Source organism: Anas acuta, chromosome 4 (assembly GCF_963932015.1).
Source record: "Anas acuta chromosome 4, bAnaAcu1.1, whole genome shotgun sequence".
Classification (NCBI taxonomy): Eukaryota; Metazoa; Chordata; class Aves; order Anseriformes; family Anatidae; genus Anas; species Anas acuta.
The window spans coordinates 34,880,479-34,952,567 of record NC_088982.1 but is presented as its reverse complement, the minus strand read 5'-3'; the positions used below and the strand labels follow the sequence as shown (position 1 = coordinate 34,952,567).

The 72,089-nt window shown below is 36.8% G+C and overlaps 1 long non-coding RNA gene across 1 annotated transcript; it reads left to right on the top strand.

Annotated features, from left to right (window-relative positions):
- The first annotated feature begins 16,312 nt into the window (after positions 1-16,312).
- On the top strand, positions 16,313-57,695 carry LOC137855959 (uncharacterized). The gene is made up of 4 exons (XR_011096089.1): positions 16,313-16,546; positions 24,609-24,739; positions 48,794-48,905; positions 50,099-57,695. It is a non-coding gene; the product is annotated as an uncharacterized lncRNA (long non-coding RNA).
- Positions 57,696-72,089: the final 14,394 nt, after the last annotated feature.

Below are 72,089 nucleotides of genomic sequence, written 5' to 3'. Positions count from 1 at the left end.
AAGGCCAAAGAAATTATTTTTTATTGTTGTTGTTAAAGGATCTTAGTTGACTCTTCAGGTTATCACTGCACTTATAAATGAAAAATATATTTATTGAGTTTTGTCTAGTCTTTTAGTCCAGTGCTCCTTATACAGTAAAAAATGTCCTCTAGACCAGACCACCATGGTAGTCTTTCAATTGCAGATCATGGATTCCAGAAACTCTCTCTGGTTCGATAATCTCAGTTTAGCTGTAGTCATTTTCTTCATTTTGTTCTATCCAGCAGCAAATACTGTGCCATTGTGTTTTTCAAGCTGAACTTGACATGAACTCAGAGGTGATATCCTGCTTCTGCAGAGTGGAATTCTGTCTGAAATAGTGAAATTATAGTAAATGTGAATTTTTAACCATGTTGAGACTTTCAAAGCTAATGTTTTTGTTTGTTTGTTTGTTTTAAAAAAAGATTTTCTTAATTCTTCAATCGTTAAAAAAAGAGATGCAAGTGCTATCAACATTATGATTCATTATGTCACCATAATGTTGAGCTTCTTTGGTTGACCACCTGTCATCTTTGTGCCAATGAACACTTGATGTTAAAGTGGTATCTTGAAAAAAATATATCTGAAAATAGTGTAACCACAGCAATGTTTAATTATCTGATGTCAGAAGTATCTAGTTCTGAGCTTGGAACATTTTCCCATAGATCACCTTCATCAGCAATGATTCGCTATGAATGGAGTCATCTCTGTCTTCCTTGGTGGTGTTCTCTGATGTCACTGCTCTGCTATCTTATGGATCAAAATCCATATAGCTTCCTTTTGTAATTCCTGGACTTGGATATATATATATATCTATCCATATATGTCCATATATATGTATATGGACATATCTTCTATTAAAATCTTTTACAATTCCATGAGAAATATTTTGAAGCTTAGTGATTAATAAGTGCAGACAATTTAGAATGAATACTGAAAGTATAAGCTAGAACTTTTTATCTTGTTTCTGCATTATGAGCTTCTTGTCTATTCATTCATGTAAGGTACATTGTGCCATTTTAAAGTGCATCCTTGTCCAGTTTGCTCTACATCAAAACTTTTGCCTTAAAATGCACTATTCTGCATGTCTGGCAGCTCTGACACCCATGGGGGTTGTTCAGGACAGAGCTTGTGTTAGTTGGATCCCCACTTTAGCCCTTGGTCCCACTGGTGCTGCCTTGACTCCTAACCATCCAGGCCATGATTGAGAAATATCATTTTTAGAAGTCTGGATGTCCCACAGATGGTTGCACTGTAGGGAAAATTCTATGTTAATGAAAAATACGCTTTTAAAATATATTCCCATTGTATTTAATATTGGAACATTCAGTGCTGAGTATAAATGAAAATAGATATTATTCTTACCATAATCCTTCCATATATTACAAGATTTTCTTGCTTTTTCCACTCATTCTTGGATAGTATTTATAAAACTATCCTAGCAAGGTACCACAATAAAACAGTCTCCAGCTGACAATAACCTCTTTCTCAATATTTTTTGAGATTTTTTCTGATACGCTGACTTTGACAAGAACGTAACAGAATAATAATGGTGGCATTTCATTCTTGAAGCAACTAAAAAATAAAGGGGGCCAAATAATTGTTTTATCTCATGTATTGAAAAATATTTATTGTAAATTAGAAGCTCTTTTGTGTGACTTTCTGCTTTGTACTATTGGAAGCATTGAAACATTTCCCTGTCTTTTACTTTACAAAACATTATTTCTTGTTTTGTTTTATTTTGTTTTGTTTACACCATTTTCAGAACTGCTGATCTGAGATTCATCTTGGCTGGTATTATTCCAGTTCTAATGCTATATTTCAAAACAAGTGTTTTGGCATACTTGTTATAAATTCTTGAGCATTTCCTGTGCAAACCAGGTATAGAATCATAGAATCATAGAATATCCTGAGTTGGAAGGGACCCTTAAGGATCATCAAGTCCAACTCTTGACACCGCACAGGTCTACCCAAGTTCAGACCATGTGACTAAGTGCACAGTCCAATCTCTTCTTAAATTCAGACAGGCTCGGTGCAGTGACCACTTCCCTGGGGAGCCTGTTCCAGTGTGCAACCACTCTCTCTGTGAAGAACCCCTTCCTGATGTCCAGCCTAAACTTCCCCTGCCTCAGCTTAACTCCATTCCCGCGGGTCCTGTCGCTGGTGTTAATGGAGATAAGGTCTCCTGCCTCTCGACACCCCCTTACGAGGAAGTTGTAGACTGCGATGAGGTCTCCCCTCAGCCTCCTCTTCTCCAGGCTGAACAGGCCCAGTGCCCTCAGCCGTTCCTCGTACGTCTTCCCCTCCAGGCCTTTCACCATCTTCGTAGCCCTCCTCTGGACACTCTCCAACAGTTTCATGTCCTTTTTATACTGTGGTGCCCAGAACTGCACACAGTACTCGAGGTGAGGCCGCACCAGCGCAGAGTAGAGCGGGACAATCACCTCCCTCGACCTACTAGCAATGCCGTGCTTGATGCACCCCAGGACACGGTTGGCCCTCCTGGCTGCCAGGGCACACTGCCGGCTCATATTCAACTTGTTGTCTACCACGACCCCCAGATCCCTCTCTTCTAGGCTGCTCTCCAGCGTCTCGTCGCCCAGTCTGTACGTGCAGCCAGGGTTTCCCCGTCCCAGGTGCAGGACCCGGCACTTGCTCTTATTGAACTTCATGCGGTTGGCGATCGCCCAGCTCTCCAACCTATCCAGATCCCTCTGCAAGGCCTTTCCACCCTCATTCGAGTCCACAACTCCTCCAAGTTTGGTGTCATCAGCAAACTTGCTCAAAATGCCTTCTGTTCCTACATCCAGATCGTTTATAAAAATATTGAAAAGTACCGGCCCTAAAATGGAGCCTTGAGGGACCCCACTGGTGACCGCCCGCCAGCCTGACGCAGCCCCATTCACCATAACCCTTTGGGCCCTGCCCGTTAGCCAATTGCTCACCCATCGTATGATGCTTTTATTTAGCTGTATGCTGGACATTTTGTCCAGTAGGATCCTATGTATTTTCAGAAGCCAAGCACTTTTTTATAGTCTTTGAGTTGTTTTGTGTGGTTAATGACAATTCTTTCTTTTCTTCTCTTTCTGAACCTTCACCAAATATAAATAAGGCCCTTCACTGAAGTTTATAATATGGTGATGACTGAAGATAAGAGAAGCAGCTTTCTGAGTCCATCTTGTGCCTGGTGATCTGAAAGCAGTGTGGTGTGCATATGTAAATAGAAGAGATTTCTCAAAACTTGTGTTACTTATTCCACGAAATGATTTAAAATGATACAAGAGATTTTTCTTCACCTGATTTAAAAAGACAGTATCATAATGATTTCTTTGCTATTCCTAGTATTTTACTTGCTTCTTTGGAGGAATATTAAAGCAGCCATTTCCATTGCTATTTTCTTTTACAAAGCACACTTTCTATGATGGGTGAAATCCTGCTTCCTATTGAAATATCTGTCACATCTTTAAGTAGTTTGATTTTCTTTTGTTTTCCAGATATCATGTTGGAAAAACAGGTTTTCTAACCTAAAATTTCTATTTTATTTTTATTTTTTAAAATAAAAATAAAAAATATAAAATGGCTGAAGTTTTTATTTCAATGTCAGCAGTAAAGTTTTCATGAAGTGCCCATAGTAAAGCTTCCAGAAAACAAAAATAAATGTACAGCAAAAGGTATAATACTGTAATTGATTTGTCATTAAAGAAAATTAAAGCAAAATTGGACTGTGCCTTTTGTAACAGACTCAAAGCGAAAGCTAATAGTTAAGGGTAGTCATGGCTCATAGACAGGACAGTGTTAATGTGGCTGTGTAAGCAATACCATACATCTATCTGTCTGGATATATGATTGTGAGCTGAAGATTGTTTATTGTCAAAGACTGAGTGGCTAATAAATGCTGGCAATGGCTTGGATTCACTGGAATGCTGCACAGCTGCAGCATTAGTCAGACTTTCCCTTTTCTGAATTCTGTAATCCCTTCAATATTGCATTAAATATGTTTTCAATATTTATCTGGATAAAAATGTGCTGAATATTGCAACTGTTTAATTTTGATGTTTGTCACGTAGGAAATCTGTGTAAGGCAGAAAATAACAACATTTTTATTGCTAAAACCTAATGCAGCTTCTTCTTGTGTTCATTCAAATGCTTGTGCTTGGGCTATTTACAACAAGAAGCATGTCAGAATTTCTGAAGCCAAATTTCAGGCCTTAGTGCTTGGCTGAACTCACTAAGCTGACCCATCACCCTATGCAAGAATCGGAGTTCCTATAGATTTCAGTGTCACTAGAATTTAACTGATGGATTTTGGATTTGTTATACTTCACAATCCAAATCCTTGACAAGCCAGGAGTCAGAATGGTTTATTAATATGTCACTATTTTTTTATTAGTTTTCCTAAACGATCAGACAGCCTATTGTTAGCTGATCCATTGTGTCTCTTCCAAGTTTTTTTAAACAATTTTTATCTATGAACCAGATTATTTGGATAACAGTGATTGCAATTAATGATGTGGGAGCAGGGAAATATGCTCCCCTTATGTTGTGGGTTCAAAATTAAGACAGGGAATCTAAACACGTGCAATTCAAGTTAACCACATGGTCTAATGCAGTCCTGGCGATGCTAATGCTCACTGGGTCCGTGTATTTCCACCAGCAATTGCTTTCCCAGCTGCTGCTAAAAAAGAAGGAAAGCACACCAAACAAAATGGATTGTAAGCACCAAGATAAGCCATTCCTGCTTGGGATGATTGCTTTAGACATTAACCTGACCTAAAACAAGTGGGCTGTAGGCATTAGGAAAAGAGAAGGTCATTAAAAAATCATATTAAGATTTGAAGTATTTTTCTCTCTGTTTTTGCCCAACTGTGTTACTAATAGTTTGATCAGACTTGAGCAAAAAGCCTATTGAATCCATTAGATGTAGGTCACTGTTACAAGCAGATTAACAGTAGCAGAAATGTATATTAAATGAAGGATGAATTAGTTGCATCTGTCTAACTACTTCTAGTATTCACATTACAGTACAAACTACTTTCAGTCATTTAATTGCAATTGTAGTGGCATCAATGAGTGAGTGGGTCATGGAGACTAAACCGTGCATTCATCCTGAAGTGGTCCCTTAAGAAAAAGGTGGGAGAGTGTTGGGGAAGCTTGAATGAAAGTTGCTTCCATTCAACGGAAATGTAGAAAGCTTTACAAATAAAAAATGTTGATACTGTCTGGGGTGTGTAAAAAAAAAATATATATATATATATATATGTATATATTGAATTGTTGCAAGCATACTTTGAAAACTAAATGCTTACATAATAATCTAGAACATAAAATTGTTTTGCTTTGTCACGTTATCTTTTCATGAAAAAAATCTTTTCATGTAGTCTCTTCACAGTGGCATGTTGGAAAAACATTTCAAGGGATTCAAATAAACATGAAGATTGAATATTGACTTCTTTATTCAAAAAGGAACTCACAAAATTGAAAGAAATTAAGAGAGAGAGAGAGAGAGAGAGAGAACGATTAAGAAGAGGATGTAAACACTGATACCTTGCTCCTCTCTGTCCCTCTTTGGACTTTGCAGTGTTTTCAGGTACTCAGGGATGAGTTGTTTCTCATCCCACGCCACTTTATGAAACTTTGATAGCCAGTATGTCTCATGCACCCAACTTGTGATGCAATGTGTCATAATTTAAATTTGTACATAGAATGATTTTTCTTGTAGTAATAGTTATTAACCTAACTAAATACATTAACCTAACTAAATACATTAACCTAACTAATGTACAGCTTAGTTTCTTTCTGGTGAATGCCGTGGGATGGCAGATTTTGGGGCCCTTCTTTATCTAGTGCTGATGTCCTTTCTCTTAGTGCCCTCATCTCTTGCGAAGTGCAAATAACACATTCTCTTAAGAAGATTTCTGGTGGGCCATTAAACTACAGCATGCAATCAGCTGTACTGGATTTACTTTCTGTTCTTTTAAGTTGAGGATAAGTTTACAGCTTGCTAGTTATCAAAGACATAGATGCTAAGATTACTTGTTCCAACACCCAAAAACCTTTGAATTAAGATGATTGTAGAACAGCAGAGATATCTAATTAGATGATTTGCATATTGGCTCTAGTAGCAATGCCTTTAATGAAATCTATCTCACCATACTCCCTTGGCTAGATTGCTGCAGGTGTAGGAACGAGGCTGTCATAACAAGGACAAGAGTGCCACTGAGATCACCGTCTTTTTGGAGAATGGGTAAACTTGAAAAAATCAAGGCCACATACTTGTGTTTGACACATTAAATCATACATTATACCCATTACAGACACTGCATATTGCTTCAAACAAGAAGAATGACAGCCATAGAAAATCTGCGCTTGACAGTAAAAATTAATAAATACTTCATTATAGTCCTATTGAGTTGAAAGTCACGGCACAGAATGTCATCAGTATAACATTTTTGTCTGTCAGAGCCCATTGCTTATCAGTATTTTGTTGTTTCATTTGTTGTTGTTGTTTTTAATCTGGATTGGTGTCAAGAAACACAAAGAGAAGACCAGAGAATGGAGAATACCAGGGAACTACCAGGTAAGCAAACCTACGTGTGTTGGTAACTTATCTGCACCATAACATGGGAAGTGTGTGATCAAGATTAGTCAGGAGCCATGACAGTCAATAAGATCAGGGATGGACCGTAATTATAAAAGTAAGACATACAGTAAGACATCGAGCAATATGCATGTTGTGACCACCTTGGCAGGTCACTAATGCTGTCGGCACAGTTACAGCTTAGTGAGGAACTTTACATCACTGCCCCCTCTAATAACGTCACAGACCCCAATCCACATGGACTATTTTGCTGCCATGTCACATTTATATAATTGGTTTTCCACTGTCACACGACAGCTGCTTTTGATATTGCCCAATCAACATTTTTCTCACTCAGCAAACATGTTTCACATTATGTTTTCCGTAGATCAACAGGCATTCATTTTTTCTATTAGATGAAACTTTCAGTCCTCAGACTCAAATGCTGTAGGTTCCTTTCTCTAAGTTTTTCTCACTTTCTAGCTGCATAATGTTTTTCCAATCAAATATTGCTTCCAACCTTTATTCAGTAGCTACCACTTGCAAATCACTCTGAGAAATCACTATGTATTGTAGCATTCCTCCAGGCATCTCTTCCCCTCCTCTTATAGAAATTTGTGTGTTATTATTAGTTATTATTGTTTGATTCTGGTCAAGGAGACACTGACCTCTGTTGGGATTTACAGTCCTTGTTTCCGCAGCTTGTTTTGTTTGGCATGACTTGCCAGTTTTATATCTATGCCAGTGTTATATGGTTCTGTCAGCACATACCAATTGTGCGTGACCATGACAATAGGCAAGAGTGGGAGTGGGGGCTTGCTCAGCTCTCCAGCTGCCCTTGCTGCCCCTTAGAGAAGCATAGCCCCGTGTCTGCACTGCGCTGAGCTGGTCCACAGGCCAGTGAAGGAGTGGGCTGCTCTCGCCAGCACGTGGGTACCCTTTGGAAACTCTTGAGCAAAATGTTGCGGCAGATCGTATCACACGGCTGTGACCTTAGCTGAGGAGCCCACCAAGACATAGTTTGACAAATTATTTGGTTATGGAAAATCATTGCACAAGAATAACAGAAAGGAATTGCATGACACATAAATGCTATTATTCAAAGATAGGTATCTGTGATTTTTGTGTTCAATTTGGGGCCACTTTCACAGATACACAAAGCAGCTGGTCTGCACCTGGTTTGTATCTAAAAAGACCTTTGCTCATGAATAAGTACATGATTAAAAATAATATTGCAGGTCTAATCTACTTACACTCATAAAACCTCAACTTCAGTATGGGTGCCCTGGAATAAAAGATGAAACAATGTTGTCAAGTTTTAATGCACAATCATTTTATATTTACAGTATTAAAAGCAGTCTTTAAAGCCAAGAGTGTGTACAGCCAAACATTGTTTCAGAGTTTCAAAACACAATTTCATGTTTATTTTTCTATCTAGAAGGTGTTTGCTAAATCCCAACAATCACCACATAGTCCAGCTGTTGGGCTTTGAATTGTAACTCTTCTTTTTGCTAATCAAGATATTCAATAACTAGATTCATCAAAAAAAAAAAAAAAAAAAAAAAAAAAGCAAAACAAAATAAAAAACAGTAGACATTTAATAGTAAAAGTAAGGTTCCATGAAAATAAAACCATTAGGGTTATATATCTCTTCATAGATTGGATGGCTTTCTGAAAGTCGTAAGCAACAAATTTGCATTTAAATCTCTGTAATCAATAATATTCTCCTTTAGCTCTTCTAGTTTTACTGAGCACAGTCAGAAATGACATGCCTTTCTTTCCACCTGCTTTATTTAAACCACAGATTGCAGTTTTGCTCTTTTCCTTTACCACTACTGCATGATCCTCTCTTCCATGCTGGGTATGAGAACAAAATCATGGCTACTTGCTGCTGGGCTTAAGCAGAGCTCTTTAATAGGAAAACTACATTTTACTTAGGAGAATAACATCATGTGGCAGGGCCATGGCAACAATAACACCTCTACTGCCAGAAAACACTTACCCTGGGTGGCTCAGATGGCCCAAAATATTTAAGAGCATTTTTCTTATACAGTAAATTCCCCGTGGTACATTATTTTCTACTGAGAGCTAATAACTACCCTGTCTGTAAAGCAACTGGTCTTAAGTTTATTAGCTTGCAAGACAGAAAAATAACAGACACATATCACTGACATTTAACAAAGATATCTTTCATGGTTTTCTGTATTTTTTCATATGCACCACACGTTTCTCTTTAGTTAAAAAAACACATTTTGAACCACATTCTGAGTAACTTCTTATGAAGCAAAGCACTTTTTCCAAAAAAAGCCCTTAATGCTTCACCAAATACTGAGTCCCTTTTCAGAAAGTTCTAAAGGTTTTTGCAGAAGAAATAACATGTCAACTTCCCCAGTAAAAGCTGTTTCACCCTTGCCATAGCAGCCATACTATTTTCCTTGGCATCATGGGAGAACATCATCCTATTCCTGCACTGGAGTGGAAATGATTGCAAACATGATTTTCATGTGAAAGTGACTTCTTCACACAGTACAAATCCCTATTCACATTTCTTTAAAAATACAGTATTAGTCTATTCTTTTTGAATCAATGAGTAAGTCACTAAAAGGTTGATTATGATTAGAGCAAAGGTGGAGTGGCAGTATATTTTGGTGTTTAAATATAAGATCTTTCCATTAGCTGGACACATCTTGTGGGTAGGTGATGTGCACAGAAGGTGGTCCAGTCAGCCATGAATATTTTTGTTCTGGAGCGAGTTCATTTTCAGACAATATTTTTAGCCTAGAGTATAGTGAGACTGTAAAGAGATAAAAGCCACCCTCAGCTTCCGTATTTTGGACAGGCAGTCTGTAGAAATTAGCTGGTACTCAGTGACACAGAGCATGCTATTGCTGGCTTGTTTTTACAGCAACCACATCCTATTGAAATAATAGGAAGTCACATGTGAAATTGCTAAGTTCACAGTGAACAGCAGGTAGTATGGAAAACAATGGAGGAAAAAAGGATGGCATGTTTAATAATATTATTTCTAGTTTAAACTGGCCTCCACAATTTTTGGAATGTGAATTTTGGTGTGCAAATAAGAATTTGAAAAATTGTTCCTCCCAAGTGATTCAACTTTTGAGTTGAACCATGTGGAACTTCAAAAGCTAAATCTGGATATTCAGAAAATTGTCCTCGAGGGCCTGGGACCCTATTGAAGTTGTGTCAAAAGTTTCGTTAGCTTAAATGGGAACAGGATCAAGCCTGTGATTATTCTTTTTTAAAGTCTGTGAAGAAGTCCAAATACCAGTTGCCCTGACTAGTAATAACAAAAATTCAAAGGAGAACAATAATTTTATGTCCTGGAATGTTAATACTAATGGCATTCAGCACAATCCCACACTGTCAATATCATGTAAAGCAGAGGGACTAATTTTCTTTTTCTGTGACCCAAACACACATAAGCTCTACCAAAAGTCTTCTTGGGTGGCATGTTAGAGGACAAGGAACTGGGATAAAAAAATTTAGAAATGGTCCAAGCTTCACACTAAAGAGATTATTTCTAGAGCTGAAGAGAAATGCTAGTGTTTTATAGTTGAACAGTTTCATATGACTTACAGGGGACGTGTATATTTCTCTCTTTATTGTCTCACCTACTTAAAGGTGAACAAAGGTACAAAATTTTGTTTTTACAGTGTTGATGCAATTTCACCTCTAAGCTGATGAAGTAGATTTCTCTGCATCATCTACAAAAAGAAGACATTTGACAGAGAGCTTTCCCTCTTCCTTATCCTCTCATGCTCTAAAACTTAAACCTGTCAAAGTGTTAACCTTTTTCTTTTTTTTTCTTTCTTTTTTTTTTTTTTCTGGGTAAGTCACCATTGCTAATTTGGACAGAAGTTATTTGGCTACATTATTTGTGGAAAAAAAAGCATAGAACATTGTGAAAGACTTGCAAAATGTGGATAGTACAACCCTGGGTTTTATTTGGACAGTTTCCCAGGCACTGTAGAAATGGGAGCATAATGCTTTTACATTTAAATCTGAAATAAAATGACATTTTTAGAGGTATTTCAAAGTACCACATCTAGAATCTAGCATTCAGGTTGGTTAAAAAGAACTTGCTCACCCCTTTGAATTTGTCATTTGGAGCAAAGTTGGCAAATAGCAGGAAAGGCTTCCTACGATGTGGTGAATATTCATGTGAGAAATGTAAACAATGGTTCCACGTAGGATTAACACACTGAAGGTGTTCCAGGCAGTCTTATGGGGGGCAACCTTGTAGGATATACATGACATTTACACATTCTTTAATCACTGAGAGATAACAGTGCAGAACCAGACTTTCCCCTGTTTTGGATTATTTTATGACTATTACAAATTCAGACTTTAGAGGATATTGAATGTAAGATTCCCTCTTATCATAGAATCGGCTAGAATACAGCAATGTGAGCTATCTTAATGAATAAACAGCGCTACTAGTTACAGTACTTTATATCTGAATATGATCCTTAGATTAGTAGGAATTAGTCTGAGAGAACCCAAGGATGAACATTTACTTATTTACAAATTCTGTATAAAAGCAGGATGAGCATTGAAAGCTTTTGCATTCCTTTTCCATGGAGAATGATAACAGTGACAAACTAATGGCACCTTCTCAGGACTATGTGAGAGGCAAATATCATTACCATCCACCTTGCAGCAGTTATTTTAGTTAGCGGAAGGTTTCTTTCTCTAGCACTGTAGACTCATTTCTATACAGCACTTGACTTTGCTGCATATGTTGACAGTATTGACAGTAAGAGAGAAGGATATTATTCCTTAGCCCACTTTTTTTTTTTTTTTTTTCTTTTTTTCTTTTTTCACCACTTTTCTAGGAATTTTATGTTTATTTTTTATCTATTTATTTATTTATTTTTTCCCATGTGCTTTCAACAATAAATCTGAAGGTTTGTTGCTTTAGAATAAAATGTTACTTGTACTGTTTCCAGAAGACTTGAGGATTATGGTCCTGAGTTCCTTCTGCTTTATGTAGTCACTAAATGAACTCAAAACATCTTGCATCCTCTGGCCTGGTCAAGCAGCAGTAAGATCAACAAAACTGGCAGCTCTGGTGGCAGAAACAGCTTTAAATCTGAGGAGCTTCTTTCAAAAGCTGGGTTGTTTATTATTCAGGGATGATCTGTCTTTCCACCTCCTTGTGCTTTAAGGAAATGTTTGTATGGTTAACTGAAGACAATTTACAGATCATGGAGGTAAACTTGGGGTTTGCAATCAGTCCCTTATCTGTCTACAGATACTGCTCACCCATGATTAACATGTTCTGTATTAATCATGGGTAAACAGTCCTTTCTGTGTGGTTGACCAAATAGTTCTGCTTTTACTAGTACATATCCTAGGCCAATAAAAAAAAAATAATTAATACTGCCACCAAATACAATAGTTTTCTGTAATACTTAGGGAATGCAGTTTGTAATTTGAAACTGTTGTACAAATGCAGACGTATTTGTTGAAGGGTTTTTCACATTCCATCTAAAAGAGAAGAAAAAAGCATATTTTCCGATGTTTCTTTTTATTATTATTATTGTAGAAATCTTAAAGTTTTTTCCTTTTTTTTTTTTTTTTAATTTTTTAAATGCATTCAGAGTTCAAAAATATCTTTTTCCTGTGTATTTTTCATTTGCTTCATTTCTCTATTTTCAACATCATTTTCAAAAGTATATTGATTTCTGATGAAATATTCGGATTCATATTCTATATGAAGTACTACATTGTTTCATGTAGGTTATAAATAGGAGGATTATGAGCTTTAGTTTCAAAATTCTGAAGTTTTAAATATTTCTTCAGATGAGTCTCTTATACCTGCAGAATATATTTTTTATTCTCTTCTTTGCAGTGCTATTGTGCAACAAAATCTACCCCTTGAAGTTCAGCAGTCTCCTATTATTCCTTCTAAAAAATGCTAAATGGGATTGAAATGCCCATAGTTGTTGCATAGTGATGATTTGCAGGTATTCCTTCTTACTGCAAGAAATGTAATCTGGACAAAAGACATTTAAAGGCAAACTGTTACTTATATATATTTATAATGTACTCATACCCCTGAAATGGGCCAAATTCATTCAGTACCAGGTGGGTACACAAATGGAAAAGGACTCTACATTTAGGAAAGGCCAATAGGGGACCTAACTGTTTTAAGATTTTCATCTTTATTTTACTCATTGTCATTGACAAGTAAGAATTTATACATAAAAACAAACAAACAACAACAACAAAAAAAAACACCTATCTCTTCGTGAGTAATCTATTTTAAGCTGTTATCAGGACAAGGAATATAGTATGTACTACAATAACATAGCATTTACTTTACAGAATAATTGTTTAATTTTGCACTGGAGGCACTTTAGACATAGATTCATAGTAGATTGGCTGTAAAGGTGCACTCTGGGTTTTCACAATTACATCAGTACAAGAGTATAATTAAGTTTCTTCCCTAAAATGTTAGAAAACTTCAATATCCAGAGACTCCTGCCTTGCCTGATAAAGGTGCATAGAAATATCAATAACTCAGCTGTATTAGAAAGGCTAATGAAAATACATGGTGTAGTTATAATGAACACTTTTTTTTTTTTTTTCCCACCACATAACTTCACTGCATTATCAGTCATTGCATTATCACTACACCTGGAATTGCAATTTGTACTTTATATAAGCCTGAAACAATTTGGGACCTTTATTTCCCCTCAAAATAGTAAGTCTGTAAATGAAGTGACACTATTATTGGAAGAGTCTATAAATGAATGCTAATTGTGTAACTAGATTGAGCCAGTGGGATGAGTTCTTATTTTACATTAATTTATAAGTTTAGTTCTTACCTGACAGCAGGACATAATTAATAATAACAGGAATAATTAATAATTGCAAAATACACATTGTGATCTATAAGTGTAGTGTTTTGTATGTGTGATAGAATTTATATTATAATACATTATCTAGAGCAAATTGTATTTAAGTTCTTGTTTTTTGCTTCACAAATCTTAGAAACATTAAAAAGTAAGTGTATCATAGGAAAAATGCTTCTGCTGATGGATTAATAACTTACCAATAAACTCTGTAGCCTCTAGTTAAATTAGTGTGGTTTTTAAATTAACGATACTGATATTGGAATATTAAAATTTATTCATATTTTTATTATTATTAAAATTTATTTTTACAACTAAAAATGGAAAAAACACCTCATAACATGTGCTTAAGCTGAAGAGTCATCTATAAACATTGCTTAGTAAAGTCCATTTTATTATTGATGTAAAATCCAAGTTGTTAATTTGAAAAGAAGAGAAAACATTGCATATATGTGGGGTTTATAGGCTTTTTAGTTTTCTTTATGACTTGTGTTATGACTGATGAAAAACTAAAAATAAATATGAAATGTAATAAAAAATGTATTTTCCATACAATCAACCTTATTTAGAGGCCTTGCATAAGTTGTTCCAAGATGAACTTAATGGCTGAGCTTTTAATGACAATCAGAACAATACAGTTTTTGAAAGGTTTAGTATAAAAGCAGAAGTCAAGCAGAAGAAAAAAAAATCAAAACTAATAAAGCCATTAACTCCTAGGTTTCCTGTCTCCTGATTCACCAGATTTCATTTAGGTGGGCTTCATCCAAGGAAAAGTCTGCCTCACCAGGGATTTTAAGACTTTCATGACTGCTATCATTACAAATGCATGCAAAACCCTCCAACACAAAATAACTGAGATAAGAGAAATAAATTTTGAAAACTGATAGTCATTTTTATGTCAGTAATAAACTCAGATATTTTTAGGAACATTTTAATACACATATTTATTGTGTAAAGCTATTATAAATTTTAATGAATTATTGGTAAAAGAGGTTTATATCTAGTCTCATGGAAAGAGTTCTCACACTATATATATATGTGTATATATATATATACATGTATAAATATAAATGTGTGTATACAAAAGAATTTCAGAGGAGTCATAAACTGGATAAGGTCTGTACTGAAGAAATAATCAAACTCCCGTCTGATAGTAAAAAAATGAATCCCTGGAGGTTTTGTTTGAACAAATTCATCTATCCTTAGGACTTTCAGATGAAAGCTCTTGAAATCCAAGAACAATACTAAAGACAACACTAAGCATGTGAGTCCCTTTGCTGTTAGACTTCTGATTTACTGCTGGAGTAAACTTGTTAACTACTGGCTCTGTAATAGTCCCAAACCAAATTTTACAACTTCCATTTTAACTTCCATCTTCAGCTTGGTCTCTGAGCTTCTGTCCTTATTAAATCCTTACATGAGTGCCAGCTTAATTTCAGGAGGAATTCTGTGATTTTTGATCAGTATGAGATGGGGTAAATTATTTATTTGCATTATTATATATTATAATATTATTTGCATTATTTCATGCTTCTTATGTCATCCACAAATTGTAATGCAAATTCTTAGAAAAAACAGATGCAAGTGAAAATAACAGTAATACTCTTCTGTCAAAAATCTAATTCACACCTACTGTTCAAATAACCTATTTTCTGACATATGATTCCTCTTATAAAACACTGTTGCACCAGATTCCTTGTCATTCAGTCTTTCTTCCACAAAACAGTGGAAGCTAGTAATTTGCAGTGATAGTTATACAGTACTTACTGATACCTAGCTCTGTGATATCTAAAGTAATACAATTCCTGAGAAAAATGAGAATGCTAAATATTTTTGTCACATCACCTAAGCTATTCAGAAAGAACTTTCAAGCATACAAGCATGTAGATTGATTTATTAACAATTTTTATGAGCTCTGTCACAGGATGATCATAATAAATCATTAGTAATATATTTTTTGCCTGCAAACAAGTAGTGAGGACTCTGGGGAACTGTTACAGAAGTGAAGGTGCTATCCTGTATTTCAGTTCATCTTCTTATCTGTTTGTGGCTTTAATCTTTACCGTTTTGATTGTTTTGCCATTCAACAGATTTAAACTTGAGAACTTGAATTAGGGTCTTCTCTATGAAAAGTTTTCAGTAAATTATGATTGGCTGATTTAGACCTTGTTGGTTTGCCAGGTTGCCAGGTTGCCAGGAAAACAAATACAAGAAGAAAAGATCACCAAAGAATGTACACTAGCTAAAAAAAAAACAAACAAACAAATAAACAAAAAAATAGCCAGCCAACCAACCAAAAAACAAACAAACAAACAAACAAAACTAGCAATTCTCTCAAAGCTCCTTCTTTTGACAGGTAGAAAACAGCTCTGAAATGGAAGAGTACATTAAACTGGTATTTTTTAAGTATGTCCTGTCGCTAGGAGTAGGTAAGGCAACAGAGTCTTATGGCAGCATTTGCCATAATGATCATCCACCCTGATCTTACTCAGATAGTTGGCTGGTGAAGGTAGAAAATCATACATGGAGCCAGATTTAGATTTTGTTGTTGTTTTGCTTTGTTTTGTGTTTCCAGTTCTATACTGTCCCTATACCTACCATGTCTGTCCTACCTATCATATAATGGAACTAACCTAATCTTGCATGGTTTTGAAGAGAGGAAAGGAAAGGAAAAGAAGGAAAGAGGAGAGCAGAGGAGAGGAGAGGGTCATTCCTCAAGGGATTTACACTCCAAATGAATGAAAATAGCAAACAAATGGAAGGGTAGAAAATTAAGAACAGGAGGTAAAGTAAATAAAAAGAAAAAAGAGCCAAAACTGCAGCTGCTGAAAATTAGTGTAGTTCTATTGAAGCTAGTGCAATTACATCAACTGAGCAACTGGTTCATTATTTTTATTTGTTTTACCCTTTGTTCCTTTCCTTTGTTGGGGCTTTGAATTAACTGAGCTGAATTAACAGCAGCTGAAGCATCATTCTAATGCACATCCTGTTATGTAGAAAAATCTGGTATCTGTGATGAGACAGATGGAGCAGAGCAGGTAGCTTTTGAGGAGGCCTTTGAAAGAAAAGAGTGAGTATCTACCTAGCCCATAGCATGCTCTATTTTTTGTTTTTTTTTTGTTTGTTTTTTTTTTTTTTGTTACAAGATATCACAGATATCCCAGGCTGCTGGTGGTGCATGCCACCTGCATGCATGCTGCTGGTTCTGGGGAGCCCTGCCTGGCACTGCTAACGTGCAGTGCCCACCCATGCCACTGTCTCCCCAGGTGCAGGAGATGTAATCAGCTGTCTGCACATGTGAAGATATGGCATCATGTGTGTCTGTGTCAATGCTGAGAAAATTTCACCAGCTGTAGAGATGTGAACCAAGGCACTCTCCCAACCCAAAGGAGTGTGATCTACAAAAATATTCAGGCACCTGTGAAGTTTTTCTCTGAACACTGAAGGCAACGGTATAGGAATTTACTGTAAAACTTAAAAAAAAAAATGCTTTTCAGCCTGATTGTGACAATAGTCGGGTGGTGTCTTTTTTGTTGTTGTTGTTTGCTTTTCATGAAGAACATTTCAATTTTAACTTAGAAAGCAAAATCTCTCCTTTTCATTAGTCTTATTAGTAACCAATGATTATTTTGAAACTAGTTTCCAGTACAAGACATTTCTTATCTAGTTTTTATTCCCTATGGTTGCTATACAGTTCCTGAATCAGAGACTTATCTATTGTTCATTCAGTGCTTTTATACATATATAGGCTTGTACATCATTACTTGGAAATACATTAAAAGAACATTAATCTACAAGGTTCTCTGATGTTAGGAGTACTAACAGTAAGTGGATTTGCAGTTCTAATTCATCTGCCTTTTGCATTAAGGTACAGTTTTTAAATACATGTTCACACATACTCTAGGCAGTTTCCTACTACTTCTTCTTGCTTTTCATTATTCATCACAGAGCTCTTTCACATCTTTAAGGCTTGAATTAAGTGTGGAATTGCACATTTACTTTTGGTCTCTTTTAGAACATTTGTCTATGTACCAGCTACGTACCTGGAGAATATTAAAACATTTATCTCTTTTTTGACGTATGGAGCTACTATTTCCAGCTTACAGAGAGAGGAACTGAAAGAGAAGTTGTTTTAAATGGTATCAAGGCAGATTCAAACTGGTAAAAAGAGCTGAGGGTATCCTAAATACAGGACTGATATTCATTCCTCGTGGTAAAACATCTTCTGTTTGAAGGTGTCTACTTTTTAATGGGGAAAAACAAAAAGAAAAAGAAACTCCGTAGGAATAAAATGCCAATATGTTCACATATAACAATCTTACTAGGTATTACTAATAAGCATTTAGCTATGAAGCATTTTCACATAATGGTAGCCATTTCTTTTGGTCTAAATGGGTGTGGCTGTTTCTGGGGTTGGTCTCGAGATGGAGGAGCTTGTAGCCCTCGTGCTAGAAATTCTGAACTTCCTGAGTGAGGTCACAGCCCTATGAGCTCAGAGCTTATTTCAAGTCTACATGAAATTTCATTGTACAGGAGAAATCACTTTTGTGACCTGTTGGTTTTCTCCATGATGAATATTAAAAGGATGGAAGTGTTGAACTTGAAATAACTTTATATGACAAAAAGTACAAGGCAGCCCAGGTATAAAGCTGTATTTTAACTACTAAAATAGGAAAATATTACCAACAAATACGTCTTTAACCGTGTGTGCTGTAAGAGCCTTTACTTGAGATGTATCATTTAAGTTGCATTTCACCATCAGCACCCAAAAAAAAAAATGATAACCAGATGCTTCTAAGGTGATTAGGGGACTGCAGAACTTGTCATATATGGACAGGCTGAGAGGACTGGGTCTGTTTTGCCTGGAAAAAAGAAGACCGAGGGAAGACCTCATCAGCGTATATAAATATCTGAAGGGAAGGTGTCAAGACAATGAAACCAGTCTCTTCTCAGTTGTGCCCAGTGACAGGACAAGAGGCAATGGGCACAAACTGAAGCATAGGAAATACTGTCTGAATATAAGAGGGCATTTCTTTACTGTGAGGGTGACAGAGCACAGGAACTGATTACCCAGGGAGGTTGTGGAATCTCCTTCTCTGGAGATATTCAAAACCCACCTGGATGCCATTCTGAGCAACATGCTCTAGGTGATCCTGCTTGGTAGGGAGGTTGGACTAGATAATCTTTAGAGGTCCCTTCTAATCTCAGACATCCTGTGATTCTGTAGCAGCAAACAGATATTTGTATTAAACATCAAATATTTTAATTTGAAGAAGGAAACTGGATTTGCTCTATAATAATGAATGTTATTTTGTGAAATACCTACTCATGTGGAAATACAAATTGTAAATGCCCCTCTTCATTATTTCTCTTAAAGATTTTCTATTCCTAATGGTCTTCTTGTGTTATTCAACCTACCATGTTTCCATTAAGAGATTACTTTTGAAAATCATATCACTCGTGGAGGATTCATTTTTTTCATTATTCATTCTGAAATCACTGGTAATAGAGGTAGAATTATTATGAGGTAATTTATGTCCTCTGTGAAAAAACATAGAGGTTTTTAATATTTTTCATTCTCCTGTAATGTGAATCTCCTGCACAAAAAACTTGCAACTTGATTACATGTGATAATTTAGTTTTTATATAACAACAAATAAATAATAGGTATCATACATGATGATTATCAAAATAGCCTAACAGAGGTTAAGAAAAACACAAAGTGCCTTAATTAATGAAATATGTAAACAAAACACTGTTTTATGTTAAACATATGGATCCCATTCACATTAGTTTACCATATTGTTGAAAACTTTAATTGTATCTGATATATGCTAATGAGGAAGAAACTCTTACTCTAGCTGTAAAGCAGGTGTAAGCCCTGTTTTTTTACATGTGGTGTAAAATTAGAAGGAGAGGGGTCCTGTCACAGGGGTGCAGTGGACAAAATCCAAGGTCTTGATGAAGAAGGGTGTGAAACAGAGAAAGTCAAGGTAAAGGTCCTGTCTATGAAGCTACTGGTGATTTTTCATGAAGGACCGGTGACTGCAATCAATGACAGTCTCCTGCTCCTGTAGAAAACTATCTTAACAATATGCTGTGACAAAATACCCAGTGGGAAAATGTTTCTGGAGAGCCAACTGTCAGCTACAATAGTGATCCATTTTCATCTGATGTGGAGATCTGCAACTCTTATTTCTTGCAGCCAAACAGTGAACTTCCCTAATTGCTAACATGCTTCAGTAGCTGTGTGGAGCTTGCCAAGAATGAAACCATACCTGTGATTTAAAAGAGATAAAGTGTAAGTGAGCAAATGTATGAAGTAAAGCTTTAGGAATTCTAGTGAAACCAGGTGAAAACTAAGAAAAGATGAAATAAGAACTGATGTGATGTGTCTAAACCTCAAACAGAACCTGAAAATTCATTTGTTCTCTCTTTCTCTCTCACACACACACAAAAGGCCATGCAAAAGAACTGTATGTGGTTCCCCTTTTATTATTTCTGTTATTTTCTAATCAAAATTACAAGTAGCTGGCAGTCTGCCTGACTCAACCTAGGATATAGGAGAGTCAAACTTCAGTTCTTTGTGCAGCGTTATTTTAAAATCCCAGGGGGCTCTGAGTAAGCAATATGCAGCAAATCTGATGAACGGGATTTACTGAGCAGCTGCAGAAAACACAGTGCAACACAGGGCCAGTGAGACTGGTCTCTAAAGCATGCACAAAATGCAGACATTTTTATATCCTTGTATCAGCTGTGTGGTGTCTGGAGTGTCAGTCGGACTGGAATCAAATACTGCCTGTTCCTTTGTCAACAGTGAAAAGTGTTTTGTATGACTCAAGAAATTTAGGATTTTCCTCATTCCCTGATTTGGTACAGGTTGGATCATGTTCTGAAACTTGCGGTTCTCTTTCATAGCTCTAGCAAAATATATTTTTCCCATTCAATATGATGGTGACTATTCTTGCTGTCTCATAACTGTAGAGTCTTTTCTTGAATGCTAATAAATTCTTAGCTTTGATGTTATCTTGCTGCCAATAAAAGCTAGTTTTATACTACATTAAGAGTTGTTTACCTTTTTCTGTAATGCTGCATAATTATGTTAGGCTAATAAATTTTTCTCTCCCAAACAACTTGATTTTTAAATTTTGATTTGATTTTATTTTTTTTTAATTTTATTGTTGTTGCTAAAGTGTTTTTTATTTTTATTTTATTTTATTTATTTTATTTTTTATGACTTGTCAGAAAATTGCCATAAAAAAAAAAAAGTGGAAATGCATAGGGGAATTAGTTCATACAGTGAACCACATTTTTTTTTTTTTTAATGTATCGTATCAAAGCATGTGAATAAGGAACAAATTGGATTTATTGGTATGTGTTGATATTTGAATCCTTAATTCCACTTTGCATCTTTCCCTGTCTCCACCAGAGGCTCATGCTGCCCCAGTAATTTGATTTGTGAACCATGTAACTTCCTTGGGCAGGGATTAGAAGAACAATGGTATATTGGCTTTGATTACCTTCCACTAGCTTACGGAAAACAATTTAATTAAACTTTTTTTCCTGTTTCAGCTCTGAGCTGATCAGTATAGAAGGATCATTGCTTGGCCCCTTCCTTACCTTTGATCTCAACCTAGTGAAATGTAGCTGTCTCCAAAGAAACATAGAAGTTGTGTAGGAAAGGGAAAAGTCATCTTTACACAACATAAAGTTCAAATTATTGAAATTATCTTCTTCTTAAAAGTGGAAGTATTATTTTATGGTTTAACTGTACTTTAAGAATTAGACCTCCCAGAATTGTCCTTGGTGATATTAAACTTGAGCATTATTTTTATAATTAAGTGGCAAAACACCCTTTGAATATATTTTATTAACTGATTTACTTTGAGCTCTGATATTTATAAGCTATCAACCTACCTTCCAATAAGGCCAATGCAAATGATGAGTGTATATTTTAATTTTAAAGTGTAAAAATAAGATATACATATATTTTTTAATTTAATAATTAAGAAGAATTATATGGCTTTCTCCAACAGATACAGTTACATAGCCATATTCTTGGAAATAAAAGAGAGTAGAGCACAGTACCTAGTATCTTCCTGTATTGTGCTCTAAATTCCCATAAATCTGCTATACGGTTACCAAAGTGAGAAACACGGGCAACTTTCACATTTGTTAAAATGCTCATTATCATGTTTACCACATTAAATGAAATACTGGAGAATGAGTTGCATCTTGAGGGAAACAGTGACATGAACTGTAGTTGTTTCCATGGTGTAAAGATAGTTGTATATTGAACATACAGCATGCCTCCTAACAAAGGTTTCTACTACTGTAACTGGTGGCATGAAGCAACAAAAGGTTTGGGTAATTTCAGAGTTGTATGTTTTGTATAAATGACATTTGGAAACAGCACGTGCTCAAAAAAAAATTCTACAAGGTAAAGTTTGGCTTGTGGCTTCTGCCTTTCTGTTTGATGTAAATGTATTTATCCAATGGATTAATTATTTATGGTCTGGCCTTTCTATAAAACTACTGTTGCATTTCTATTTACTGGTTTTAAAGCACTGTCTATGTGGGTGGGCAAAATGATTTTGCAGCATTTACCCCCCATGCCAGCTGGCCACCTCAGTGTCTCCCTGTGTGTGTTCAACTTTGTTCAGTTGCCACATGACATGAAGCAGGGCTGTGACCCCTGTGATACTCCTGCTTGTAAATGTAAGCTCAGCTATAAAAATTGCCATGATTCCGTCAACAGAAGGTTCCTCAATGATGTTGTCTGAACTCTTCTGTTTGCCATGTGTAGTAGAAATAAAATTTTTCACTTCTAGAAAGGGAAAATATATTTGGAATAGTACTGAAAGTTGCTGTGGTTAGAACTTAATGTAGAGATTCTTAAAATACATTTTGCTCACAGTCTGTCAAAAGAGATCACAGAAACTGTGAGGCCATGTCCTTTTCAAAAAGTTCTTTTTCCAAAACCCAAGACTCCTTTCAGGTTTCAAGTGCTTCAGTTAAAGGTATGTGTAAATGCAGGCTGTTGGGGTTTTCTCTTACTTAGTGTGATATTCTGCATTAAACTGCTACTGAAATTCTGCCAACCAGGGAGGATGAACACTGCGGTGTGTCTAAGCATGTCATAATACTGAGCACTAGATCAGTGTTTTAAAGAGTGGCTTTTACTGGCATTATCTTGCTCTCTGTCTGAATGTTTGGAGGTCTCCATTATGAATTATGTATCTCCTTCAGCAGCTGTATCAGAATATAGCAGACACAAGAACTGGAGGACAAAATGAAACTGTCTTTCTCAGGAACTATCACTGTGTGCTTGACTTGTCTGGATACTCCTTACTAAGCATTTAGTATGGGGCGCTATCAGGGGCTAGCTGAACTTCTCATACAACCCTGAACATGTATATTTTATGGACAGTAATGTTATATTGACTGGTGGAAGTACAACATTTTGTGACCAGATGTCAATAAAAACCATACAGAGAGTGAGATAAATAACACATTGGAAGGTGTTCACATGTATTGATATGCTTTAGATATACTATCAGAATCAGAAAACATTGGTATGTTATGTATGTTATGGTGTGTAACACCCATGAACAGACTTTCAGAAATCTACTTTTGTTCTGCAAGGGAACATTAACTCAGTGCTAACAACCCACCAGAGCCCTCATGATGGTTCCTAGTAATAGGGAAAGTGAGGACCTTAGCACTGCTACCCCTGTTCCCCCCCAACTCAGCCTCCCTGAGAAGGCCTCCAGAAGCATTACTGGGAGACCATAAGAAAGCAGAGATGAGAGGACCCAGAGCTCCCTCTGGGGTAAAATTAAAACAAGGAAAAACATCAGTCAGCAAAATAACCCCATGCTTCTCTGCTGGCAGTTGTGCAGGATGCTACATTTAAGCGGGCTTCATGATATGCTCCTGAAGCCAAAACTGAGTTCACCTAATGTGCATTTGAAAATTTGACACTTTTAATGTAGCTACAGGCTGTAAGAATTGGTGCACAAAAACATTTCTTGCTTTATGGTTGTTTTGGCTGGGTTGTTTTTTTGGATGGCGTGGCAGAAGGTCTAAGGTGTCCTCCTGTAGATGTAGGCCTTGACTGCAGCTGCTCCTGGGGAGCTCACTGCACACCAGGACCTGGCCTCTCATTTGTGCAGTGGAATTATAAGATGGATGGTTTGCAAGCACTAATGTTCTTTACAAACTTCTTGCTTATCTCAGATAGTTTCTGAATAAACTATACATTCATGTGTCTGACCGGTTACTCCAGCCCTGAACTATTTTTGACTATTTTATTTCAAGTAAAGTAGACAGCAGACACATTCAAAAAAAAAAAAAATAAATAAATAAAAATTGAAAAATGTACATATAGGATCTCACTTTTGAAGTGAGATGAAGAGTGATACTGGAAAGGAGTCAAAAAAGATATGTTGTTCAGGAAAGAAAAAGATCCTGCAATATTTTAAGAGTAACCTCAGAGTTTCCTGAACACCTAGATAATGGGATATATTAAGAAAGATTTTAGATCATTTTGGATGTGTATTTGATTCTCTGGCTTCCCTATAATACACAGAAGTCATCTTTCTGTTATTTTCATAAACACAAAAAATCTGTCTGGCGGTAGTCATCTATTTCCATTTATTTTGCGGAACTGAATCAAGGGGTTGAATTCACTTTAAAAAATTTACTAATTACTGATTGGTGCACTAACTGAAGAATATAGATTTTCTTACTCTTATCCTCTCTTATATGCAAGTCACACAATATTTATACACAAAATAACTGATCCTTCTACTTATGCTACTACAGCTACTACAGGATTTTTTTATTATACTTATTTAACAGAAATGTATTTTTTTTTTTTTTTCCCTAGAATCAGTGGATAATAATAATGTGTATAATAATTTGAAAGAAACAAAACTTCTGACCTGAGGGGGATCTTTCCTGTTTCCTTTGTGCTGAAGCAATGGAACAGAAAATCCAAGTCCTTCTCTAAAGTTATACTCGGTGTCTTAGGTTTTGAAGGCTACTCAGCTGGAAAATATTCTGTTATTATTAATATTCTTTTCTTGTTCTTGCTTGTTTTAAACTGTGTTTTCCACTTCCCATTTCAGGGAGAACGAGACCTGCCCTGACTAGAAAAGGTGACTCCTCATCCCAGCTTTGTACCCCCCACTTCTCCCTGTGCTACTGTTCCTAGCTCACCTTGTGTCACAGTGCAGACTGCCGTACGTTTGACCCACAGGTAAGTTGGTTTATGTCAGTTCAGTGTCAGATTTGGGCAATCAGCAGGTGACATTACAGTGGTGTTTGTGGATTGATGATGACTAGCTAATGCTGTAGTAACATGTTTCTCAGCTGTTGATTCTTTCAGACTGTCTACCGAGTTTAGGTTCAGATCTCAGACAACTGCAGTGATTCTAAACATGAGGCTGATGATTACTGTGATAAAACTGATATGGATACCTTCTGGGTGACAGACTGTGTCTCATGGGGTTGCCATTCATATCTTTAAACTTCTGTTTGACATTAGACGTGGAATAGTGGGTGAATGTAATGCATCAGATAAAAAAGCATATTTTTTTTTTGTACAACTATTTTAATTAAGTTTCAAACAAATATCACTGAGTTAAATGCGGCCCTGTCATAAGAGATGCAAATCCAATTAATCCAGTGTTAGCAAACCTAAAAATGTATTTTTAAATAACTAGAATTAGATTACGCTTCACTGAAATGCTACCATTTACTTCCAGAGCTGAACCTCTATTCAGCTTCAGTGGGTTCAGTCCCCTCTGTGACTTTTAAATGCTGCTTCACATTAGGAGGTTCACGCTATACTTTTTTGGAGCCATAACCCCTTTCACTGCTTGGAGTCTGGCTGTATTCTTTCCCTCAGATTTTGACATGAATTAATCACTATTATCTCACTATGAAGAAATATAAATAGAGAAAATAGATGCATTTAACTGCATTGTTTCCTGATGTTGCTACAGAGCTGTTATTCCATTTTTGATTTCTGCTACGCAAAGATGTGACTGACTGATTGGACTGCTGAGGAAACAAAAATCTACTAATTGAACAGGGATTTCAGGGAAGCCTCTACTTGTATTTCTTGACATAAACTGTTCTGCAGTGTTTAGTTTTACAGCTTTCTGCTGCTGAGTGATGATCAATCTTTTGTGACTGGTGAAGTGAGTCTTTTGTATATGAAGTTTGAAAACACCTTTGAAATCTTTTGAGACAAAGAAAGCAGCAAGTAAGTATGAATATATTTAGGTATTCAAAAAGAAATGTATCAGGAAGCTGAGTTTACCAATTCCATGTTTTCACAAGAATAAAATGGCAAAATTTGAAACTATTTAAGATGACTATAGGAAAAATGATAACAAAAAGAAAAAGGATCTTTACTGTCTTCTTAGATTATAAATATAGCACTTGGTGTTGGGCTGAAGGATGTATGTTCTTAAAGAGATTAAGGAAATATATGTCCCACCGGAGACTGCAGAGAATCAGACATTTCATTCTGGACCTCACAAGTTTTGTAAAATTACAGATTTAGTAAACAAACCATTTTACGTCTCTGTAAGGAACTTAGAGGGGATTTTGAAAGTCAAACACTGAGGACCCTTGCTTTGACTGTGGTGGTAAAAGTAACATCTGCCTCAGACACTTTAACAACAGACTGTTCAAATCACTCTTTTCAGCTATGGTAGGAGACTTGACAGACATAAGCCATCCTACCCCAGTTTCTACACATATCTCACAGCTGAACTAAACCTTACATCAAAGCACTCATATCAAGGACATTTAGATTTAACTGTACCTTTATCTTTCAGATGTTTAGTTCATTGCATTAACTTTTGTGGTTTCCTAATTAAAGCAATAGCACAGAAATGAAAGAAAAACAATAGTTTTGTTAGTCACATCCCTGGGATGCCACAAAATCATTTTTTTATCCAGATCTTGGAAAAAGGCCCTCACTGAAACTTCTACCACACTTTTACATGTTTACCAGTGCAGACTCAGGCTGCTACCCACAAGCAAATAAGTTATGCCAGTGATGCGAATCCTTGTGCTGACTCTTCTTGAGGAGAGTTTCTATATCACAAAGTGCAACACCATTGAGCCCCAATACTGGGAGTAGATCTGAGATTGTAGGGCATTGTTTCTTTCCTTTAAAAAGACTTTATTGCATGTCCATAATAATATTAGCCTGGGGTACATGCAAATACAGAGAAACAGAAAAGGAGCTGAGGGTCTTCAATGCTGCTTCCATCAGTGGGGCTTCTTCCTCTTCCATTGCCTTCTTTCTTTGTCTCCTTTTGGGCCTGCAGCTCTGCCCAATGTTGACGTGCCAACATTGTTGTTGTCCTGTTAATTGTTGAAGTCCTGTTAATTCTTTCAAGTTCAATGACATCCACAATGCTAGGCATTTCTTTAATGATTATATGATTCTTTGGTTTAATAAAACATTATGGGAACACTAGCTTCATTTTGTGCTTTCAGTCTAAAATTTCATGTAGATGCTTGGTGTCACATTAAGGGATGTAGCCAATTAACCGTTATGGGCCCAGTCAGATTCAGGGTACTGAACTATCAGAATCACAGATTCACCAATAACACATTAACTGTTAGGGGTCTGCACAGATTCACCAATAACACATTAACTGTTAGGGGTCTGCTTGGATTCAGAACACTGAACTACCACAGACACGGATTCACCAATAACATATAAGCACCCTTACTCTAGTCACATTTAATGAGAGTTATCATGACTAGGAACAATGCAATCAAGTGCAATTTATTACAGCAACAGGTACACAGGTTCTTTGGATTGCCAGCAATAGTGACTGTCTGCAAAAGCAAGCTAGCATGCATGAAATACACAGGTGACACAGGTGACACAAGTGCACAGCCTGGAAATTAACACATTAAAAGGATCAAAGACTCTAGAGAGATTTATAACCAAGTGTTCAAATCTCACCCAAAGGTGTCCAAATTGAGGTGGGGGGAAGGGGGGTAGGGGAAGAGAGGCTCAGCCCGTCGACTGGTCCCAGGAGTCAGGAGGTCCTCAGGATGTGGTATTCCCTCGGGATGGTATCTCCCTCACAGTGGTATCTTCCCTAACATCCCCTCTCTCTTAGGCCAATTTATATTATTTTCTATCTTTTAGTTAGAGCTTGAGTGACTAGTCAAGCATATCTTAGTTATGGTTGGTAAAAAGTTCTCCTGTCTCTGTTTAAAGTAATAGGCTTCGAGAAATTCATATCACATGCTCAGTGAGTGGTGGTCGCACCTTGGAGGCGGGTAGCTTTTGGGATGGAGGTGTGTTTTGGTATTATAATGATATTATAATGAGCAAAAGTACACTAGGGTACAGCATTTGTCAAAACATGACAGGTCCTTGGCTCAGAGTAGCAAAAAGTGCAGCTTATCTGTCTCGGTGTGCACAAGAACAATCAAGTCCCCACCTAGTACAGAGCCTAGCCTAGTTTTATTTTCCCAGTTACTTCAGGCAATTGCAACACACTTGGTTAAACGTTCTGAGTTCACGGTTGCAAGAATTTTGTGAAAACTGCTCTGTGAGATTTATTTCCCTGAGGAAAGTTAAAAGGCAAGTCTTGGATAAGGCACTCAGAAAACAAAACCAAACAAGGAAAAAGATAGAAACTGCTTGAGGAGCATTGAAAACTTTGTTTTAGTACAGAGAGATAATAAACAATAGCTTTCAGGGGCTTATCATGACGTATCGTCTGCATTTCAACACATGGTCTTTGTAAAGCAAAAAAAAAAAAAAAAAAAAAAGTTTTTATTAAAACATAAATGACAAAGAAAAATGCATTTCCCCAAACTATCTCTTCTCCTGGTCAGAATGTATTTTGTCTAGCAGGTGTAGCACATTTACTACACACAAAAGGTGAAAGGTTTGCTATTGTGATTGTGGATTCTCAGATAATCTCATAAGAACACTCAGTCACTCTTCTGTGAAGTTTGTAAGTTTTCCTGGCTACCTGTTTCCCAATAGCTTCCCAGATTTTTTACTATTACTTTCTTTAATATTACAGTGCCTCATGATGCTTTCTCGGGCGGAAAACATCTACTCCACCATAAAAAGATGAAGCATAGAATTTGTTTAATGACCATACAATCCCTTGAAGTTTCAACTGTTGTAGTAGGTGCTTGCAAATTTTTTAAACCCTTTTTTTTTTGATGCAGAGATACATATGTATATGTCATGTGTCCATTTTGATTTATTAGGGAGACTGGCAAAGAATCTGAAAAGGTCTCTAATCTTTGATGTAGTTGATGAAATATTTATCTCAGTGCCCAAAGTTTTTAGGGATATTGTTTCCAAGTTCTAGGGCATATATTTAGCTAAACATCCAGTATTTGGTCCAAGAAAATGATTAATTATGGTCCTAAAGTAGTGCATAAAATCAACCGTAGGAGATCATTTAAATTGGGATCACAAAAAAACCTTCACAGCCCTCAAGAGATTGCCTACAGATGTGATTGTGTGAAATGCCTATGAGGGTGGTACATTTTCAATTCTGGAATGTTATTAATTCCATTCCTTCACTGTGGTGAATCCTTACATCCTTTCCTGATATTTAACTTCAACTTGTCTTTTAAAAACCTCTGTAGCATATACATTCATCCCTCCGAAGAACTTAAACTGGGAAATACCGTGTTTTATAAGCCAGCAAACTGTAAGAGAAGAACTGTAAGTGCCTCCACCCAGGAGGCAGAAATGTGATTCGGTATTGTATTGCTGTCCTCTACCTGAGGAGCTCCTATGCTAACTCTTGTCCCTTTGCTCTGGGATGTTTTCTGCTCACAGAACAGCTTTGTGGCTCCCTTCTTTATTGACTCAGTAGCTGCCACTGCAACAGCTGTACTTTCTGTTTCCTTTTCCTCTTCCTCTTCCCATCTCTTAGTCTACATCAGAAGTACATGCAGCTGCAGTAGTTTATTTCCATTCCTCTGCACCCTTTCAACAGATGTAATTCATGTCATTTGGATTCAGTCCCCTCCATTTTTTTTGGATTGCCATTCCTTGCAGCCATCAGTTCATAGTATATTGGAACTAGTCCCCTTGCTTTCTCATCAGGCTCATATCCAACCCTTGTAATGAAAGGCAGGTGATCTGCATGCCAATATTTTACTTCATGCAGGCTCTCTAGCTCCTTCAAACTCAAAACTTTCACTATTGCAAGCCATCATTTTTCGACTCTGCCTATGAACTAATAAACCTATGGAGGACTTTATGTCAAAAAAATAAAAAATTGAAAACTTCTTTGAAAAACGTATTAGCTTTTTTAGCCTCAAAATCATTGACACAGATTAATATTATTTTTTTTTTTTCCAGAACATAGTTACTGTAGCTAGTTGTCAAATTGTGAAATATTACCCTGTGAGAAACTAGATATTATTGAAAAGCCTACAGTTGAATACCCACAGAATCAGTTATTCCATACTTGTATGAATCCTTCCTGTCTCCTGTTGCCTTCTTTTTTATTTCAACCTACTAACTTTTCTGCTATTTACACTCACTGTATCTCCTGAATGTGTCAGAAATCTCTTTCTGACACAGAAATTCCTATCCTTTGTATAACCCTTTCATCAAACTGATGTTACATTTACTGCATTCATTTGTAAGTACTTCCATGATTTCTGCATATATGTAAGAAAACAGACATTAAAGCTGTACATATGAAAAAACAAGCTTCTGAGATACTGGTAAAAATGTTCAAAAATGTGTGCTTACCTCACTCTCTGGGTAAAATGGATGGACTGCTGGCACTGATGAGCATGCATGACTCTCATTCCCTTAAAAATACTTTTCCTTTTACTGATATCATCAGTTAGACTCATCAGTCAGCTCTCAGATCAAGGGGGAGTGCAATGAACTCATACAATTTGCTCTTTCCTGTGGTATATTAGAATTACTGACTTGAGAAAACTAGGAATTATATCAAATACATCCCATGTTACAGCTGGTGCAAAGCAACAACAACAACAAAAATTTAGTGACTTCAGAAGGTTTGACTGTGATCTGACAAGACTTTGATGGTCTTCTCCTACTGTATTGTCAATAACAGAGCTCAGAGTAAGTCAGTTTTGTTGGTAGTCTTTCAAGAGAGGCCCTTTAAGGACAGCTTTCTGGGCTGATTCAGAGGCCTTTTTTCTTGCTTTACCACTGCTTACAATGGTGCTGACTAAAATGAAGAAAGAAGAACCCACAGCAGGGTTTTGTGCTGGCCATCCAAATGGTGGTTTCACTTGATACCATAGTTCCTCACATTTGTCCTCATCACTGGGGGGTTAGGACCAAATGACCCATGTGGTGGAGACATTCAGCCTGGCAAAGAGTATGGAGCTGTTGCAGAAAATGCTGATGTGCTGATGTGGCAATATATGCTACATCCCATATTCTTAATTAATTCTTATTTTCATGGTTTCACTTTTTTTTTTTTTTTTTTTTTTTTTTTTACTGGAACTGGAGAGGAGTATCTAATGATCTTGGGACAGTATTTTCTTTATGCAAATTTCCTCCCATACAGAATATTAATTTTTGCCACTGGCATTGACAAACAAGAGTTAAAGTTTCATTTTAAATATAAAGCTCTGATAGAACCTGCATACGATCTGCTGTGTTTATAAGACAATGGTACTGATTCTTAATGACATTTAACTTGAAAAGTTAAAAAACAAACGAACAAAAAAAACACTCAAAGTGGTGTCTGCATAGGAACAACTATGTTTGCTTTGTTCACAAGAAGCTGTAGTAACAGGCATTTTGGTGCAAGGTTTTTTTGCCTTATTGGTCTCAGCTTAAAACTACTATTTGTTATTGCCTTAAAAGAAACGTAATTATTTGTTGCCATAACCCAAATGAATCCCCTAAACACAGTAGCTACCAGCTGATACTGGGTTTTAAAATTCTTATAAATTGAGATTTCCAATTATTTTCGCAAAAACCTGAGAGTCTTATTTTTGTTATATGCTACGCTGTTTGTGGGAATTCATATGGATGCTTTCCATCTCCAATAAAAAGTTACATTTATGCTGAAGGTGTACAGTGCACACAACCAATTAAATAAAAATCAAAGCCTCACAGTTTCAGCTGTTGTCTATTTTTCATAGCTTAAAACACTGGCAGGCAGAACATATTCTAAAGCAACACTGGGCAAGATATACCATTGAATTTCATACAAAGAAGTGGCTGGTTTAGAGTGAGAAGCACAGAATATGCTTTTTCCCATTACCAGCCTCCCACCTCCTCTCCCTCTTGCCCCAAGGAGGGGGACGTTGCATAGCCACACATGTGAGGGGGCGATAGCAGTCACAGCACCATGTAGAAATTCCCCTACAAGAAGCTGATACAAACCCAATCAGACCCAGAGTTTCCTGAAAGGTTGGGTCTATGAGTCCAACTTGCCTTGGAAAGGTCTGGGCTCAATTTCTGTGGAAAATTACAGTTATCTGAATGCTTCCTTTCTCCTGAGTTAAGATAGTGAAAAAGGACTCTCCACTTTCAATATGCTGTCTTGAGGGGAAGGGTGTTTAGCTTGTGAACTTACATTTTCTGTGCTTGTTTCACCACTCCTCCCTCTTCTCAGTTTCCATGCTGAATACCAAGACAGACACAGACATTAGCTCTCAAAGCCATTTAAAAAAAAAAAATTAAAATAAGACAGCATATATTATTTATAAAATGTTCAGTCAGAAATTGTACATTAGCCAGAGTTTTAAAAAGGAGGTTGACTGGGTACCTGGATTTAGTATTTGACTCAGTGCACAAAACTGGAATTAAAACAGCCTGCTAGTGTAAATGAAACTTATAACATTTATGTTACTGCCAGCTAATTCATATTCCATGTTTGCTTTTTCCAAATTTTGTGTTTTCTTTAAGTTTCTATTTATTGCTTCATTAACATGATTCACTTCCAATGAAATAGTTCAGATCAGGAATTCCCCCCCCAAAAAAAAACTTTTCAGGTATTTGCAGGTTTTTCTTTACTTTTTTTTTTTTTTTTTTTTTTTTTTTTTTTAACGTATTTTATGCTGTTCAGCAGATCAAATGGGACAAAAGTGTGGCTGCTTTCTGTGAAGAAATGTTGCACAGGTGGGACTGATGAGTATCAGAAGAGGGAAGGCGTGAGTTAGAAAAGAAGCTGCATTTTGGAAAAAACATTTCCATCACCCTTCAGCAGAGAATTAGCTGAGTGACCCCAGCACTAAGAAAGCACAGTCTGTGAGTCATAGGGAGCTGCAAGGGAATTTTACTGTTAAAAAGGTTCCCAAAGAAAAGCAGTAGGGGAGGTCCTTCCATCTCAGCAGGGTGGTGCCTGGGAACTGATAAGAGCAGCAAGGGAAAACTAGCCTCTGGAGTTGGGAGGAAAAGGGAAAGGAGAGGCAGAACTGGTGGCTTTCCCCTCCTTCAGCAAAGCATGTTGAGATTGTACTGGGACTGGAATAGGGAAAAGCAGAAATTCCTTCTCTTATGTTTATCAGTGTGGCTGGTAAGGAATCAGTCACTGTTCTGGGTTGAGGTATGGCTACTGTTCCACCCAGTGTTCTGTGAGTCTGACATTTGTCTTCAGGTGATGTTTTTTTCATATTTCTCACAGCACCATGGAGGCCTGGTTTTAGATGACAGAAATGAAAACATGGTTTTAAAGTCTGAAACTGGTAATTTTGTTGGAGCATCTGGCTGGTATTTGGTGCATAGTGCTCTCCTACTCAAAAGACAAGCTTCCTTGGGCAAGCAGGAAGCTGAGGAGAATAGTGGTTGAATGCTAGCAGCCAGAGGAAGGTAATGTATACTTCCAGTCTATAGCATTTGTAATTCTTCCTTCAGCAAAGAGATAAGAGCATTTAGGGTGGTCCAGATTGCAGGTATTATAGCAAAGAGGGTTATCTGACGTAGGAAGTTGTTAATGAAGTAGTTGTCTTGCTTTCTAAAGAACATGAGGCATGTAATGTGGATTTGCAACTCTTTAAAGTTTTGAGATACATGGTAGAAAACAATCTGAATAGTCCACGTTTGAAATATATTAAGGGAGTGTGTTCACCTGAAGCATTTCAGCATTATTACATATAATCTTTTAAACAATTTGATTTTGCTGAAAATGCAGGGACACAAAGAAAGCAATGACAAATAAGAGGTGTGACTGCATATATTATGTTAGCCTTGATAACAAAAAAGAGATCATTTCTTTATATATTTTTTGAAACAACTATTAACCCAGTCTGGCCAAAGTTAGGTGCATTTCAGTGAAACTCATGTTCTAATTCCTCTCTTTCTTTTAGCTTCTGTTGCATATCTACACATAAGTCCTTTGTTCACTGCAGCAAACTTTCCCCTTATTCATTAGTATGGGAAACTGATCATTATTCAGTCTGACAGGGACACGGAGCCAAATCTGACCTTAAACATTTGATATAGGTCTTCTTGTAAAATATATAATTTACCAACAGCCTCAGTGATTCCACAACAAATAGGTTAGTGTAGCAGAGGACTGGGACACAAGTTTGTTTAAACAAATCCAATGAAGTTATCATGAGAAACTGGAGGAAGTGGGTCACCAGTTTGCCGATAATATTTACGACAGTTCATAGATAAGAGAACTGGAAAGGAACTTTCTTCCATAGTTTATCACACGGTTAATGCAGAAAGATGAATTGCTGTAGAATAAACTCTGATGTCATACACTAGCTTTGTCACTCTGAACATCTGTGCAAGGGTGTATAAAATAAGGCAGAATTTGGGGCAAACACATGATGTTTAAGATCCTGAAGGAAAAAAGGCGGAGGAAGATAAATCTATGCAAGGCAGATATGCTGAAGGCAAAAGGGGACCTCTAACACCTAAAAAGACTGTAGTTCCACTGGCTCAAAGGCATAGGAACATTTAAGTAATTCACACCCACTGATTTCATGGTCTGAAACAAAGACAAATATGGCCTGATGGATGTGGACTTTGCCATGCTGTTCTTTGTCATGGAACATAAGTAGCATGTGTATCTTCATCAGACAAATGTTAACTTTAAGGAGTTGTAGTTCTGGTGTGGATAGCAAAATGAGACTAACATTAACAATGGTGGCTTTCTCCTTCCTTTCACATTCTGAGATACACGTCTATGCAGAAGCATCAGGTCATGTGCAGAAGTGAGCAGCATGCATGTCCCGTTACACACTGAAAAACAGCTGGGAAATCTAGGAACAATTTTAATGAAATGACAATAGTGTTTAAGCTCCTAAAAACATTCCTGGCAACAAATCCTTGCTTCCCAAGTAGAAATGAGCCATGGAATGGAAAGTGAATGGCTCTAATTCCTTCTGAGCCATCCATGGAAAGATGACATAAACTGTGTACATATCTCATTTTTGGATAGCTAAGTAATGAGATGTGGGTACTGCTTAACTTCAGTCTTGCAAGGACAATCTCAGAAGCTTTTAATTTAATGATAGCAATGGTTAATTAAGGGATAAAAAGGCTCTGCTAAGACAATCTCATTATGTTTTTGCATTTCAATGATGTTAATTTGATTAGATTTTAGTTAGAAATCTAACATGATCAGTACTCTGTGGTGAGCGTAAAGGGTTTGAACTGTAAGCACAATTTTTTGGCTCCTCCAAATAATGGGCTATATAACATGCCCAGCTGGAGCACGCTGAGGAGATGGTGAATCTTCCCCTTGTGCTCATGAAATACACAAGGTTAAACAAATTGGCAGCAATATCTTTCTTGCATTGTTTGGAAAATTTTTAATCTCCCACAGCCCTTACAGAGGAAGGCATCCAGCAGCAGAGCAGAATTCCTCCCTTCCCTCTACCCCCAAGAACTTCAGGTATTTTAGCCATCACTACACTGGGTAATCACCCTTAAGAAGCTGGTCCCATTGTTCCTATTAATGGGCCTCTACCTGAGCCCCATACCCATTGCATTTCCTGTGAAATTGGAGCCATTGTTAGTAGTGAGGTCCTCTTCACTGGTTGTTTAGATTTTCAGCTGATTTTCAGATGATCCCCCTAATTTCTGCAAATTCCAGGCCTGTGGATACTAGGGGCAGCCTGTCCACAGGGAAGGAAACTGTTTCATTTGTAGGGAATAAATAGCAAAAAAAGTATGACATGAACCTTCCTGAGATTTCCTCTTCGTTAACCTCTGTCTGCAGTGTTTTTCCATCAGTCCCCACATGGTTTTGATTTTAGATCTTCAAAATATATTTTATGTTCCTTCCCTGGCCTCCTTCACAGGACTTTGTTTTGCAAAACAGAAAATATTTCCAGGTTTTATATCTTTGTCAGTAGTTTGAAGCAGGGAAAGTCCTCTCTCAAAAATAAAATGCTTGTAGGAAGAAGAACTTGTTTGTGCTTTACAGCAACTTTCTGCTTCTGGCCTAGAAAGTCTTCTGCTTTTGTCTGTGTTAATTGTTTTCTGCTCTGCTGTATGTCTTCATTTAAGCCTTCAGGCCATGTTGAAGGTGTGACTCATCAGCAATGGCTGTAAGTAACTCTTGACTTGGTGGGGATGTGGTGAGTGGTGTCACACACCTCTGGTGCAAGGAAGACCTGCTCTCAATGGGCAGCAAGCCTTCCTCGGGCTGCTGGAAGCTCTGGAGAGCTGAGCAATGCCTGCCCAGTCTACCAGGAAATTTGCCTGACAGAGGAAAACTGGGTCATAAAACTGGTTTTATGTCTCTCGGCTGTCTCAGCCTTTGCGTGGTAGAGCAGGGAATGTAGTGGGAAACCAGAAATCACCTTGGGCTGCTCCCTACTAGCTATTCTTGGCTGTCAGAAATGTCCCTGAGGCTGCCCTTGGTCAGGCTGAGGCGTAAAGTAGTTCTTGAGTCATCAGGGGTTTAAGCAACAGCAAAGTTTGTGTAAAGTCTGCTATTTCCCCTCTTGTTCCGCACCAAAAGTAGCTGTAGTGGACCAGAAATAACAGTGCCCCATCAGTTTTGAGTGTCTTGCTGTTAGATCTCCAAACAAGCAGTCTCTAAGTCGGAGATCCTAAATTTATTGCTTTAGCATTCGTGCGCAACAATACATTTGGGGTAATTTTGTGGCTCCATTTCTGTGGTGAAGAAAGTCTGAAGCGAGCTATGGTAACCTGAAAACTGCCCACGAATGTGCTGTAGGGAGGAGAGGGAAAGGATTTTGTTTGGAGAAAAAAAAAATGATGAAAGCAAACATGAGCCAAGACATAAAGTCTCATTTTGCTCCCATGTGCTAGTGCTTGAGCAGGCTATTGTTCTGGACTCAGAGATTGGTTCTTAATTATGTTGAGCAGTGAATGGTTTGAATTACAGCCACATATTTTGGTGAGCACAAGCCTGTTAAGAATTTTGGCTGGAGAACAGCTGCAGGGCTGCTCTGAGATCACAGAAGGTGGCTGTTGCTGGGGGTATTTTCAAGAATTAAGAGGCGTATGCGCTGCCACCTGAAGTCCCATGCTTGCATACTTTATCTATGTCTGCCCTTGTCTCTATCCTGCTATTTCAATCTAAAATAAAACATCTTGTATTTATTGTATCATCACATTTAGACACTACCATTTTGGAATCTCCTGTGGACATCATCAGATCCAGATGTTTCAAAATGTCATCATCCATACACTGAAATGATTACAAATGGAGATATATTTCTGTAAGCTGTTGCTATTCAATGAAGATTGCCAGTTTCCACTGGCTTGGAGGAGAGTTTTATTTTTAATGGGGTGGGGATGGCCCCAAGTTCAATACTGCAGATTTTTAAATTACACATATTGTTGCATGAAGCACAAGTGGTTGCACTCTGTTCACTCATAAATTTGGAGTGATTTCCTAAGAGGTTGCTAATTTTAACATGTATGGGTTGATTTTAATATTGGGATTATACAGTCTGATTACCTATCTCTATCTGTAAAAAGTGTGATGTGAGTTCAATATACACTCTGATCAAGGTGTTAAAAATTCAATTCATTTTCTTTCACATCAATCCATTTTCTTAAATTGTCTGACAACTATGCTGGTATTTATATGTACTGTATACAGTTCTGTCTGGCTTGTGAATGAATACTGCTGCCCTCTACTGCAACAAATATCTAATTCCTGCTCAAAATCACATAGTCTCCATTCTAAATGTGCACAAAATATGGGGAAATGAGTTCTATGGATACCCAGACATGAACAGAGATACAATAAACAGCTCATGAGTGACAAAGGTTTATGCTGACCTCTTTAGCATTGCTCTAGCTATCAGGACAGGACTAGAGAGGGCTCCTGAAGTGGGGAAAAGCAATGAAGTATCACAGCTTGCTGTTAACATGCCTTAATTAGTAAAGCCAGTCCACATTTTTAGACTTTCCCCACTGGTTTCTTGTTTGGACACAAGAATAGTGAGTCAGGGATTCTAATGTCACATTTTTGGACATTGAAATGATGAGTGCTAAAATTTTAGATACCCTTCTCACTCCTGAAAATGGCAATTATGAATAAAGCTTGTAGCTTTATTATGTAGCTTCAAGGCATTATTCACAAAGTTATGCAGTCAAGTGTCAGACCTTTGATCCAGCAGCCCTGTTGTGAATCTTGGGAACACTACGAAAATGGTGGGAGAGCTCTGTCTTTCTTACAGCTGCTTAATAGTGGAAATCACTTATTTTTTGCTAGGGAACTGTAGTCCAGTAACATCACCTAAATGAAAGTGTCTCGCTCTTTATTAACAACAACAAGAAAATCTTTCAGGAAATTGAACTGGGCTCTCTCTTAAGTGATCATCTTTTTGCCAATGCACTGCAAAAGCACCTCACTACTTTTCTCTCCATTCTCTGGTAGAATATCTTGATCAGGTGAATTTTAAAACTGTATTAACCTAATTGTTGATTCGTGTTGTCATACACAGCACCCTCCTGCCCTATCCTGTAACATGGTACCTGACTTGGAAGCCCTTTGGAAAGCAGTGATCTCTCGCTATTTTAAGAATTTTGTCTTACTCTAACATTGAATGAACAGCAACATCCTGACATAAATCCCTTCTCTACTGATCCATACCCTTTGAAAGAGTGAAGAGCCTGCTGTCAGGGGCAGATGCATGACCCTGGTTGTGCTGGTAGGACAAAAATGAAAATGCCACTTGTTTGCTTATGCAGGTCAGAGAAAGTTGCATCACTTCCCTAAGAGGTGGGTTTAGCCCAAATGCCTATAAGTTTATATGTATATGTGTATTTATTCAATACTGTTTATGTGTCATTAGCTAGTGGTTATGATGTCTTAAAACAAATAGCTGCAGATCATTAAAATACAATGTTGTATGGAGTAGCCGAGTGTGTGTCATTTACTACTGCTCCCAAATGGCATGTTCTCTCCAGCTTCCAGGCTTTTTAACCAGAATCATTCTTAGGATTATAAAACAGTTTGCTTTATATTTATTTTTTTTAAAAAATATATTTTTAAATATATATTTTTAAAATCCAGATCGAGCAAAAGGCTGAGAAAAGCTCTGTGTGCTTCTGTGCACCCTTGCTATTTACTAAGACATGATGCCACTCAATTCATACATTAGAGGAGAAGACACAAGGGGACAACAAAGGGATTGTGACTATATGAAGACTACACAACAGTCACATGACTCACATTGCAAAAAATTATGATCAAAGACTCTCTGACTGAAGAATATATAGATTTCATTCAGAGAGTATATATATATATATGTATATATCTTCTCATTAAGACCTTTCTGTCTTTACTCAGAGTTCAGATTTTTCATTAGATTCCCAAACCATATTGTAATGATCATCTGGCTTTTTCACTGAGTAAAAATAAATAGGCTTAAAATGTACAGTGTAGAGTTTTTCATATGCTCCTCCTGTTCCCAAGATTTAAAAAAGGCGGTTAAAAAAAAAAAAAGGAAAAAAAAAAAGAGAAGAAAGTCGTGTTTGAGCCACTGGGTTAGAGATCTACTGATGCCTTACATACAATTGAGGAATTATTTAACTGTCTTTGATGGCATGTCTATGTCATGCTTATGGCTCAAAAACTCCAAAAAGAAAGATAATATCTGAGACAAATAAGCCCTCAATATTGTAAGAGCCTTTAGGTAAAGCTAATTTTGAATTGTGTCAAATGAAATTGTATTTGCCTTTTGTAGAGGAACAGCTACTAACTGTACACAAAATTAGTGATAACATAGCAGAAGCAAAAAGAAAAACCTGAATTTACATATGTACAAAATAATATGAAATTAAATAAAGAAAAATTTACACTTCAATGAATTTTAATCTATGCTTACAATGGTGCAAAGAAAATCACCTTTGCTGGATTTTAGCTTTTCATAATGTATGTTAGACTTTATTTTGGAATGTTGAAAGAGGTGCTGCAATTTTATTGCCCTGAGTGTTTCACCTTGCAGTCTGACTAATGTTGATGATGTCAATAATTCAAAGTCATAATAGATCCAGAAGTTAGCACATTTAGTTTTTTTTTTTTTTTTAAGTTAGCTCATAATTTATACTATCTCCCATATATTTTCTCATGGATCTAGTGATGAATCTATGATGAACTTGCTCTACTTCCTAAACAGAAAAACTTGGAATTGTTAGGAGCTGCCAGCCTGTCTAGATTCCAAAAGCAACAAGATTGGAAGAAATTGGTAACCCGTGTGTGTGTGTTATCACAATTACAAGTGCTATAACAATATTGTTTTCATAAATACCTACTGCCAGGTTGGATAAATTGTGCTTAATAAACTGTAGACACAAGGAATTAATCAACAGATTTTTCATGTGAGTTCTTCATGTTATTATTGGGCAACATATAACAGTTCTTGGGGAGGAAGGGTTGTTGATACTGAGAAAAATCTTTCTTTCAGCACCATAGGTACATATCTTATGGTTCTGTGAGAAAAGAGTTTCTGACAATATATTATTGAAGTTAATAGTACCAAAAATCATGTGCAACCATAATAAAAATTTGGAGGATAAGAAAAATCCCTTGCTGAGTTAGAGTTGAAGTTAAACCTTTGAGGTCTGGTGTCTCATGTGTAACTTACTATGTGATCTGCTGATTCTTAACTAGAGTCATTTGGGAAGGATTCCTCATGTGACAAAATGGAACTACCCCTCACATCTCTGCTGGAGACTTGATTTCTCTCAATTGTTCTTGGGTAGGAATGAAGAAAAGAATAACTTAGCAGTATGTTTTTGTAAACTCTCAAGCTTAAAGACTCAAGCTAAAACATGACATGGGTTTTCTGTTAATCCAGCACATGATTTATTTACTCTAAACAAGTCTGAAGCATGGGAAATGATTTCCAGAGGACTGAACATGGTTTTTCTGGATGAACTGAAAAATCTTTTTTTAATGAAAGACCTGTGGATTGAAATTGTTAAGAGATTTTCTTTCCAATTTAGATATCTGGCTCAACAGGATCACTTGGCCTTCTCCTCAACACAATCAAAAAACACAAACCACTGAGCATATATACATTAATCAAGTCTTACACATTTAGTGGCTCATAAGACTGTGAAAGGAACATTTCTTTCTTTCTTGGACCCTAAAGCACAAAAAAGTCAAAGAGTGTTTTCATCTCACCAGCTAACAGCTTTCTGTGTTCAAGTAATAGAACTGATGAATAGGATCTAGCAAAACTTGGTAGCATCATCTGTCTATAGAAACCTGATGCCTAAAAAGATATGTCACTTCATTATGCTATTTTCAAAGAAAGCAGAAAGAACAGAAATGAAAGATTTAGAATTTGGCAGTTAACTAAAGAAAAAGGAAGTTTAAATATCTTCAATCCTGTGTTTTCTTCGAGAATGTCATCTGAGCAAAGGATATAGAGGATGTTCTCAAGTCAATAATATCTTCATTTAAAATTATACACCCAAGTTGTGCAACTGAAGAAGCAATGAGTTAAACAGTGGGATAAATCACCAAAATAAGGAAATGAACATGGACATTTAGAAATTTATACACTCAGTGGCAACTAGATTAAGAATGAGATATTGCTTCAAACATATTAGGATCACAGTCAAGAAAAGTGATTGTAAACATTGCTCAGCAGACAACGAAACATTAATGCACTTTCTGAGTTGATGAAAGTAATATAAAGTAATTTACAGTTTATTAAGATTTTTTTTAAAGTACTAATAAAAAATCTGAATCAGGCAAGAGTTATTTTTTAATAAAGACTACAGAAGTCTGATTTTCAATTTACATAGCTGTTATAAGAAGGCAGCCATGGTGGTTTCTGAAAGAACTGATAATTTTTTTTAGAAATATGTTTTGTTAATATAATAGTCTCTCTTCTACGTAGCTGTCTTATTGTAGCTGAAAAGTTGCTGAACATATTTCAACATGAATTAAATGTCTACTGACATTATGAAGTAAAGCAGAATTTTTATTCTTTCCCCCGACTTTGTCTCTCTTTTAAACAGCCCCCACCCCCCACCTTTACACCCCAATTATTTTAGACCAAATTTTGCACATAAAAACCATCAACTGAAAAAAAATCCTGCAGATTCATGCTAGTGCACTATCTATTCAGTGTAATTGTAATCCTGTTCCTGCAGTTTTTTATTGTGTATTGATTCCTTTTTTTTCCAAACAAGTTTGTTGCCCAGCTCTTAAGAGAGGTTAGGAATCCATGTAAAGCTACTTTATTGCTTGGACCATTCTGCTTTGTTTTTAAGTAACTATTCACTAAGAATTTTGATGATTGCAGCTTGGTCTTTCCCTTGATTTTTCACCTGACTGTGATTTCTTGCTTCTAGATCTTGCTCAGCAAAATTACTGTAAAGAGAGGGAAGCAATGATGTGTTTTTCTTAGTGATGTGTTGTTGAAATTGCTGCAGGAAATTTCCTCAAAATTTGTTTTTGTGATTCATGTGGTATTTTTGAGGTATAGTACTTTTTCTCTTTTCTTCTATTCCTAGAATCTTCTTCATGCAACCAGTGTTATACACTTTCTATTATTCTGCCTAATTATTTGTAAATGCATTTTGCTTTCACTTGATTTATTTATTTTTCCATTTCATTTCATTATTTCATTTAATTTCATTCTGTATGTGGCAGTTCTTGCTGGCTGTTTCGTGGGGTGTTTTTAGATTGCTTTTCTTCACGGCACTGGTAACAGTGATAGATAATCATCTGACTGAATCTCCTGGTGGTGGCATCTTGTGAACTGCTGAGCATTTTATGTGTGCCAATGAGGTGTTCAGTTAAGTGAGTATGAATTTCTACTTGGACGAGTGCTGCATACTTACAAAATCAGTGGATTTAATTTTCTTCCTGAGGTGAACTGGTATCTCCTGACCTTGGAGTTCTGCCTTAGGCTAGGAACCAGATTCTCCATGGCTGTTATATGCAGTAGGATGGGAGGCAGCATAGGCCAAGAACAAGGGTGAGGGAAAGTGTGCCACAGCAATATTTGGACTAGCAAGACTGAGATCTGAGGTTGTCTTTTTAATCCTTGGCTATTCTCTCTTCTTCCTTATGTATGTAAAATTGCAATTCAGTGGAAGACTGCAGCTTTGAAGTATTGCTAACTGATCTCTGAAGTGAACAGCACAAGCCAAAACTAAGTGACTGGCAGGTGGTCCCAAGTTTTCCTCCCAGAGAGCTATTTAATGTATGAGACTTTAAGCAGGGGGCAAAGCACCAAAATTTATTTAATGTATTACCATCTGTTTGGTTTGGTAAATGTGATATGAAACAGAACATCCTTTGCAGGTTATTTGCAAGGTGTTTGAGACATCAGGTGGCTTTTGGGATACTCTAGATAAAACATTTTATAAGATGCAAGTATACTGGCAAATGAATGTATGCTTAAATAAATACCCAACCCTAAATTAAGTAGAAGAGCTTGAGGTGTTCTGACAGTGGTATGGAGCAGAAAAAAAATTCGTCAGTCCTACCATTTTGGACTTCGTAAAGATGTGTTGAGCTTGCTGAGGACTGGTTTTAACTCCTTCTGTGATGCCAACTGCTGCAACAAATGCTAAAGCTCCGTTTAAGTATGGGACAAAAGAGTAATAGACACAGTTTTGAATTAAGGCTGTAAGGGGATTTGGGTTGAATATTTAAGATGAAGTCAAGTATTTGTACAGGAAGCTGGCCATTTACCTTCCTATGTTTATCCCTCATTACAGCCTAGTTGTATGCAGCAGACGTTGAGTTGGCAAACTGTACTTTTTCAGAAATTTTAAGTGGACTTACTTTGGCACTAAAATACCATATTGCTTCATTTTGCATGCTTGAGTTGTTCAATTCCTGGCGGTAAAAATTTCACTTTGGGGTTTTTGCATTCATTCCACTTAAGACACAAAAATTGTAAGTGGCTATGTCTCTCCTGGCAGACTATAAAGAGAGTGACTGGTTCCCCCATTTCTCATACACCAACATAAGGTCTCCACTAAACTCCAGTTAATAGGATTCCGCTGATATAAAAGTGGTGTGAAAGTGGGTTGAATCTCAAAATGTATTTGCAAGTTTAACTGAGATTGATCAGATTTGGGTCTAATGAAGTACAATAATTATGTATACTTTTGGCAACATTTGTCTCCTGGTTAATATTTTTATATTCAGATGCTATATTACTTACAGATGTTTTCTTTCTGCTCATTTTGCAGATTTCTATTTTAAAGCAATTTCATGTAATTTTGCAAATATTTAGTAAACATTACAATACTGCGATTTTTCAAATGGTACAAAAGTGAATAGGTTCTTTTAAGTAAAAATCTTATTGCACTGTAACGTCTATTCTTTCTTGTTGCTTTTAATTAGCAGAGCATTCTTCATCTTAATGCAATTATATATTTTCTTGTAGATACATAACAGAGAAAAAATGCAGCTAAGTCCTTTGCTTACATTACAGTTTATGAAATTATTCCTCATACCAGAGGGTAAATATTTGAGCTTTGTATTAAAAAAAAAATAATAAAAAATATATATATATAAAATAATATATATATAATAATATAAAAATAATCATTTCTAAATCTTATCCAAACATTTGTGTCTTTCCATTGTAATACCCTGCAAAGTTTTGCTAATATTAGTGCATAAATGGACATTACTCTTTTATTAAGAATCGTGGCAGACAGATCGTTTCAGTGGTGTTCTCTGTTAAGAAGACATATTCTGTATATCTGAATGATTAAACTAGCACTAGAAACACATCCTTCTCTATCAAGCCTTTCAGGTTGACTGCATTTGGGATTCATTTCCAAGTCCACCACGTTTTTTCAGTTGAACATTAAAATGTCAGATAGAAGGAACATAATTCACAACTGTCTTGGGGTTTGATTCATCTGCCTCTGACATCAATTTTATGCCAGCATAACTCCATTGAAAATGATGATATTACTCTAGTGCTATACTGGTTTAATAGAGTATCAAATTAGGCCTTAGGGGATTTTCTTGGTTACTTCTAATTTTCTGATTAAAGCAGAATTATTGAAAGTCATAAAATCCATGTAACATTGTTGCTCCACTGTGGGCTATCTACATCAGAAACCTCACTTCATTCTGGGGCTTAAGGAAATTCCCATCTGGCCTCAGCACACTTAAGGTACATTCAGTCAAACACTTCAGTAGGATCTTTATTTTTTAATTTGCATATTATTTTAACCACATTCCACAGTCTTGCAAACACAGTGCATAATTATGTTCCATATATTTCAGATTCTTAGGCAGATATGAGGCACCATCTACAAGTCCACACTTCCCTAACTCATCCTTCCTCTCTGTGAAGCCAAAAAATAGCAGATTACTAGCCTATATATATGTATATATTCAGGATTAACCCTTTGGGTGGGAGAATTTACTATTCAGCATTCATGTCCTGTTCCTTGTACCTTGTTGCTGCCACCATAGTTGTTCTGCCACAGTGTAAGGGCTTTCCCAGAGGATTATTGTCATTCGTTGGACCAAACTGATACAGTTGGAAGAAGAAGCTAAAGGCTTTTTGATTTATTTTTATTTTATTGGCACTTCTGCTATTCTTAGCTTGCCCTGCAAGATAAAAAAATAATATATATATATATATAGTACCTCCCTAAGCAGAACTTCCCTCTCTCCAGGCATCATCTACCCAGTGGTAGGTTAGTCAGCCGCATGGCATGAACAATGTGACGGGGCCAGCCAGCTGCAGTTCCCACCCAGCTTGTGTCTGCGGGAGGGCGTCTCACTCCACTGAAGCCTGCCTGAATGCACGTAGAGTGTTTGCTCTATCTGGTGGAATCAATGAAGCATGTGCATTGCTGCTGCTAAATAGTTCAAAATCATGAGTCAGATGTTGCATTGTTCAAAAGTCATGCAACTGCAAAGAACTTTTTTGGGGGGAGGGGGGTGTTTGCCCCTTTTCTATGCTATTCTAGTCCTTGTTTACAGTTTTTTTCCCTCTGCAGTACAAAGGGTTAAAAGTGAATTATCTGTTAATGAAAGCTGAGTATTCCACAACATTACATGATTCAAAAAGCCAGACCTTAACACCACCACCAAAATACTGGGGGGCTTCAGGTTGGATCATAAGAATTGGCAGCTCTCTGGCATGTTCTTTGGGATTGTTTGTGTTTTCTCCTCTGGGAGCAATAGCATTCTTTGAAAACATTACATCACTTCTCTCTGGAAGGAACAATTACTGATGGGCAGCTTGTTGCAAAACAAGCCAGGGAGTTTTCAACAATATGTCGTCCATTTTACTTCACACTGCATCACAGACACTGAGCTTTCCAACACACCATCCAAACCGCCAGTACAGCAATGAAAGGAAATAATCGATGTAAACAGAGGAATGACTGCATGACCTCTTATCATGTTTTGAAGACGGTTCAGTCAGGTCAGGTTTGACTCCTTATTATGGCTTGTAATTCTGTATGTGCTGTCTGACAGAGGGAAGGAGGACAAGCACTCAGTTCTGAATGTGGCAATCTAAGAGCTAATGGCCTCAGTTCCTATAAATTAGTGTAATGAGAACAGAAATCGTTCTTCAGCCTTTGCCTGGACAGTCATCGAAGTTGTCTATCTTGGAAAGTCAATCCAAAGTAAGTATTGAAGAGTGCAGGATTTGTAGGGAAAAAGAGAGGTCTTTTATTTCTTTAGAGGCTAAAATCTGGAAGTGCAGAGATCTAGGAGATATGGAAAAAATGTTTTATGGGGGAAAAGAAAAAGAAGAAAGAAAGAAGTTTATTTAATTTCAGAATAGTTCCTGGTATGCTTAAGTCCTGAATGAAGATTTATGTTGGTCCTACTTGATCCAAACAGGTTGCTTCTCCTTAATAACAAAGCTTTCTTTGAGAATGTTTAATGCATATTGCTGCTGCCAGATACAACCTTGTACTTTTTCTAGGTTTTGAAATAGACTGGGCAATTCCTAAGCTTTCTTTGGCATGTGAAGATAATTCATGTGTTGGACTACACAGCAACTGCTCACCCAAAAGCACAGGAGGCCCGGGTGATGTAGATTAGGAATAAACAAAAGGAACTGGAAATTTCTGTGGAAGTGATATTTTTAAAACTTTGCTTCTGTGTTACTTGATGGAAAATATATTGAGTAAAGCAAATAGTCTGTGGAGGATTCTCTGCCTTTGATTATAAAAAGGTTAGTTTTCTTATCCCCTTATATGCGTATGCAGCAGATAGCATAGAAAACACTGATCTTAGTCATGGTCTTATAAGAGGGAAAGAAAAATGTGAGAATTATGTAATAAACCTGGATAACATACTCAAAGAGCATTGTCATAGCAGTGGTAACAAACACAAAAAAGAGAGTGTTCAAGCTGCCCTGTGTCATACAGAAGCATCTTCATCTACAACTACAATAATGCTCTGCATTTGTTCCAAATCTCAGCTCTCCTATTGGAGGCTGCAGTGCCCCCAGAAATAGCCTTTTAAAAGCCCCAGGCTGATCAATGTAACTGCTGTCCCTTGAAACTTCATGCCAGCACTGATGTGAATGGAGGACATTCCAGCAACATGCCTGTTTCCATGGAGCGCGTCAAAGAACAATGGAGCAGAAGACAAAACTTGGATGAAGCTACCCCCAGGAAAGGTTTGGTTTTGTTTGAAAACTGAGACAAAATATACATAAACGAATAAACTGAAACGGCTGTAAATAGCCTATGAAAACATGCTGCAATAAAATTGTTTAGAATTCTTTTTCATTAAACCACTTCACATTTGAGAGGATGACTGGAAAGGAAGATCCTGTATTTTTTTAAGAAATCCACAGGCATTACAGCAAATGAGGGTGTTTTCCAGTTCAAATATTTTGAGTATTTTTAAATGTTTGCACAGGCTCAGGATTTTTGAGCCCATGTAATAATCTGCAAAAAATCCCACCATTTCTTTCTCTGCTGAGACTCACCACATGGCATACAGTTGAAAACACTTTGCTTTAGCAAGAGCTGTTGTGTGTTTAATGGGTTGCAGAGTAGGCGGTACCACTAGCCGTATGTGGTTCCTTATAGCAACTTGGATGAGAGCAGATAAAATTTATGTCCTGCTTTCCCAGAGCAAATTGTATGTCTCTGTGGCTATCTAAAAGGAAAGACCACTTCCAGTTTAGCCACACAAACATAATCTCTGTGTATTCTTAAATTTATGAGTGGCTACATTAAAGTGCAATCAGCCTGGATTACCAAAACTTTGGGTAAGAAGAAGGAAAAAAGATTTGCTTCTCGTTATTTTTTCTTTTTTCTCCAGAAGTATGTCTGCCTTACTCAGAATTTCCTATACCTGGTTCTTTGGTGTCTGTGACCACCAACAGAGCTTCCCCAGCCCTCACAGTCTGGTTTAAATGTGTGTGCTGTATATTCTCGTTGTCCAGAGGGCTCTGGTAAAGGCATTTATCTGTTAAATGACATGCAGACTGCCAGATTCAACAGATGACAGCTTAAGCACAGCACCAGTGACCACCAATGGTGTGGTTTTTATTTTGAGTATCTTGCTCTTCTTTTTTAAAATTGTCATTACTGACTTTTTTCCTCAGCAAGCTTTTTGCTGAGTTTTTGAATCCTTCTGCTCTGTCCCTTATTAAGGACTGATCTTGATTTCACGTGCACTAATTTTGTGCTGTTCCCCCTCTAGCCTTCAGCAATTGCTTGTGGTTTGTACACATATGAAATGAAAAGCAGGAGTTTGGGAACAAATGGGAGTAAACAGGCATGAACACAAATATGTGCCTTTTCTCTCCCTCTCTCTTTCTCACCTGTTGGCAATTTGCTAACCTTTTTTAAATTTAAGAAATACAGCAGCTTAGAAAATAAAGTGATCACTACTCTCCCATGTATTCCTTTTCCTTTTTACAGATAGAGGCTGGTACATTTGTGGAAAGGAAAGCAGGTTGTGACACAGGGATATAACAGAGACAGTCCTGAGTCATCCAGCCCAGTCCTCTGACATCAGCAGCAAACAAGTCAGGTAGGTCCTTTTCATAAACTCATCAAGCATGCAACTGTTTGGCAGCATTGTTGTCCAAAGAACTCTGTCCTGTTCTGATAAAGCTGAATGCAGTGCAATCTAGTTTATTTAGGGATGGCAAACTGCTCATGTAGCATGGTTTGAGAGCTCCAGGAAATTAAGAAGTCAGACGGAAGCAAATTTGTACAGTGCAAATGCATCCTTCCACAATTCTGCATATCACCACAACAGTTCTTAACGGGGATTTTCTTAGCAAACAACATATGCAAAGATAATAACCACCCTGCTGATACTGGCAGATATCCTCCTTTCTGATGGACTCAGTTTCATTCACATGCACAGCAGGGGGGAAAGGATTATTTTAGCATACTTATTTTCTTTCCTGGTTCACATCATTCGCTGAGTATGTACAAATCGGAAGAATGCCAAATTGTTTACAAAAGATCTGAGGTGATTTGAGCCAAAAGTATCAGTCCAAGTGCCCTTAAACTTTAGGGGTTTTCTGATGTGGCTTTGACTCCAAAAGCTGTGACTCAGCCCCGTCTCTGCACCAGAGTGAGTGCCAAAAAGAATATTAAGGACAAAAGCCCCGTTCTCAGTTGTACTATGAGCTCCCAATGAATGCAAGACATGAGAAATCACCCTGACTCTGTCAGCGTAAAGCTTCCAAGTCACAGGTAATGTACATCGTAAAGTGTTTTTGCTTTGAAAATCATACTAAGACCTTATCTCCTTCCCCTTCCAGATCACCCACAGTTGTCATTGCAAGCTGCCCACACACCTTCATTAGAGGTCATCTGTCATTCCCAGTATCATTCTGAAAGTGTAGTTGCCAAGACAAAAAATCATTTCAAACAGGTGCTTAATGTCAAAGATACAATCCGTATAGTTAGTATCAGCACCTATGTGTTTACTAAATGCCTGCATATTTTTATGAATCTTGGCTATATGTACCAAAAAGATGACTTTGTAGAGATGTGGAGATCAGACATTAGAAGGAGGCAATTCTGTGCTAAAGAAAACATTGGGAGGTACATCATTGGCTCTGACAGAGCAGCAAGGTACCAGGGATGCTTATGTAAAATGTTCAAGCCAGTCTCATCATCCAAAATGAACGTGTGAATCAGAGGATATTGTAATGACATTTTCAGTACTTCTTTCTTTCCACTTTTTTTTTTTTTTTTTTTTCCCAGGTCTTATGTTATATGCAGATTGAAACTGCTGAACAGACAAGTGGCAAGGAAGAATTTTGAAGTCAATCAAAGTAAAATAAAGAGTTTGGTGATTTCTGATTATATTCATCCTCAGCCATCTACTGCCTGTATTTTTCTTAAATATTCCTGAGACTAATGCCTTCCTGCTCAGAGAGCTGAAATCTTCACCCATATCTTTATCATCACCATCTTTAACAATGGTCAACTTCTGTTCTTTAACTTATCTAAGGCTTGGTCACACACAGCTACAGTAGGTGAAATTCCATCCTTACCACTACTGTTAGAGTCAAACCTTCCCTGAATTCTTCCACTAAGTTATCATTTAGAGCACTAGAGAAACTTGCTTTTTCTTCATAGTGTCAAAGGACAAATTCAAATCCACATTTTGATTTATTTTTTTTTTCCTCTCTCAACCTATGACTGGAGATATACATTTGTAACATTATTCTTCTAGAATTCACAGTGATGATGTTAATTGAAATGTTCTCTTTCAGCAGCCTGAAAACCTTATTTTTCCTCATTCAGCTCCATTCTCAATACTTAACCCTGTTTTTAGTTATCTCCCTTTGAGGAGGAAGACTAATTTGTGATCGAGAATTCATTTTTACAATTATCTTTTTTTATTATTATTATTTTTTATTATTATTTTAAAATGCATTGTGATGATGGTCATGATATACATGTGTCTTAGGTTGACTCCACAATATTATTACTGTTTATTGCTTCTGTCATCTTTGATTTCCCTTTCTGTTGCAGCTTTCACTTGTTGAAGCTTGTCTTAATTTCAGACCCGTATTCTACGACTTACACATCTGCTTACCTTTAGTCATCTGTGTATTCCCATTGATTCCAGTGAGAATACACACATAGTTTAAATTAAGCACACGTGCAAGATTTTTTGAATTAAATCATGGGAAATAAAGTCTACTTGTTGTTATTTTTACTAGATTCAACAGCTAGTGGCTTCTGCAGTTGGCTAAACCTGCAGAGATTTAAAAGCCATTGTTACAGAAGAAGACAGTAGGCCTAAAATCAGTAAGATTCGAGAAAAGGTCTTGACAATATTAAGAAGGTAATTTTTATAACAATAGTAGTGGTGTGAGCTTTCATAGTAAGAGTTGTTCCAAGACAGTAGACCTGGCAAAAACCCAACATTTTATTCTCTCTTCTAGAGGCAATATTCAGATCAGATACAGTTTTCCTCCTTTATATAAATCAGTGTTATCAAAATTATGAGGCCAGAGGGTAGGGGAAATAGTAGTTTGTTACTTTTGATGGGAAACACCCCCAGTGTAACTAGTGCTGGGTTGTTTGGTAATCATATAGGACTTCTGATTTTACATTACCTGGAAAACAAGCACCTGAAGGACACTAGAAATTTCTGAGTAAACTTCAGGTGATTTTTTTTTTTTTTTTTTTTTTTTTTGGTATATTTGCTTCATATTTAAGCTGTTACAATGAGGACTGGAAACTCTCAAATTTCAGTCTGCATTAAGTGGCTTTGTAACTGCACTTCAATTAAGAAATAGACTTTATAAATGATTGTCATATAAATCACATTCCCTGTGATCTGTAAAATTATTTGAATGAATTTAAACCATTAAAATTACAATCATTATCATGATTTGAAAAGACATATATAAAGCCTCTTATATATATTTATAAATATATATATATATATTTTCTCTGCTAATACATGCTGGTAGCAACTTAAAGACATATGAGAGAAAATGAAAACTGTGGGAAGATAATCCAATCACTGCACTAAAACATGTTATGCTGGCACATCATAAACAGAGGTCTCAAAGTATTAACAATCCCAAGGGACAGAAATTCTGGGCTACCACCATCTCTGCAGCTCTGTAGCTAACATTTGCATTATTTACTCAGCCAGGAAAACCTCTCTGAAAGAGCAGGATCAGAGGGCAACTCAGATAAGGGCAGATGTGAAGAGGTGGGAGGTGGAGCCCTGCACAAGGCTCATTGCACAGAGCTTTCCCCAGGGGGCTGCTCTGATGCCCAGGGGCTGAGGAAAGAGTCCCTGCAGCTCTGGGACCCTGTCAGGAATAGAAACCCAAAAGCCAAAGGAAGAGAGAAAACAAAAACCAGAGTTAGTGAGAAAATTTAACCTAGCATTTCCTGGTAGTGTCTCCTGAAGAGAGACCTTCAGTCAGAGTCGTTTGGCTGCACAGATGTATATCATGTGACCTCAGCCTCGGAAATCTGTAAATTAGATAAGCTAATTCATTTCTCTGCTAACTTAGAATTATGTCTTTGAGCATGCATGATTTGCAGATTTTCTTCCTATGATCTATTTTTAACAATTACTTTACATTTTAGAGAAAAAAATTTCCTCCTTTTCTACCTTTGAGCTGTTAGTATAAAATAACCACTGTTAAGGCAGGTGGTCACAAAAACCCACAGGAGCAAATGTGCTGAAGATCCAAGGCCACTATCCATTATCTCTGATATTTTACAGGCAGGGCAATAATGACTAGTATGATCTGCTCCCTCTCCAGCATGTATTTATATTTGCCATGTAGTAACATACATTTCTTCATTTTTCTGTGAATATAACACTATCTGCAAACCATTTTTGTTCTCTCTGAAATGTTCTAAACATTGACAAAGAAACAAACAAACACAAAATGTATGCCAAAACAAGCTGATTTATGGTACGGAGAGAGCAAATAAGCTCATGTCCATAGAGATCTCTTTTATTACTTTTTTTTTTTTTTAATGCCACATGTCTCTTCTCAGTTATGAAGGAATAAGAATCATCTCATGTCCCAGTAGATTAGGGAAGAATGAAGTGATGTGCTTATCCCAAATGGCGAATACGTGAAGAGGTGGAGCATGGCTGTGTTGTTACCAGCTTTGTTTTTACAGGAGGGCCTGGTGTTTGGAGAGTTTTCTTCTACACCGCAGCACTCATTTATGTCATGTATGAGGGGAGAGCAATTGCTTGACTACAAACAGATATATTAGGTAGTACCTGAAAGTATTCAGCTGTTTTGGACAGTGTCTGGAGCCTACCTCTTCATAAAACTCATCTTTATCAAGGCTTGGGAATCTCCCTTTGTAGTGTATCCTAGAAACTGTCTGTAAGCCAAGACATTCAGAACAACCAAGAGTATGAAAAGGCACTTAAAGGTGCACATGATATACATGCAGGCTGTATGGGGAGCATTTGAAGGAACTGAAAGACTTGGCAGAAAAAAAGCATCTTGCCCCAAATTAAGGGTACATGGGAGGCTTTTTTAACCTTCGCTCTGGCCATTTGTACACAATTTTATTATTTACTACATGATTGAACCAAAATTTGAATTTGCCATAGCAACCCAGGCTTCAAATGGGGCATAGGTTGCTTTCCAAAATTACAGCACCTCCTTAAAAAGGAGCAAAGAATAGTGCATTATGTAATCTGAGCTCTTGCAAAATGTTATTAGCAAAATATGGTTTTAATAAACAACACGTTTTCCCCAAATTTTTGAGTATGTTTAATAAGGAAAGGTTGCAATTACAAAAAAATAATTTTATATAAGTGTGTGTATATATATGCATACATATATATGTGAAATGAGCTAGCTCAGCTTAATCTCTTTCTGAGGAAAAAATTAAAATGGCGGACATACATCTGGCAATGGTAAAACCAAGGCCATGTGGGACATTTTCATGATTTGGGTAAGGGTTTCTGTGCCACTGCTTTCCTGTTTCACTGTAAGCAAAACAAAACAGTGACAGGTCGTACATTCGTTGATGCATTTTGCTGTTTCCATTCAATCAGTTCTTTTGCCAGAAAAATAATGGAGCATCCAGCAGATGACATAATTGTGCATAAATAAATATTTATTCAAATCCCCTACTTGCAGTCACTTCCCCCTAACAAAATACCAGAGTCAGCTGGATTTCTGGAAAGCAGAATGTGTCCAGAAGTTTTCCTGGGTTATGCAGAATTATGCTTGTTTAACTGTCTTTGGAAGGCTTGTATGGATATAAATGTGTGTGTGTGTGTGTGTGTGTGTGTGTGTGTGCGCGCGCCTGCCTGCCTGCCTGCCTGTGTGTCTATCTAAAGGCAATATTCTGTGATGCAAAATGCTTGGACTTGAACATCCTCTTCACTTTTTTTCCTGCAATCCTGCAATTCCCAGCTAGACATTACTAACAAGGTTTATCCTGAGCATAAGAATACTTTTTTTTTTTTTTTTTAAGTGGATATCAATTTTATATGAGATGTATGTCCACTTCTCTGTAAGCAGAGCTTGAAGAGATTCAACCATGTGTATGTCTGGCATCTGGCATGAGAAAAGAGCTATACAGGGAGAAGCAAACTTCTCACCCTCTTTGCAAATTATTTCTTGTATTTAAAGTGACAATGAAAATAGCGTTAATCACAGCTGTTAACATTTTTTTAAAAAAGGTCAATAACACAAATCTTGTAGCAAACAAATGCTGCAACAGGTGAGATAACCCACATCTCTCCAAATTTCTTCTGAGATATTTAGGAATTTATTTTTCTTGTGAGACAAGTAGAAGCAGCTTCTGCACCTAACTGTGAAGAAGCTCAAAGCTTCTAGATTTTTGAATTGGTATGGTATTAAATGCTTTCTTTCACAACTCAGGCCAACATAAAAGATAGAGGAAACCTGGGCATGGTGATTGTCAGACTTACTTGGATGTGGTACTTAGGGACATGGTTTAGTGGGTAATATTGGGGGGGTGGCAGTTGAACAGATGACCTTGGAGGTCTTTTCCAACCTTAATTGGTTCTATGATTCTGCTTCTATGCATCTCCATTGTCTGGTCTGGGATTCTAGTCTCAGAAGAAATGTTTTTTCATGAGCTTAAAAGGCCGGTGGAGAGACCTATTTTGGAGCTGTTTTTTGATGCAATGCAGGGTGCACGAGAAGCATTTATATGGAAGACTCATGGATGACAGGCTTAGGAAAGCTGACTCCTATTCCTTGCACACATGGGCACAGTTAACTTGTGGTGCACACACCGGCCTTACTCTATGGAGTCTTTAGCTGGTTCAGCATAACCAGTTTCAGACTTTCTGTTCATTGTAAGCAGAGACCTGGGAATCAACGTAAGCATTTTGGCAGAAATGCTTGCCTTTTCTCTTTTGTTGCTAGTCCTCTCTTTCAGGTTGTTAAAAGATAATAGTATAGCATGCTTCAACCTGAAATATCAGCTTCCCATTTCCAATTCATGAATATTAACTGAAAATTTCACAGGATATAAGCACACACTATGGATTGGCTTAAATCCATTAATCTTATTTTAGATTCCCGTGAGTTAATGAAAAACACAGCAGGCTTGAATTTTGTTTTCATTTTTAATCTAAATATATTATTTGTTTTGGCTTAAAGTGAAATGTGAAAAATGCTGATACAATTTAAAAGAACAAATTTAAGTGCTTTCTGAGGATAGCAAATGAACCTTAACAGTGAGATCCTGCTGTATGCGGGGCTTTATAATCACAATGTACAAGTGCTTTACTGGGATGTAAGTAGAGGAGTGTAAAAGTAGTTACATGTCCAAATGTGTGTAATCCAAGATGATATCCAGTTAAAAATGGCTAATGCATAAGGAAAAAATTATTCTCAAAATCTAACAGAATCAGCTTATACACCCATCCAAGATTTCTAGTGACATCACACACCATGAAACAATAACATCTAATAAAACTAGTTCACTTCAACAGAAGTTTTAAGGTATGTTCAGAAAGACCTTCCCTCATCACTGCTGCCTGACTTTAGCCTTGACATCCTAAATCTGAGAGTCATGAGTCATTCACTCCTTTTTTTTTTTTTTTAATTTATTGTTCTACCTCATTGAACAGCATTTTTGCTTTTCCTTCTCAGCCTGCACCCACAACATGCATTAGCCATACCAACAATGTGAAATATTTTATGTAAAATATTTCCCATATTCACTGGAAAATACCAGAAACTGATGCAAGTTCTGATGTAAGTTTTCAATAAAATAATTAAATTAATTCCTAGCTAGCTAGGAGCAATACACATTGTATTTCAGAGCTCCAAAACTCCATGGCTATGGGCAGAATAATTTTGTAGTTTTCAGAGCATGTGAAACTCAGGAGACAGAAACATAAACTGCAATTCTGGGAGGTAAAATGAAATATCTATTAAGTGTATGTATCAAAATTTGTCTTCTCTAAAAGAGAATGCATTACAGAAAGACACTTCTGTTACCTGATATATGGTCTTTGGGGGAAGCAGTGCTATGCAAGTATTACTAGAAATGTTCTGTTCTCACCCATACACAAATGCAGAGTATTTTTTCGGCCTTGGTCTTCACAGAAGTTTTATTTAAATTCTGTTTTTATTGATGCTAAAGGTCAGGACCCCACTCCATAATGCCATTGTTGTGCTATTCATAAAAACTTGCTTGTCTGTACTGTAAACTCCATGGGACAAAGTCTGTCTTTCCAGTGGTTGAGGGCTGTGTGCAGGACAATAGGAACAATGCTGGAATATAATCAATGCTTAACAATATTAACAGTGCCAGTAGATTCTGTTCTGGTCCATGTAATTGCAAAGTGTGTCCAGATGCTGCAATGATGCATACCTTGTAAATGCATATAATGATAAACAGATAATAAAGGTTGAATTAAATAAGTCAATGGTTTTGGCCTTGTTGTGGGCTGACAGTTACAGAGTGTACATGAAATAAACCATCACCACAATTAGCACTGATTGGCAGTCTACCATCTCAAAGGAGATCCAAGATATTGACTCTCGCACTTCCAGGAATGGTCCCTCTGGGCTGGTTTCAAACCATTGACAGATTGGTATAGTAAAGCCTTAATGAATAATGCCCAAGCTTTTTTCATTTGCCAATTAATTAATAATTTCAACTTTGGAAGCTGTCAGTACATGCCTTTCTCCTAAATTATGATCAACATATCTATTTATCTCATGATGTCCCAGGCACTACACAGCACATCCTGTAAGATCAGAAATACATCCAGCCTGGAAAGAGCTATTTAATTCTATGTATGTAGAACCATTCAATCTACGATTCATCTACAATTCAATCAAGTCATCAGGAATGCAGGATAGATGTTGACTAGCTTGTGTAAGATGTACCTTGGATGTGACAAAAGATTTCCCATTTTGTAACTCTTCATATTTCAAGTCTCCTCTGTAAGAACATTAATCTGTTACCCATTCTGAAACTATAGATGATAGAGTTTCCACAATGATATCAAATGCCTTCTTACTGTTTAACATAAAAACCAGTACTTCTTGAAAATAGAATTATGTTCCTCTAGGGGTCCACAAGATTCTGTGATGGAAGGGGCAATGACAATTAAAAATATTAGTCATTTATTAGTATTCCCCATTTTACTGGTTTCTTTGAATTACAACACTAACAGGCCTGTTTGGAAAAAAAAAAAAAAAAAGGAAAGGAAAGAAAAAAAAAGAAAAAAAAGGTAAGGAAGGGCAATCCTAATATGAGAACATGCCTTTCTTTTAGGACATTGTACTAATGGGTTGGAGTCTGATATAATAAAGGGATCTAGAAGCTGGCTGAATGAAATCTGAGACAAAAAGGAAGTTATTTGTACTAAATAATTAACTAAGGCACTTCACCAAAGCATTCCTTATTGACCTTATTGCTCTGTATAAGTACATTAAAGGAGGCTGTAGCGAGGTGGGGGTTGGCCTGTTCTCCCATGTGCCTGGTGACAGGACGAGGGGGAATGGGCTAAAGTTACGCCAGGGGAGTTTTAGGTTAGATGTTAGGAAGAATTTCTTTACTGAAAGGGTTGTGAGGCATTGGAACGGGCTGCCCAGGGAGGTGGTGGAGTCACCATCCCTGGAAGTCTTCAAAAGACGTTTAGATGTAGAGCTTAGGGATATGGTTTAGTGGGGACTGTTAGTTTTAGGTCAGAGGTTGGACTCGATGATCTTGAGGTCTCTTCCAACCTAGAAAATTCTGTGATTCTGTGATTCTGTGATTCATGCATCCTAGTGAAGTACTTACTTGGGTGAAGAAATCCTCCAAGTTCCACTTCTTGCACATGTCTATACCATCTCTAAGCCATCAATTGTCCACAGCAACATGCCTGGAAACACTGCTGTCAAATGTGCTTTATTGCCTGCTGCCCACCAAGGTCTGCTTGAGGATCTGGACCCTGTTTTCTCCTAGAATTACATTTTCGAGTGTGTTTGACACAACAGACTGTATTATAACGAGTGTGGAGTTCAAAACTTGGCACCAGTGCCTGCTCTTTTTCCAAAGTCAAGTGTAAAGTCTTAGGGCCCTATTAATGAAAAATCCATTCCATAGATGGATCGCAGAAAAAGGAGGGCCTCAAATTATGAGCAGGATCTGTTATAAAAGCCATGTGTTCATGTAAAAATATGATGGAATATGGGCACTGAAAGTTACATGTGGATTTCACTAGATGCATAGGGATTCCTGGTATGCACATAAATTTATATATTGTACTTAAAGGCACAATGCAAAGGGTCAGAAGGCTGTAAATATGTTTCCTTGTTGGAAAGTCAGGAGATAAACAATGACACGTCAAAATCCCTGAAAATCAAGGTTGAGGCCAAACTAAAGCTTGAAGTATACATGAGGGACATCCAAACACAAGTGTCCATGCATGGACAATAAAGATAATTGTGAAAGAAAATGATGAAAGATAAAACATGATATCTAGCAAATCTTGCCTCTTTTTTTTTTTTTTTTCTTTTTCTTTTTTTCTTTTCCCCCTACCTAATATTATTGTTTCTAAAGACTGAAACCAATCACTCTTTTTTGACATACCAATCACACTTCTTGAAGAAACTGGGGACCTGTTAATAGTTTGTATGTTTTATATACATATCCATATATATGTGTGCATTTGACATATGGTATGGGTGTAGTCAATATTGATTATATTTAGAAAGAAGTTCTAAAATATAAATGCATACTGGGAATATGTTAGAACCAAAGAACTAATATTCTTGGTTTTCCCAATTATCTTGGCATACTCACTAAGTATGCAAGCTGGCATACTCACTTTTGTTTTTTCACTGTTTTATCAAAGAGTTCAGGAAAAGGTAAGACAGGAGATGTTTTCACCAGAAAATATAACAATATTTTGTTGTATCTTTAGCCTTATCCAAGTTATGCAAAGCAGAATATTATCCTCCTTTTTGTAATATATTTATTTTTCTATACAGGTCTACTTTCTTTTGTGGACAACTTAGCTTGCAATATATATAATAATTATTAATTTTTAATAGGAATGCAGGCTGTGTTCCTGCTGCCCACTTGCCGCAAGTTCTATTTGTATCTTAACCTGGTCAGCTCCCTCCCTCACATAACTGATTCTGTGCAGTCTTTGCAAAACACTAAACCTCAGAGTGATGGGCTTTTAAAAGGGGCAATGCAGAAGTCAGGAGAGGACTCCCTGGGAAGGAGATACAAGACTACTTTTGTAAGGCTGTTTTCAGAAGAGCCCTTTTTCCCTCACATATGCATCTTTCTGCTGTCAAGAAAGACACGGAGAGGAGTAAGGCTGGAGCATACATTCCTTTGGCAATTCTGGATAAGAGATTTGTTTGTTGGGCTACTTGAATTTGCCATAATTTATGCCACCCCAAAGCTTCCAGATTAAATCTAAAGCAGCACTATCCTCTTTGGCATAGGTTCTCATAAAAAAAAAAAAAAAAAAAAAAAACAAAAAAAACATGAAAAGTGAACTATTGTGACTGAAATGGTCTTATGGTCTTTCTCAGCCATGTGAAGACCTCCTCACCTGTTTTTTGTTTTGTTTTGTTTTGTTTTGTTTTTCTATACATGAAGTACTGATGCAACAGGAGCTTTTAACGGAGTAAGTACAGTACATTATACACAAGAATAATGGCCTTCAACAAAATAAAACCTGAGCACCATTGCTAGGATTTTGCTTTCATACTACCCAGGTCTTTAAGCAATATGTGTGAAGGGGGATCTTGGGAACTTCAAAAAGCGGGGGACTAGAAACCATTGTCATAATGTCTTCCATACTACATGAGATTTTATTAAGAAGTCTATTAATTATTGTCGTCAGTAAAACAGATTCAAGAGTGTGAAAAGCATTCTGTAGAGAAAAGAAAGCTGATTGTTAAAGGACAAAAAAAAAAAAAAAGGCAGAAAATAAACACCACCAAAGCTGTAAATATATAACAAAAGGTTTGAAAACGTTTGTTTCCAGAGGAACAGAAGGTTTCATTAAAATTATGACATCAGATCTGGAAAATAATTCAGTTAGAACACAGGTGGTTGTCATAAAAATTGTTTATATTAGGGAAAATCACAGTGTTGTCTGTTGCAAAGTAGGAATAATTCCATCCAATACCTTCTAAGCTTACTAGCTGGCAGGTTTTATTTCACAAACTGAGGTAATAAATATGTTGTACAACTACATCATGGATGTGTGATACTATTATACATGTATGCAATGCTATAAACATGAGATTCTTATAGTATTCAAAATGAGTCTACTCCATTTTCTGACAATGTTGCAGTTTATCATTGAAAGGAAGAGGTTACAATTAATGTGAATAGGCTGACGTAAAGTCCAATTCTGCAAGATGTGGCAGAGCTTTCTCTCTCACTGCTGTCATGAGGACTGCAAATTCCTTTAAACAGTTGCTTAAGCATTTTTCAGGAGATAACAGTTCTTTACATCCTTAATATTTTCCGAATGAGGAATGAGTCTGTTTCTATGGACAGATGTCTCAGCCAGCAGAAATAATGCTGTTTAGGATTATGTGGCATAGATGAGTTACCATTATATATCCAGCCTGAAAAACTTAAAATTATGAAAGTGCTCCCTCAGTTCCATGTTGCATGGGAGATAGGACTGAGGAGGAGATGACATTTGGGATTTCTACTAAATACAGTTGCAAGCTTGCTGGAAAATGTCTGGTCTTTCATGTGTTAAAGAATATATGTACATCTATGTGTATTTTTGCCTTAGACACAAGGTAACTAGCAGCAAAACATTGGAACAATTTATGAAATCAGTTCTTTTTCAGTTTTCACAGTCCAAAATGGCTGCACAATCTGTTCTGGAAGCTGTAGACATTTTAACTGTAGCTTTCAGTACAACATACACTGTTCTGCAAACTGAATATTGTACTGTTATTGCCAGGAGGTCTTAAGTAGGAAACAGAACAAAACAAATAAAAATGTAATATAAAAGAAAAACAAAACAAACAAGACCACTCTTCTGCCATCTTGCAAAACCAAATCTTTCAATTATGATTTATTGATAAAAACAGTTATGGACAGTTAATAGTGTAACATCTGGATTTAATGAATGCATGCACAGCCAAAATATTTTTTTCCCAGGGTTTAAATGAAGTAATTTATCTGTACTGTGTAACAAAGGCTTTTATTTCCACATGACGAGGTGGGCAGCCATTCAATCAGACATGATTGAAATTGTTTCAGTCGGTTAAATTGCCCGATATTTTTATATGTTACCTTAAGGAAAGGAAAAAAAAAAAAAAAAAAAAGAGGTATGTAATTTGACATAAGGAGATATATGTCTACCTACAAGATACTTAACATATATAAATTTGTATACAAATATTTATGAATCTATTATATACTGGTAAAGTAATACAATTGCATTAACATAAAAATACCATCACAATGAATTAGTATCATAAACAATGGAAAGCGTATGCTGAATGAACAGGCTGGGGTATTCTTCATTCAGTTCTTTAGCCTTCTGGGTAGACAAGCTCATTTTAAAAGCAGATGCTTCCATATACTGTAATGGAGTTTCTGTTTAAGTTTTTGAGTGGGTGTTCACTGCTTTCAGCTGGCAGCTAGGATTTTAGCTATGCTAAATTAATGCATCATTAATTGCCTGGATTTTGTTGTGTGTGCGTTAGTAGAAATGGGAGGACCTGTACTTAAGACAAAAGTTAAATGTGAGTTTCTCTCTGGCATGTAGATAATATTTCAGTAACTCTAAGAAGTGTAAGGAGGCTCACCGAAGTCAATAGTATTACTGACATGCTTAAAGTGAAATGTGTGTGATTATTTGTAGAACCAGTCTATGATTTTAATTTTCTTTAGCAGTGGCTTAATTATGAATATCATAAAGCTATCAGGCTGCTTTTCTTTTGCTCCTTTTTTTCTTGGAAGCGTGCCATGATTCTTCTAAAAGAGCTTTTGAATTAGTTGAGCATCACTGCTAAGCAGCATATAACAGAGTATCAAGCACTGTTTTTTTTTTTTTCCCAATTAATTTAGGATTTTCAGATAAATATAGGTGACACAACTGAACATATGAATAATCTTTGAACCATTAAACAGTGAATTTCAGTGGAGGGAATTCTTAAAGACAAACAAGCAAAAAAACCTACAAAATGTTCCAAACATATGCTAAACATTTACAGAGTTATTAGCAGCAAATGTCTGAAGAAAAGCTGGACAACTGAAAATACAGTGACTTTACCTAAGCGTCAATTTAAATCATCATCAGCTGATGACTTCTTCATGCACAGGTAAGGTAGTCTTTACAGATTTTGTTACAGCTTCACACTACTTTCTGCTTCTGAAAACCTCTTACAACGGGAAACAAATGATCTCTGAAGGAAATGGACCTAGTCAGTAATTGTTTTTTGTTGCCCTGGAACTTAAACTGACACATTTTTTCATGCAAGAAATTTGGCTAAAGCTCACAACTGTACAGGAAAAATAAATCTTCTGTAAGACATAAGTGTGTTGATAATTGGCATAGTTCTTCTTGCACATTATTCATTTTCTGTGAAGAACAAATCTGTAGATTAAAAAAAGGTAATGAAGAGAAAAAGTACTTTCATCTTTTTAGCTTCCACCCATTGTAAAGCAATCAAATATAACAGCAGTGAAAACTAAAAAAAAATGACATTATAATGGGATGCTTATAGCCAACTACATAAAAGGTTAAATGGGTTGAATACTGACTTCACTGTCTTTATATTTGTTAAATGTTGCCCAGAGTGGCATACAAGACTAACATTTATTATTTTCATTTATATTCATGTCTAATAAATGGAATTTGGCATGCCTCTGTCTGGCTTTTTTTCATGGTCTAGCAACTAGAAAGGATCGTATCTGGATACTATATCTAGCTTCGCCCACAAATTATTGTGTGATGTCAGTTAGTGTGCAATGGTGGAGTTTGTTTGTTTGTTTGTAGGCATTGTAGACACTTGTTTGATTGTAGGCATTGCAGATGCCTACTAGTGTTCAGTGCTACTAAATAGAAGATTGTAAACATATGAATAGGATCTAAGATGAGCTGCTATTGTTCAAACTATTGTGGCTGGAATAGTCTTCCTTCTTTTGAAAAGGGCATTTTAGATAAATTTCTTAAGTTATATTTTACTTCCTTTATCATATATCTTAATAACTGATACCAGATTATAAAATATGTTAAATACCAGATTCTCTTCCTATTTGAAGTATATGAAGTCACTGAAATAGTCCGATAGGCAGGATAAGTTAGCTGCTACCAACCACTGCCTATAGATCTGGTGATAATAGGTACTCTCATGAAAGTTCATTTATAACAAATATCTAAAGGCAAAATTAAAATGCTTAAAGTAAAATTATAATGCTTTATAATCTTGTCTCTTTCTGCAACAGGAAACATTGGCATAACATTCAGCTTTGACTGCTTTGAAGGATTAAATTAAGAATGGCAGATATTTTAGTGAGGGTTTAGCTAATTGTATATCTGGAGATGTAATGAAGCTCTGAAATACTCCTTCCCCATGGGAGGTGAGAGTGCTGTCTATTACAATAGCTTACTTCTTTCTTGCTTGACAGTTGAAGGGTTTTTTAAATAACAGCAGGAAGTCAAGAGCTTTTCTATGTGCTCCTTTTCTTTCAGTGTGCCGGATGCCCTGGCACCAGAGAGGCTTTGAAACCTTCTCCTGTTTCTTCAGCACCTGATGGTGATTGTTTGACTGGAGATTTACAGTGGACCTGAAACTCAAAGCTTTTAAATAGCTGCAGTTACAGAAGCTTGAAATGGTGCTGGATTCACTAGAGTGACACTGTTATCATCATCGGATGGCTGCTTAGCAGTTAAATGAGATGATAATTTCTACATTCCAGCTGTAAAATTTTTCTGCCTTGAAAAACGTGAAAACAACTAAAAGAAAAAGCTATTTAGAGGCCTTATCCTCTGGATATGCTTACATATGTTTGAACTCTAACCACATCAGTAACATTATTAGCTTCAATTGAATCACTCTTGTAGTAGTTTATCGCATACGTAAGTACTTGCAGGATGAAGGTCTTGGTTAATTATCTCCATGGGGGTGCAACCAAAGAAGCAATGAACAGGGAGGAAAAGAGATTTCCTCCCCCTGCTCTTGCAGATGGCCCTTCTAGTCAGGGCTCAGAAGACTTGATGGAGCCAAAAGGTATGTAGGGGCATCTCTGCAAAATGTCTGTGGCCTGTGAAGTGTTTTCTTTCACAGATTTGTGAGAATCACAGAGTGGTTGAGGTGAGAAGAGACCTCTGGAGGTTGTCTAGAGCAACAGCTCTGCTTGAACAAGGTTAGTTAGAGCCAGTTGCTCAGGGTCACGTCTAGTCAGGTTTTGAATAACTCCAAGGAGGGAGGCTCTACAGCCTCTCTGGGCAACCTGAGCCACTCTTTGATCACCCTCACAGTAAAAAGTTTTTTCTTGTATTTAGGAAAAATTTCCTGTATTTCATTGTGTGTCCATTGTCTTTTGTCCTATTCTTGGGCACCACTGAGAAGAGTTGGGTCCATGAAGGTCCTAAGTTGCACATGAACCTCTAAGCCAGCTGTATCCTTATTTCCCCTCCATCCACTGTTCCTAAGAAGCCAGTGGAATGTAAAAGCCAAGAAAAAAAGATTGCTCTTCATAAGAACAATTTAATATCTAACGTTCAGAAATGGAGGGTTCCATTGTTCCTTGCTCTTTAAAACCACAATGCAGCATTTGAACAGACAGTGAAAAATTGCAAAGCAAGAATTCCTGCAGTCAGAAATAAAATTAGAGATAAAGTTGGAGAGGATTTATGTCTGTAAGAAGAATAAATTATTATAGATACATCAAAGGAAAACTGTGAATCTTTATTAACTAAGAGATAAAGGGATTGCATAAGGGATAAAGTTCCCTGATGCAATAACAATGAAAAATGAAAAGTTATTCCAGAGAAGAATCCAGTTCAGCATCAAAACAATATTTTCAATCTGTAAAGTACTCTCTCAGTAGTGATTCTTTCTGTCATTAGTCTTGTTATTACTAGCATCATCAATGTCCCTATTCAGATGTAAACATATACTAATAGAAATTCCCATGGCTGTAAGAACAGGCTTTCTGTTGGAAGAAAGGGAAGAATTAAAAGGAAAATCCTTTGACAGGAAATCTCTTCTCTTCCTTCCTTTTTTTGTTTCCTTTTTTTGGTATTACACTGTCAAACAAACAAACGAACAAAATCATAAATCTGTGCAAAGATGGAGTGTAATTTATTGTGTGAAACACCAAAAGGCAATATGCCAGGAAAAAAAAGAAAAAAAATAAAAAAGAGAGATAAGGATGTCTTTGAAAATATAAAAATACGGCATGTCTTGAATTATCTTCTTGAAATTCTTAAAATGTTCTTAAAGTTAATTCAGTCTGAATTACTGTAACAGAAAAATGTACATAGTAACAAACTATCAGAATCTTGCACTCTGCTAAATGCAGTTCATTGTAGTAAATCATATTTGCACACAGTCATACACATATATGTATGTATTTATACATTTACCAGGCCTTTACATTTTCAGACTATTATTTCATATTTAAATTTCTAACACAGCATAATATCTAATTTGCATGAATCCTACTTTGTCCAGCAAGAATGAGTTTGTGCTTAGGAAAAAAACACAAATGATATTGTCTAAAACTGGCTTGGTAACCTACTTTTTGGGATGAAAAGAATATGTTGCAAAAAGGAATCAAAAGATTAATTGCACAGTTTTCTTCAAAACCTGAAGAAGATATTGTGGTATAAATCCTGAAAATAAACAAATTGATCAAAGATTTCACTGTTACCTTATATATGTACGATGGTCCTGTTTATGCAGGTGGTTTGCTATTTATTTACTTTCCACCCCTGTTTCTTGTGCTTGAAAGCAAAATGCTTGAAAATCGGAAACTGCACTTCAGGTCTGGCTGCACTCACAGAGAGGCTTTGTGCCAGCTTCTGTGTCTGGACAGGGTTAACACTGGTTACATCCATGAGAATAAGCAACAGAGGCTGATGGGAGCAGGTCTGCAGCATGGACTTCCTTGTGTTTAGCAGTCTATGTCCACATGATATGGGCTTCCAGGGGTTTTGCTCTGGACTTGCTCTGGTCTGGCCATGGGAAAAGCCAGTAGCAGACGGAGAACACTAGCTACTCATCTTCTGGTTCAGTTATATCCAAAATGAATGGAGTTTTACATGACAATGTATACTGTGATGAACACAGATATTAGGGATGTTGGGAAAATTCAGTTCAAAAACACTTGTCCTGATCTGAATGTGAGTGGCAAGGGAGACACATCAGCCCTTAGTGAAATGTAGAGCAGGCTCAGAGCTACGCATTGATTTGCAGTAATTCGTACCACTGAGAGTGGTGAATATGAGCCTGAATATGAGCCAGCAGTGTGCTCAGGTGGCCAAGAAGGCCAAGAGCATCCTGGCTTGCATAAGGAACAGTGTGACCAGCAGGGCTAGGGAGGTGATTGTACCCCTATACTCAGCTCTGGTGAGGCCGCACCTCGAGTACTGTGTTCAGTTTTGGGCCCCTCGCTACAAGAAGGACATCGAGGTGCATGAGCAGGTCCAGAGAAGGGCGACGAAGCTGGTGAGGGGCCTGGAAAACAAGTCCTACGAGGAGCGGTTGAGGGAGCTGGGCTTGTTCAGCCTGGAGAAAAGGAGGCTCAGGGGCGACCTTATTGCTCTCTACAGATACCTTAAAGGAGGCTGTAGAGAGGTGGGGGTTGATCTGTTCTCCCACGTGCCTGGTGACAGGACGAGGGGGAATGGGCTTAAGTTGCACCAGGGGAGTTTTAGGTTGGATGTTAGGAAGAACTTCTTTACCAAAAGGGTTGTTAGACATTGGAACAGGCTGCCCAGGGAAGTGGTGGAGTCACCATCCCTGGAAGTCTTTAAAAGACATTTAGATGTAGAGCTTAGGGATATGGTTTAGTGGGGACTGTTAGTGTTAGGTCAGAGGTTGGACTCAATGATCTTGAGGTCTCTTCCAACCTAGAAATTCTGTGATTCTGTGATTCTGTGAGTTACCAGAAGGGATTCCTGTAGCCTGATATCTTTAATGTCTCTATCTAGCCAGTTCTAAATTGCAGCTCTTCTAATGCCAAAGCAATGATCTGAAATAAGTGATGATGTGAAAATTTACCTGAAGATGGCTATTTCTTTCCCAAGATCAGAAGAGAAGATTAACTCATGATGATTAACTCATATGGAGAGGTCTGCATTATAGTATTTTGAAATTGGATGAAGATAAATCCCATTCTTCTCTCTAGGTGTATAATTAGTGCATTATCATGTACCAGTGTGTATTGCACAATGATGGAAACTTTCATACTGGCTGGAACAGGTATCTAGAAAGAGGGATCTCTTTATATCATTTACCATTAAATAAAAATAAAAAGGATGCATTTTTTTCAAAGGACTTGGAAATTTTTTATTTTGAAAATGTGGCATGAAAAAGACTATCAAATGTTGCTGGGTATAAATTTAAATGTACTATATAAAAGTGTCAAAATTTGGTAGCAAGGGTAAGAAAACTCCTGAAACCATCATGTACCAGAAATCTTCTCGTACTTCCCTTTAATGAGAAAGCAGCAAATAAATAAATAAATAAATCATCAAGTTACTCGTGGAAAACTCTATCAAATTAACTAAACATTTTGTTTCCATTTTTAAGTTAGTTCATTGCAGTACGTTTTCAGTGTTGGGTACATTTTCAGTCTATGGGTACCTTACACCCCAGAAATACAGTATAACAGTAAATACAGTATAACAGTCTACCAGAATCCTACAAATCAAAATATCTGTGATAAATTTTTGTTAAAACCCCCACCACAAAGCTTAAAAATCACTCATACATTGAAACTTTTTGTAGTTTATCAAGTTACATCTAGGAGAATGTTTTTATTGCTGTTTTATGAGTAATAATATAGATTTATTTAATAATATTGAACTAAAGTATCTTCAATAAACCATAAAATAATGACCTTATTAGAGGCAAAAATCTATAAATAACAGCTACTTTGACAATGCCTGTAACAGGTATAATGTATCAATATATATGTAGAAGTGGTTGTAATATAGACTAGTCAATAAAACAGGGAGCCTCTAATGTTTTAAAGCTTAAACAATTTAAATATTGTTTTTTAATAGCTTTTGACTCATGCTTACTTCTTTCTCTTCTGTTTGAGGGGATAGGACCTTGCACTATTAATAGTTACTGTTATAAAATAGTAACAGAATATATTGAGGCTAAAATAAATACAGATTCTCAAGCAGGAGATGATTAACACGGAAGCTGATACAATTGTTTTAAAGACAGATTGAATATTATCCCTGCTTGTAATGTTAATGCAACATTTGTGTTTCAGCTATAAAACCACATCCTTAAGCAAAAGCCTATTAACTTTTCAAGCAAACAAAATACTGTATCTGAAAGAATATTGTTTAAAAATTTCACTGTAGTAATTTCATATCAAATATTAAAAAACCTGCAATAAGAAGAAGCATTTGTTTCAACATCAGAGAAACGTGATGTTGAAATCTTAACCCATAGCTTGCTTGTGCTTGCAGAAAGTGGTATCGCTTGTTCCTTTGTTTTATCAGCACCTATGCTATGCTACAGTGAATGAAGACAGAACTCTTCATGTTATTAAATGGATGGCTCAGAAAATTATTGCCCCAAAAATGCAATGACTACGCGTTATGTCAAAGCATAGCACTAACTAACATGTCAGTTCAAAGCAGTTATAACCAATGTGGACAGAAACAGTTATTAACATCTACATATCTAAGAAGGCAGGCACCTTCCAGAACTCTCCCCACCCATAAATATTTAAATATGAAATACATGGGCATTGCTGTGTCATGGGCATTGTGAATTCTAATGTCCAAAGATTCTTCTAGCTCCAAGTAGGTGAACAGGCTCGCCAGACAACCCATGCCCTGAAGGCAGGGCAGCTCTGCAAGAGGCTGTTTAAGGAAGCATTGAGGTGAGAAGCTCAGAAGGAACTTCAGAGACATTTTCAAGCTTTCATGGATCTTTCAAGTACTCCTTTATTCTTCATGTTTCATGATCAGTTTCCCAAGTCATGCAGTGCAATTCTGGTATTAGAAACTCTAAAAATAGAGAAGCAGCAGCTCCAAAAGGAACTGAAAACATCCAAACTGTAGTGTGAATTCAGTACCAGCTGAAGTGATCTGTACACATGAATAATTTGCCTGAATAGTAGTGATTTTCCAGGGTTCATGCAAACAAAATGAAAGCATGGATGATTATGAGTAGAGCTGTGACAATGACACATCACAGACACATCACAGAATCATACAATATCTGGAGTTGGAAGGGACCCACAAGGATCATCGAGTCCAACTCCTGGCTCCACACAGCACCACCCAAAAATCAGACCAGGTGTCTGAGAGCTCTGGCAGGCTCAGTGCTGTGCCCATATCCCCAGGGAGCCTGTGCCAGTGCCCGACCCCCTCTGGGTGCAGACCCTTTCCCTAACCCCCAGCCTGCCCCTGCCCTGTCCCAGCTCCATGCCATCCCCTCGGGTCCTGTCACTGTCCCCAGAGAGCAGAGCTCAGCGCCTGTCCCCCGCTCCCTGTGAGGGAGCTGCAGGCCGCCAGGAGGCCTCCCCTCGGCTTCCTCTGCTCTGGGCTGAACAAACCAGGGGACCTCCGCTGCTCCTCATGCATCTTCCTCTCTAGACCCTTAGCCAGCTTTGCTGCCCTCCTTTGGGCACTCTCTACTAGTTTTATGTCCTTATAAAACTGTGGTGCCCCAAAACCGCACACAGTACCAGAGGTGAGGCCGTAAAATAAGTCAGAGGCAGTCAGAAACTTCTCACCAACATTTCTCCTACTTTCCTTCTAATACCCTTCTCTCAGGGAAGAGAGCTGTATGCTCCTTCCCAAATTTTAATTATCAGGAAAACATAATCCATAGAAACAACAATTTGTGACTAATATTTCCAATTATTTGCTCAGCTATTGTCATGATAGTTCCAACATCTTATATTGCTTAAAATTTATGACTTTGATAGTGTTACAGACTATACTTAATATTAATTTTAATACAAATTCTAGATATACTGGTTAAAAGGACATTATATCATAGTAGTTGAATATTAAAAAATTGAACTATCTAAGAACTTGCTATCCCTTTTTGTAACTCTTATACAGATTAATGGAGCATAGAACCTACTACTATAAGTCATATGCTACTACATAAAAAAAGCTATTCCTATCTCATATTGTCCTCTATGGATGATTGCACTTCTATCCGACACGGTTCACTCAAAATGGTGTGTTTTCTTGAGGCATTGTGGCATGTTAGGAACTTCTTTCAAGCACCTGAAATGTCTTGTTTTTCCACTTAATCTCTCCAGTTTATGTAAAACAGATTAATAGGTTGAGAGTTGTTCTTTGGAGAAGGATATTTCAGTGTGATCATCTGAAACAAGTAATGTCATTATGTTAGAACTCTGTATGATAAATAGTATTTGGATTGAAAAGTTTAGAGATATTATCACATATCATCAGATCTGCTGTTTAGCCATAAGTAAACATTAATGGCATGTGCTTTGTATTTTATGATAAACTTTTTGAGAACACTTAGTTAATGGAAAAATGCTTCCTTTATGAGAACTATGCAGTGCTTGCTATTGAATAAGATTTTGTGTAAAATTAATTTGATTTGAATAATTACTTTTTGGCTGTCACTGCAAAATTACTTAGAAGAACTCTAGCTAGATTACTTAATGAGCTCAGTACTTAGTATTTTGAAGCTGTTACTATCCTCAATCAACCCTCTAAACCTGAAAGCACCTCAAAAACAACACAAAGAACAATACATATAAACAAAGAGCAGTTTTTCTGTCATATTGAGAAATTCTGCTTTGGTAGCCATTGGATGTTGAGTACAAAAAAGACCATAATGCTCTATTTTCTGTATAAATCCAAGATCACCAAATGATCCTCCCAGTTATGCATTCCTTCACGGTTAGTTTGCTTTTCTACTCTCATGGGTTGCTTTACCCTTAAAACCAGAGTTATGTTTTTTAGGTTATATCTATTTTCTAAATAAGCTCAAAATCACCAAATGTCCCTCATTATTATAGGTTCTAAGGATGCATAGATTACAATAACAAATAAGATTTTTAAAAATATGACAACAGAAAGGGTTAATTGACAGAATGTGTTAGAGCAAAGCCATGCCACTGAAAACAAAAACAAGGATATAAGAGCTCAATTTAGCTAGGCATTGTAAGGAAAATTACTTTAGAGTTGCTCTGCTAGTTAATGTATCACTTTGTTTTGAACAAAATCTTTGAAGAAAATAAATTTAAAAATAATTAATTAATTAATAATAATAAAGCACTGATGTTAGTTTTAGACCAAAGCAACAGGCTAAAACTTGAATGATTTTTCTACATAATTGGAGAATGTAATTTTCCTTAATTACTTTCAATAGAGTTCTTAAAATATCTACTTGTATATTTCATGTTAATTTTCATTGCCTAAATTTGACAAGTGCAGCTATGATTAATCAGAGTGGCATTAAATTTTGGTGTACTTCTCTCCCAGGCTACACAATCTGACATTGCGAGAATACATAGAACACTCCTTATGTTGCTTGACATTGCAGATGTTAGTCTAAAACAACCA